Source organism: Pyxicephalus adspersus, chromosome 4 (genome assembly GCF_032062135.1).
Source record: "Pyxicephalus adspersus chromosome 4, UCB_Pads_2.0, whole genome shotgun sequence".
NCBI classification, from domain to species: Eukaryota; Metazoa; Chordata; class Amphibia; order Anura; family Pyxicephalidae; genus Pyxicephalus; species Pyxicephalus adspersus.
Window position 1 is genome coordinate 82,614,252 of NC_092861.1, and position 72,089 is coordinate 82,686,340.

Sequence of the window (72,089 nt, forward strand, 5' to 3'; positions counted from 1 at the left end):
AAATTCAGAATCAACTTGCTGTATAATCTAGCAATCCCGATAAATCCTTACAAATAACCACCAAGATTCTACAATGGTTGATTTTCATAAATACCAAACTGTCTAGCACATATATTTTGGAGCAGGACTTCATTAAACCATCAGAATCAAATTAACACAATGACAGACATTGCATTGTAGAATTTAATTTGCACGTTCACAGTTATTTGTAATCTAGTTAACACATTTTAAAGAGCCATATCTGAGAATCTACAAATATTGCACCTGTACCAGTTTTCATGTATAAAGACAAATCATGCATTCTTTTTACACCAAAAATATTAAGTTTATTGAGATTTAATGTACTTTATTTTAATTATATTTTATATATAATGATACAATCCTTAAAAATCATCAGTAGTCACCCACTCTTCAGTTGTTCTAGAATTGTTCTGGCTCTGTTTTGATTTAGAATTAGAACATTTTTTAATTCTGCATTTTAAATTAGCCAAAGACTAGGGAGAGTGGGTTGGAGGTGCAACACATATAATATAGACAGGTTCACTGCTCCCCAATATGGTGTGCAAACAGGGATCAGACAGGGTTTTCCAAATGTACAGTTGCTTACTTTCTTAATATCTGTCTGCAAACAGATACAAGATCTATGTCCCAGAGGATCAAGGGCTGTGTCCCAGAGGACCACTTGTTCTATTATTATTATTATTATTATTATTAATATTATTAATAATAATGGACAAGATTTATATAGCAACAACATACTACCTACCCCACCCCTTCAGGGCACAATTGTTTCCAACTTTCCTACATTGACACAATTATTGCACCCATCCCACTATGGAACTGTTGTTTTCCCTGCACACCCATCTATTCCCTTTGCAATATCAAGGCATCCTTATTCCCACAGACAGTAACACTAGGCAATTTAAATTCCCACTGGCCACTGACATATTTTTTTCTTCTTCCACTAATTATGAAAATGAAACATTTTTCCTGCTACTAAACCTGATATTTCTTCCTGGCATCAGACATCTCATTGACATCAGAATCTCTCGCCCCACTCAGAACAGATCATTTTTTCCCCACACTGACCATCTTTTCTCCCATTACACCTGACAATTTTCTCCTGACCACCAACACCATCGCATTTTCCTTCCACTGATCCCAGAGCATTTTCTCATCCCAGGGACCACTGACTTTGGGCCATCCCTCTCCAATAACCAGAGGTTTATTTTCTGACTCTTAGGAATTTTTCCTCTCACTGATCAGCAATGTAAGGGGTCCTATGATACATACTGCTTACTACTGCACCCAGAACACTATGTTGTACATTGCATTGCTCTGACTGCTACATACTATGGACTGTATGGCATGTTGCATGGACCTGACCTTTGCACTATTGTGTATTATGTCCTGTCCAAAGTGTTTATTTTTTCAGCAGTTGCTAATTGTTGTATAGTTTACAACTAACATTTTTAGCTAGATGTCCTTGTATATTTGTTTTGTTTTCTTGCTTATCGGTTAAGGCAACTGAAACTCTCACTCCTAGCATAGTAATAATGGAGTATTTTGTGTACAATGTAAAGGATATGTAGTATCTAAATAATTATATTTCAAGGCACTCCAAATATTCAGTACAATAAAAGCCATGCCCATTTTGTTGGTGCCCTTTGTGTTCTAAGATGTCCCTTATTTTTAACATCCAAATGGAGTTATGGTGTGTCCAATGAAAAGAAGGGGAGAGGGCCCAAAAGAGACACCAGAGGCTCTAACCTTTCTCCTCTTATCCAAACAAATAGTTTCAGCTAAGGCTGGGTTTCAGCACTGAACTCAAAGCAAAAAGCTAATGAGAATATTTCCACACAACACAGCCCCGTGCAGGAGGCGAGGAAACCTGATTTATTTTCTAATGTGTTCTCGCTTTGTGTCATCTCCTCATCCCCACCCTATGACTGGACAGTGATGAGAAAACCAGCACCATGTGAGCTAATCTTTTTGTCACTTTGTTATACCCTGACAGTATGGCTCCTTTCACTACTGCAGAGCAAATGGGCTCCTTTTTCTTTACCTTACAGGCGCTATAGTAAACTGAAGGAATATGAAAAAAGTAAATTGATACCATACACCATACTTATACCACTAATTATATTTATGCATAACTACAATGCTGTATGTAATCCTGATTTGGGACAGAGCTTTTTCACCCAATGTTGTAATGAACGACTTGCATAGGACTTTAGGACACCCTACAATCAATAAACATGGCCAGAGCTTTGTCCATGAGACTACATGCCATTAAGTTGAATTTGCATGTAAATTCCTACAATACAAGGTGTCTGCTTACAGATTTGTAGAAGGCAGATGACTTCTGTGAATGGATGAAAGTTTCTCATTGATTCACTCTCAGTATGGAGTCTTCTTCAGTCATTTGGGAGGAGACAGAAGTGTGGTGTGCCATTGTAATTCAGAAATACAACAAATTGAATACTAAACAGATTAAATGACAAAGAGATTGAAACTGAGTTTCTAGTGAAACCAACACTACACCCACCTATACAACAGCAGCAACATACAAGATAAGGATAAACACAACTCAAACACAACTCTGTACATTGACCAATAAACTATAGCGTACTTTCCAGAGACACACACACAGATACCATAGGGTGACTGATTCACTACAGGTGAATCAATCATGGTGATTTGAACAGATGAAATACACATACAGTGTCAAATATATTCTTTTTTTCAATTGCCCCTTTAATGTATGATTTTTGTCATTTTTTTTTATATTCAGTACTGTATTTTTGTATATTCCACAAAGATTTGTAGATTTTCCTTCCAGGACTATGATCGTTTACAACGTTGTAATTGTTTCAGTAAAACAAACACAACTATGTACAGAGAAGCAAATGACAAATGGCACTCCCTATATGATCTTTGATATGTACATTGAAGTCAGAGTAGGTAAGAAAGGCTGCAAAGGCATAGCAATTGATTAAACATGTATGGCTTTATTTTTACTGCAAGCCATGTGATATTGTGTCCTGCAGTATTGTTATATTTGTTGCTTGGCCATTCAAAATGAATGACACAACGGCTTTCTATGTTGTGTGACTGCAATGCTTCATAGGCCCCTACTTTTCAGGAATTGTGTTGGATCAATATTAATGTTCTTTGTCACTATTTCAGTATTAAGGATTTACGTGTAATACACAAATATGTTGTATTCCTGAGAACTATACACCACAAAATGTACAAAAATTGGACAAGCTTGTCATGCTTTATAAGAGATCAAACTCTGCTTCTTAAGCGGTAAACGTTGAACATGGACAGGAATGTGATGGCTGCCTAGGGACAAATGCGTGCATATTTCACTAGAGAAGTGTCTTGCTGGATGACACCTTTTCTTGGCTGTCATTTGCTCTTGTGGAATGTGCTATGGCTCTTAGATCTGGGCATAGCTGAAATGTTTTGGGGTGGGTGGTATAGTGAGTGTTTGTGTACATACAACACTTCTGTGAGCCACCATGACATAAAATGTTAAGATGGTATTAGGTTTATGTAGTGTGACATTTACATATAAAGTCACTGAGTGTGAAAAGAAAGCAGAGATAGGGCAAGCAGCATTGTCCCATTCAGTAGTGGGCTACCAGTGCAGAATTAAAATGTTTAGTTATCAGATTATCAGTGATAAAAATGTGACAGCATCCTATCACAAATACATTTTTAAATCCCAAACCTAATTTACTGAATTTGTATATGACAATGCAAATAGTTCCTACCAGAAATATTAGGTTTGCTAATGTTAAATTCCTCCTGAAAATGCCATTCCCTGGATGTTGTGCTGGCTCTCAGCTGTAATACTTACATACCAGGAAAGTCCTTATAATTATGTATTTGATGCACATTATGGAGCAGCCTTTCTCAACCCCACAGGGAACATTGGAAATAGTTTTAAGGTCTGGGGGAACCCCTGAAAATTATTGGGGGTCAGTATGGATAAACATTGCCTAATCCAGCACTTCCAGCCCTATATACCTATTACTGTGCTAGGGAATCATGCAGAAAATGTACAACTTGCATCAATTATAAAAAATAGGATGCGTGGTAACATATCATTATGACCATATCATTATGTGTTGGGTGCATAATACAGCATAAAAATGAAATCTTCCTGTTTACACTTTTACCTGAACACAGGTACTCTATGACTATTTTTACCTCCACCCAGCCAGTGTGGCCAGGCACACCTGAATTGCCATGTACAGTGATCCGGACTGCTATTACACAGAGTCGCCAGCAGGGGTCGGCGGTGTGCACGGGACAGCGTGTTGCTGCTTCCCTCCCACTCAGGCGGAGCGCTGCCCTTAGACGGGGCTCAGCCGGGGCAGAGAGGAGCGGGGACATTTCTGGTCTCATACCGGGCAGGCAGTGTGTACTCCCCCTGTATGGAGAGTCGGGGGCTCCGGGTCTGTAGAGGATATCCTGCTTGTACTGACAACTTTGCTGGAGAGAGGTCATGGCTGGGCACGTCAGAGGAAAGTGCTGGACACAGCCCGGGGCTGCACTGCTCACCGTACTGCTCACTTCACTCCACACCGGGCTCAGGGCAGAAACTCTGGGTAAGTAGTGCCAGGAGGGCACCCATCATATCACATGTATATACCTGGCACCTGACAAGCACACTGGGCACACTACATTCATTGTACACTTCTGGGTGAATCTGGGGTGAAAATAACAGACCCCTAAATGCCTCATTCACTTTACACTTACCTGCAGCATTTGTGTATTATGGCCAATATACAAGATCTGCTTTGTTATTAACACATCATTGTTATTTTATATATATATAGCAGGCAGTAATATGATTTACATATATTTTTATTATATAAGAGATGTCAATAGATAAGCCCCATTTATAGATACACAACCCATACAAACCCCATGAGTTTCACTAATAATAATCATTGCAGATTGATAAAATGAGTGATCACCTATTCTAGGGCCCCTCACCTTATGGGAAATCCTCCATTCCTGTGTGATGAGTGTTTCTGGTGGGTGAGATTTTGTAATTGTGGTAATGCACAGATCATATAAAGAGTATAATAATATTGTAGGGGTGCAGACCCATAGCTAGATGTGTGCCCAGGATCAGATAATACCACCCAGCCATGTGAGTGACATCTCATTACACCAGGCTGCATAATGATGGGGGGTTATAGCCCTGAGATGATCAGATAAACCTGCAGCTCAATCTTTTTTCTATCAGTCTGATTTATAAATCATTGGACTTTTTCATGTTTGTGTTTTTTTGTGGGCAGATTGGTTCTTTTAGCTGGCACTGCCATGCATCTGAGCACACCATTCACAAAGTTGTAACATAAGGATAAAGCTATCATTTAGACGTGGCATTTTTACATTTCATTGGTCAGGGGAAAAAAATAACTTTTTTTTGTTTCCTATTCTAGCATGTTATTATTGTGAATTGGACCTGATGGATGTGTTAGGTTGGAGTAAAATCACGCCACCCACTTTTATTAGTCCACAAGTGCTGGCTTATGTTTAGTGACTGTTTGTACCTCTCACACTGTCAGATTGCTGAGTAAAGGCATGTGTGTAAATATCTTGGGTCTATCTCTAGCTGTCATAGTGTTGGCTACACAGGCCACACTTGTGACAGATTGCTGCAATCCGTCACACACCTCCTTGCCATTGACTTGTCCTGCAATAACCATTGATTGTGGGTGGTTGTAATTGTGCGCAATGAGAGAGAGTTTGTGCGATTTGATCTCTTCTACACTCTATACCAGATTTCCCTTTACCTAGGCTAGAGTTACACAAGTGATTTAATTAAGTTTAGGTATACTTCAAAAATTGTTAGGAGTAGCAGCACTTACTAATAATGTTTTATGCAATAGCAATTGTTTGCACACAGTTGGAGCACTGTGCAGGATTAATTACTGCCTAATTGTTCTTGTGTAGATTACACTGTACAAAGTTAATTGTTTATTATCTCTACTCTTAGCTATGATTGAGCTGCTGTGGTCTAGCCATTGACTAAATCTTGTTCCAGGACTAAAGCTGCGTACACACTTCCAATTTTTGTCGTTGGAAAGGATCTTTCACGATCCTTTCCAACGACAAGGGAGTGCACGATGCATGAACGGTGCTGTACATACAGCACCGTTCATGCTCTATGGAGAGGGGAGGGGGGAGAGCGACGGAGCGGCACCCTGCTGCGCGCTCTCCCCTTCACTTTCATTACGATCGGCTGTCGTCCATCGTCCGTGGATCCGGCAGGTCGGTCGTCCGGACGATGGACGACACCGACTGTACACACGGCAGATTTTCGCCCGATAATTGGCCGATGCCGATTATCGGGCGATAAAAATCTGACGTGTGTACGTAGCTTTAGGCTAGTTACACATGTGCAATATTTATCGTTTGAAAGTGAACAATCAATGATTATTCACGATTATTTTGAACGATTGTATTTTGCACAATTCTATACATGCTGTAACGATATGATCGTTCAAATATAATCCACCAATAGTGTACACACTAGATACCGTCGTTCAAATGATGCAGGATGTGACATGTTCAGGAGAAAGTGTAACAAAGAACAATTCACAATCACTGAACGACTGTACACACAATAGATTAGGAACCGTCGTCGCCCAGTCAGATCTGCCAGGACGGTCGTTTGAGATTCCTCGTTCGCCAGCGTCGACCAGTCATTGTGCACTTTTTTGCTAACAATTATCAAACGTTCCGCCGTCAATCGTTCGTTATCAACGACAATAATGGCGCGTGTGTACGCAGCCTAATGTAAGACACGAGTACAATGGGTGTTGTATCTGTGTATTATTTACATCAGACTTTATACAAATGCTTTTATATTGACTTGCCATGTTTTATGCAAAATATTATATTGAACCTAGAAATGTAGGTAACAGGTCAGCAATTAATGTGATAAAACTTCATCAGAAGACAAATCTATAGGCTGCATTGATGATTTATCCTTTTGAGACTGCTAACTCTCTGGATGTTCGGTCAGTGCTTCCATTTCAATGCTCTGCTAATGTGGACTAGAACATAGGTAGAGGCTTCTGTCATTTGTTGGCCAAGAGTTTGTTACTGCAATGTATTAAAATTAGCCAGAAACTGGCATTTTCAGAAAATCCTCAACCTGTCCCAGTATTTCTCTGATGACACCTCAATTTAATTGATACCTGAGTTTCGGAGAGATGACGTAAATCTTGGCATGTTCATCAGGTGATGGTACCGCTCCTGTGACATCCAGATACAGCTCCATAGGTTTCATTGATGAATTAGTAAGCGCTTTGTCACTGTCGTACATTACAAGCTTGTTAGCTGTTGTCTGACTAGCTTTCCAGACGGGTTATGTGTCTGACTTTATAGGACCTCAGTTCCTCCAGTTCATGTGAAGTCTATTATGAAATACATAATTAGCATGGGAAAATCTTTCTAAACAGCATCAGGTAAATTTAGAGGAAAAGACTGAAACAATGACTAGCCAGTAGTACTGAGTCATGTGTGTTTGATTTTTAGGAACTGTGGGAACCAAATATGTTTTTTTTTTCATATTTGGAACAACACAACCCAAAGAGGAAACATTTGTGATCACAATAATTTAGTGAGTGGGAAGAATATACATTCATATTTAGGTTGGCATTGCTCATAAAACTATAGGAAGGACGGCGGTGAAGTAGTGATAATAGGATGGGTAGAATATCTGAAATAGACAAATACTAAAAGTCTTGTAGGACATCGGATTAACAGTTTTTTAAACCACTCCAAAAAAGAGAGATCATACAGGAAAATAGACATAATGGCCTTGTATATTTACAGATGTGGCCATTTTCACAATACCAATGTTACATTTCTTCTGCAAACTTTATTTTTTATATTAGGAATTTATGAAAATTTGCCGAAGCCTTAAGAAAAAGATATTCTCTAATCCTGTACATCGTTGGAGACTGTGACCCAGCAAAAGTAGTTCATTTAATAGGCAGTTGGCCACTTGTTCTCTTATACAGTAATGTGAATTAGGTACACAGTAGCTGCAAATTGCAATTATTTTTAATTTGCCAGAATACAATGTTGACTATATTTACCTGACCTACATAGATCTACTCTTGATCAGATATCTGAGCTCCCATCATGCTGAATGAGACCAACTGTGGTCATTGTTGCTCAAGATTGTAGATTGATTCAGAGCATTGTGTGGAAAAGGAAGTAAAACCTGATGACTTTTTAAAATAAAATAGGACCCAGCATGCTATTTTAGGGCTGGACAAAATTCAACATTCTTAACCGTCCATTTATGGTGAAGTAAAAAAAACTCAGAACATCGAAATGGACTATGCAATAATTCACTGTGGGCTCCTTCACCATTTTGCCTTTTTAATAGGCTTCTTTATAATGTTTTTTTTTTCATTTAGTCTTAGTTATATGTGGTGTATGTGTTCAATCTTCCTCTGATCACCATCTCAGTTGGTTGACCAGAGTTGGAAGTTTGCATACCCAAATCAGATGATTGTCGCCCCAAGACAAATGGCCATGCTCATCTTGGGCAAAAATCTAGCATGCATACAGAGGTCCTTTGATATTGTTTATAAATCAGCCATGGCTGATTGATAAATAGTCAAGACTACTAGCTCATTTTCCCCTCTCCATAAAACAGAATAATGGTATGTGTTTAGTGCTCGTTCATACATCTGTCACTACAGTCACAAAAAATCATCTAAAGCAACAGTGATATGATGTCTGTATGGGCTTAAGTCAGGGATTCCTTGATAAATGAGAGGCAATCTGATTCTGAATATAATTTATAATCCACACACTACCTAAAACTCAACTCATTGTCTAAATGAATGACAACTACAGGTGCGCTTGGTGCATTTAACAATAGTTATAGCAGAAAGAATATGAGTCTGTTTTAGTTACAAAGAGTTCTTTGAAGAGTTTAATAAGGACAGGACATGCAAATGTGTGAAGGAGCAGATGAAAGATGTTTAGAACCTGTAGGTGGTGGAAATGGTGATTGCAGTAGGGAGGAGATGAAATTTTGTAACATTCAATAAACAATATGGCATAGTGCTAATTTCTCCTAACCTCCTCATTTCCCATTTATTTATATCCCATGCGCCTAGCACTTCATTGTTATCAATGTGGGAAACTTAGCAGAACATCCTCCACCTCATCCTATTAGCATACATTATGCTGTGCTTAGTGTATTGCCGCCTATACACATACCTGTCTAGGCACAATGTTACTTTTATAACAATAGGAGATGACCTATACAAACCACTTATTATGATTGTTTGCACATATATATTTGATCCAGTATCTCACTTTGTGATAAAGATAAAGTGTGAAGACAGGAAATGTGGTCACATTAGTACTCCAAATTAAAGCAACAGAGAAGGGGACACCAAGACCAGACATTGAAACATCAGGAAAAATAGGGCTCAGTTTTTTAAACCATTGTTGCCTCTGAGTTTTTGTAACTTGTCTCACAAAGGGCTATCACCAGATCCGAGATTCGTATTGTCGTCTAATGACCAACCTTCTAACAGAGCTTGTATAGCCATTCCTTGATACAGTCTTCAAGAAAACGAATGTAAAGATATACATTGGAATATAGTGACCATGTGCACAGTTTAATTGTAATTTATTTATGGTAGATCTTATCAGTCTTTTCTCATTTGAATAAATTATCAATTGTTTGTGCTTAATGGCCAATAAAACGATCTAATAAAGAAATTGAGCATCTGCTGATTAGAAATCTCTTCTTTTGTTATGACTGTTGACAGTGCATATGAAGTAGAGAAATCAGCAGACAGACTTTATTTTATCTGTTTGCACTGTTTCAGCACAAATTGTCAGGGGAATGCTTTGTTTTCACTGATTACTGTCTGTGAGATAACATCCCACTCAGCGTGGTTACAGCGCACTGTCTGCCAACGGTGTCCATAGGATTTCCTGCTTTGCTCTTTTGTTCTACCACTCTACTACAAAGCTTATTAAATCGCTTCAAAGGCTTCACAAAGCTCCTTTTTATGGCAAACTTCTCTTTTATAGTGATTTTCAACTAGGATTTGTGACAGGTAGATTCTCCCTCAATATGTTAATATTATTATTTAGTAATTGTTGTGTTTTGCAGACCACAATAAATCATGAAACAGATCTATAAACCCCATTTACCAGAAATCCTATGAACTTTAACACTTTGATATCATTTAATGTGCACATGTGCTCAGACTATGTTCTTTAAACTTTTGCATATCCTTAACAAGCAGTAAAAAAGACGTAACAAGCCACCGCCCCTGGACCTCTGGTTTTTTAATGCAAAGTTTTAGGTTCAAAAGACAACCAAGATTCAATTTGTTAATTGGTCAATAGCTTAATGATTGTACACACTCTAGATTTTCTTTGCCTGATATGATTGTTCATTCTAGTGTCCGTAAAGGTGTCCCCAACACTGCTGTGGAGGTTGTTAGTGATTGTTTGACTTATGATGATTGGTATTGTTGTACTGTTGTATAACAACACAGTGGGGCTCCTCACACTTGTCATCCCATCTTTATACAACAGAGCAAGCCACTCAACAAAGAGCCGACCAGCCTTTCTCTACAGCCTTACACACGTGCAATAATTGTCGTTAGAACACGAGCGACTAACGACAGATCAACGATTTTTTTAAACAATCGTATTGGGCACAATTCTGTACATGCTGTAAGGGTACGATCGTTCAAATATAATCCACCAATACACCAATATGTACACATGCTTGATACGATCGTTTGAACGATGCAGAAAGTGACATGTAAAGGAGAAAGTGTATCACAGAACAATCCACATTCTGAAACACCGTAAAACACCGTACACATGAAACACCGTACACACAATAGACTGAGAACAATTGCCGCCCGATCAGATCCGCCGGGATGGTCGTTTGCTTCCAGCGACAATCCTTGTTCATCGGCATCGTTGTGAACTTTTTTTGTTAACAATTATCGGATGAACGGTTGTTAGTAGTTTGTTTCCAACTATCCAATTACTACTTCCAATTATTGCACCTGTGTACGCAGCTTTAGTTTATGAATGATTGTTTTGGGTGCTGTAATTGTAAATGTGTACTAAGCATTATTTGCAGTCCTGGGTTTGCCCCTGTTCAAATGCCCTGTTGGAGACTACAAGTGGCCATGCTGACAAAGACTGTGCAGACATGACCCATTGTTCTCTAATAGTAGCTGGCCCTGAACAATTTTGTGCAGCCAAAGCTATAATGTGTTTATATAAAAGGCTGAAATAGAAGCATTGTGATGAAAAAGAATAAAAATATACCTTAAAACTAAATCTTCATTAAACTGATCACAAACTAGGAGCTTTCATGTACTTATTAGCAGTGTTCCCCTTATCCCCCTTTTAGCTGGGTGCACCACCCAGCACTTTTTAGTAACTACCCAGCTATTTTTGGGTGGCTACTGAAGAGTTGGTTCAAAATACAGGGGCTGCACCCGTCTACAATTTCTTCCCACCTGGTTTAAAAAAAAACAAAAAATAAAAACTGGTTGAACACTGTATTAAGACTCTTGATCACTGCGCTTTACAGCATCCTTTATTTCCAAAAGACACAATAAAGAAGTTGACACAGATGCAACAACAATTATGAATGTTGTAAAATGCCTATATATGTTATTCCTGTCATACAAAAACAGTTGCATGTGCAGGAATATTACTGTCCTAACATGACCTATTGGCAAAGCACAAGATTTGAGGACTGGTGACCTATACATTCTAGTATATATTGTATGTCTAGTGAAAATCTTATAATGCCATCATTACAAACTACCTATTATTACAGACCCTAAATGATAGTTTAATCATGAGATATACTTTTATCATATTGAACTTAATAAGGATCTACAGGGCTTATAGCTCTTGCAGATTGTAGCAAGCTGTCAGCACAGCAAACAAGCCTAGTTGTCCTACTGCAAACTTTCTTCGGGTCAGACTTCACAGACTAAGAATCATTCTTCCTAAAGCCTGCTTAAGGCCTGGGCACAGAGAGTTGTACACTGTCACTATGTCCTAAATGCAGTGGCCCTACTGGATGCACAAAAACATTTTCTCCTAAAGTTTAACCACTAAGAGAACAAAATACCATGGTCCTTTACTCGTTGGACAAGCCTGTGGGCATTATCCTATAAAGAATCACAAGTCTAGATTCGGGCAACTATTCTAACCACTTTCCCAAAGATTATAATGGCAGCTAATGGAAAACAACACACAGCTGACTTTGGCTATATCCAGTGGCATAGTTTAGTGGTTTGGGTATTACTTTTAAAGTGCCGTGTATAGAACTGGATAAAACCATAAACATCTTGCTATTCCTAAATTATGTACAAGGTAAACGTGTTATTGTTACACCCACATTTCGACAGAAAACTTTGCTGATTTCCATGAAAACTTGGAGACGCACCAGCTGGCTGAGTCAAAGCTGACTTAAGCATTTTGTGTACTTTGAATGGCACTTTAGTGTGCTGATCTGTGTAGAACACAATACAACATGTCCTGCTGGTTTTAGATCCTAACATATCTAATGTAAGTTCCCAGCGATTAGTCAATGGATCTTTATTGGTGGTTTTGTGGTCTTGAATCAGACCTTTTCTAGTAGACAAAAAAAGCATATGGAATAATGACAGATTGAGTGAGTTCTTTGCACTTGTGAGGGAGCACTGATAACTAAAGTATTATTTTAAGTAGCTTAGCATTCCTGTAAAGAACCAGGCTGTCACCCAATGCTGAATCGTAAAGGCTAACATACATTATAAAAGGGTTGATGTAAGGCAGCAATGTTTTTGTTTTTCTTTTTCTATCAGTGTTGGATGCTCCATTCCTAAATAGTGCTCTCTGTGGGCAATGAAATTTAATTATAAAGATAAACTGTGTTGTAGATTCCTTGACCTGAAACCATTATACAGGTTTAGAGGGCTTTAAGTTCAAGTTGCATATTGATGAACATAACCGATGTACCGGCAGATCGCAAAGACAACAAGAGTAGATCGCAGAGCCCTGCCTTTCAAAATAAACTCTACTGCGCACAGGAGTTTTTAAGACCTAAGTTTTTATTGTTGGTAGATCATTTTGACTTGGTCATTTTAAAAGTAGCTCGCAAGCCAAAAAAAGTGTGGGCACCCCTGCTCTAGTCCAATGAGTCCATTTCATGCAGTCAATTCCTGTTGACCTTTTCGCATCTGTATCCAGAATTGGTATACGGGTGCAAGTTAACTACCTTCCAGCATGCTGATGTATATAACTAACAGGTGACACATACACTTGGGCTTGATGATCACAAAGGGTGGAAGTCCCAATGTCCCTTTGGTACAGTAAAAGTTTCCTGGTTCAGTAAAAAATGGGGATTTCCAAAATTGCCTAATATTCTGAATGGAGTAACATCTGCACAGTCCTGGTTTGACCTCTGTGACATTATCCATTGTAATGTGTAGCACTAGAAGGCCATTTTCAGGTTGCATTACTATATTCCCTGGTAAGGTCATTTAGAAGTTAATAAATACCTATAGTTTTATTGGTGCCTTATTATTTTTCCAAGCTCTGTTTACACCTATAGTACGGGATTGTTTACAGCATAGTTAGTACACATAGTTTAAATACTGATCTTGTCACTTTGCTAAGCTTTCAGTTAAATTAGGGGATTGGCACATTTATGTGCATTTTGTTTTTTGTAATTGGGTCCACATTTGTAGAAAAATAAATTCTCTAAATAATCAAATGCAGAAACCTTGTCCAAAACCATTAACTTGCAACAGTTGTATTTGTCCATAATTTTATGGCATATGAAGTCTAACAATGGGGTGGAGAACTTTCCATGTTGAGTTGCATTTTTATAGGCGCTGATTTGACTTTAATGTCATAATGTAAGTTGGGCCCTATGTTGCAAAGTGCAAGAGTTTTTTTTTCTTATATATTACAGGCCAGACACATTATTGAAATATGCAGATAGTGCCTGCTCTCAAGTAATCTGGTTTCCATGGTCTTAAAGTTAGTAAAGGAATCCATCAGCTTTTCTAAATACTTTCCACTAAAACTAATGCAAAAGTTATGAGGTTATGTTTGCCTACCCAGCTCATAAAAGTAAAATTAGGAAATGCTTGTGTGGACGGCTGTGAAGTAGTTGGGTAACCAGTTTACCACCCCATGCAGACATGACTGCCTTAAATCATTAGTACAAGCAGTGGTGTTGAATAGGCAAGTAACCTACAGATGATGCAAGTAACATTTGAGAATGCGGGATCACTGTGTACCCGTCATCCTGTGCCACTACTCGCCATCAAAGCTTTGTCATTATTTCAGTGATAAGCAGCATGGGGTAGTAGTAAATCCGCAGCTGGAAGGTGATGCAATTGCATTGTAACTGCTTGCAAGCCGTCAAGTGAACAAGCTCTAAGGGATAGCATTGATGGAATGTTTTAATTTTCTCTGTGAAGTGCAGGATCTTGGTAGGTTATGTATAAATAACTGCAGGTATTTATTATATTATATATATTTACTATAACTGAGTGGGTTTATATTTTATTCTATGAACTAATTTGACAAAGATTGTAAATGCTGCAATTGTTTCTTGTGTACCTTTTTTATTATTAGTAAAGGAAAATATACAATGATAAGAAAACAAATGCCTATAAGTTTTTCTGTATCTTCTAGCCCTATGCGAATCACATCAGCACAATTGTGCTAGCGTGGGACTCAATCACACAGAAAGGCCAGGCAGTTTGTCCTGCAGCAATAGCTCCTGTCAAACCATAGTAGAGATAATTAAATTGGGAGTAAATGGTGTGTCCCCGAGAAGCAGTAACATCTGTGGGGGAGTGGTATTCATGTGCTGCTCTGCTTGTTTCCCTTTTTATATTCTAATCCAGAAAGGATTTCCTGAGGTTTTCGTATGCACAGGATCCAGCCACAAGAATGTAGTATATGGCAGCCGTTATTAAAATACCCATCTTGTTGACTTGTTATCGGCACCATCAACATTATTCACTCTTTTATTTCATGTGATAAAGTCATACATGTACCAGTTTGCACCATTTTCTATTGGCTATCAGTTTAAAACTTGGTTTAATGCTATGCTCAGACTGATTGTTATTTTTCATTGTGGTTTTCTAGCATTTGGGTTATCTTGAACAGGAAGTGGAGGGGTATAGAAGTGGAAACACATTTGTTCTTCTTTCTAACAAATGCTTCCAAAATGACTTTCAAATGCTTGTCAGGCACTGTCTTATCCAAGTCTATAGGAGCTGTTAAGCAGAACCATTTTTTTACCAGTTTATCAGTTGTCTACATAGATTTATCTACATCCCTTGACTGTCGGACTTTCATTATTTAATTCTACCTATGGCCAGCTTTATGGCTATTACCTCCTGGCTGGGCAAGAGGAGGCATATTTTTCCCCAGCCGGTTAAATGTTATGTTCACTGTTATTTCACACTTTATGAGTCAAATATCAAAAAATATATTAATTGCAAGCAAGTCGTGAGTTCTGTTTTTTTCTAAATATTGATTCAGCTCCTATATAATGTAAGTGATATAATATGTAAGACAAAAAGCATCTCTTCAAATAAAAGGATGTTATGATTCATTTCAAAGATTGCAGATTATACAGATGATTAAAACACATTCAGATTTTCTTTATTGGGGTCAGTGAATGTTGGAGTGACTACTAGTAATTCCCAAAAGTTTGTATGTTGTTGTTTATGTCCTGGACCTGCACACACATATGCCTAGCTGAATTCTTCAGTTTACCAATCAGTTTAAAGGCATGTTGTATTAGAACTTCAGCAATGACATTGTGTTTTCTTTTTCAATAATACATTTATATACATCGTCTGGTCTCCCCCAAGGTAGCTGACAGATGTCTGAATTGTCTTAATTGTGACCGTTTTCCCTAGTTTTCTACATGGCCTTTCAGTGTTTGTCAGTACATTGTCCATTCAGCCTTGTTGGATAGCAACATCTTTCATCACTTTACCCTCCCACACATAAAGATCTTCTTCAGCTCCAACGTAATTATGTTAGCAGCGCTATGCAACATTTAACAAGACTAGTGTAACTAACGAGTGGGCATAGTTGTTTTATAGACAATTCTTGGTATCCATGTGTACGTTATACAGGAACTAGGGTACACCGCTTATCAAGAAGAATTGCATGAAGGATGTATGCTTATTACCACCTATTAGTATTGTTATTATACCACCTATAAGTATTGTGCGGGGTGGTATAATAAGTTACAATATGTATGGCATAGAAACTGATTTGATTCTAAATATGATTTTCCATGCCTTGTTCTAAAGACTATCCATATAAAACAATACACTGCCCCTCATCCAAACTACCCCAGAACCCCTGTATTCATATACCTGTTTTTATGTACATTATATACTCCTTTACCTGTGCTAAACGTTTACTACAAACTGCTACTTTTTATTGTTCAAGCACAGGCTGGGGCAAACTGTATTGCCGAACTCCAGGACCAAAAAAAGGTTTTCCCTCCCCTGATTGTGCTGTCTGGCAGGGATTTGTGAGTTTTATGACTTTCATACAGGTACATACAACATTACAATTCCTATGACAGGTAAAACAGCAATCATATACGTTTTAATCTGTGTGGTTAGGCATTTGCCTGGAGTTCAGCTATTAGTTTATTCCAACTAAGTAACCTAATACCTAAGCAGACCTTACATTTCATCATGTGTGGACCCACTCATAATATTCACAGTACTGCACCGAAATATAACTACTGAGATGGTGGTCCTAGCAAACCGATTGTGCTCCTTTCATACCATATGCTACTGTTGTTTTGGAATGCTGCATTTCAGAATGTATACTGCACTCTCCTTTGTAGTGCTTGTACATATTTGTAATTATTTAAAACCCTAGAAACAAGCAAGCATTTTATTATTTTGTTAGTGTATATAGTCCTAACAGGAAGTAGAATAATTTGGGACCTTTCTTTGGGAAAATTCTTCAGCATCGTGAGCGTTCTTGGAAAGATTCAGAGAGATGTGTGTCAAGTAATAAATGCTCACTAAGAGAGGTGAAATTCTCATTGTCTGGCATGTATCAGTGTCTTTGTTGTCTGTAACATCCAAACTCCCTCTGCCTTTTTTCTTGTACAGTTTTACATGGAACTAACGTAGAACTTTACAGTCAGGAATGGCTGGTCTGATTATACATGTTGCTCTCTGCCTGTTTCTGACCCCTGCAAGCATGTGTCAGCTCCAGATTACACAAATCCGTGCGAACCTTGGAAAATCCCATTGGATTAACCCCAGAGAAAAATCTGTGTTGTTGAATCAACCCCTAGAGGAAAGGTTTGCCTAGTTTCACAAAACGTGAAAATAGAAAAACGTACTGAAGTTCACGCTCTGGGAGCGGCTTTGCTATGCATTATATGAGGAAACTTTGCTGTCGCATTCATAACATAGTTTCTCAGAGGCTTGCAGATAAAGTACAAAGTTTTCATTCATTAACTTTGACACAGTTAAATCAACAGGTAAAATATCTTTTCTGCCTAGGCATTCAACGACATTACCTACTTACCTTTCTTATAGATTGACGTAGTGATTTCATTTTGGATGTTAGATTTGCAGCATTGCCTTGGATGTAGGTTTATATATTGTGTACAGGAATATACCACAAAACCCAAACAAAACCCAAGAAAGTTTCTAACCCTCACTTATCTAGAATGTAAAGCTAAATTGGAAGTAAATTCAGGCCTTTGGAAAGCAAAAAGTCCTTTTTCAAGTTTACACAGAGCTTTGGTCCTCTCTCTTTTGTCACATGGAATGAGGTTACATGTTCGTAGTTTTTTTTTTCTTGGCTGTATTCATATTGATTTTAAATAGCATCATGGCGCACTGTTACATTAGCTGACAATGTTGCCGAACCATAGCACACCCCAGTGCACATTTCTTGTACCGATTCTGCGTCTTGTCTTGTCCTATTCTTGTAACTAACATTAAGGCCAACCTGGGTCTTTGCCCTGAATGGGAAAAGCACTTGTTTGCTTTAAATCACAATTTTAGTATAGATCATAGTTTTTTTTTCCCAAAAACACACACACTTTTAAACAAGTTGATATAAGAGCCATATTTATTTGTATCCAATATTGCTCCTGAAGCAGCTGGATCATTTTAATACTTTTGTATTTTGCATTAAGCATTTGCTGTCCAAAGTCCAAACAATAGCTTACGGTTTGTTCCTGTTTATCTGCTTTGCCTGATCCCTGATGGGTGAGGTTTGTAATGGGAGTTGTTTTCCTGGAAGAATGCATAGAATACATGATACTTTACAAGCCCCTTTCTTGTTTCTCTGCATTTTTTACAAGTCACATACCAGCCATAATACTGATAAGTATTTATGTGTATTTATATAAGGAACTTGTGTTTTATTTTGGTTTACGCTGTTATTTCTATAAAGTGCACAATTTACATACTATTCTGACTACAATATTACTAGGTAATGTAACATAGATAATTGAGACTTCAGATTACCAGCGAACAATGCACTAAAGTTGTGAGGATTGTTTATAGGTGGCTCACTTCAGTCACGATTAAAAACCATGATTGAGGCATACAAGGATAGCAACTCATATTTCAGTTTTCATGCCGGCATATCACTATTGCACAGACCTAAGGGTGCTCATCACAACCCATACGAGAGGCTCAGCTTATTCGTCACTGTTTATATCATTTACACTTAAAGGAAAGTTTTTTTTTTCACAATTGGTGGAATTATATGGAACATTGTTGTAAGACATATGACTGCTGTAGTATTGGTAGGCCTTGCTTTAGATTTTGACATTGCCCTCTTTCATGGCACTTTTAGATAAAATTAGGCACCATGAGCACAATACATTTCAGGTTACAGCACATAGTGTATTGAGTAATGTACAAAGTGGGAGCATTGTAACTTGAAACTTTGCAACTCTTGCACTCTTCTGTTTGTTGTGCCAGTGATTAGCTACGGCTCATTAAATCTCATGTTCTGAGCAGTTGTACCTTTTAACATTTTATTGTTTAGAAATTCTTTGCAAGGTAGTACTATTTCTTTCAGAGCTGTTATTATCTATGAAGTACCCACTCAAAAGACTTTGTTTAAAAGTCTAGTTCTCTAGAATGCTACAGTTGTCAGCTTCCTTAAAAAGAATGGGATCAAAGAGTATAAAGTCCAATCTTATCACTGATAACATATAATTGTCATTACTTCATATTCTATTCCTAGCTGTTCAGCATGACAAAAACTAAAGTAACCCATTTCATGATGTTTCTTTTGTTTTGCAGTGGATGGATGTGGACACATGGTTATTAATGAAGACAGTGGAACATTGACATCTAAGAACTATCCTGGTACTTACCCCAACTACACCCAGTGCCTAATTAATATTAAAGTGCCCACTGGTAAAAGCTTATACCTGAAGCTGGCAGACCTGGACATTGAATCTCAAGATTGTGAATCTGCCCATCTCAAAATTTACAAGGGATCATCCAGTGAGGAAATCGGTGAGTTTTGTGTCCTTTCTGCAATAATGACATACAACAGGTACTTAAAATATATTATTATTATTTCACAAGGCGCAAGTAAGGTTTGAGGAATGTTTGCAATCATCAGGTACTATACCAATGGCAAAATACACAATACCATCTGACGTGATGCTTGGTTCTTCCAGTGGAATTTCTCTTGTTTGCGTGCAGAATTGTATAGAAAGATGGCATTTACTTTTCACCTTATATGCACAACACTTCAATGTAGGAGAACCATGGCCACCAGTGTATTGCTATTTACAGAAAATCATTACTAGCAAATAGATAAATAGAAATAGAAAATCCTTTTTCATTGAAGATCTCTGTTCATTTATTATACACAGCATTTGAAAATAATAAATAAAATATAGTCATTTTGGATTCTGACATTTTTTTTTACTTTGTTTATCTAGAAACTCCTCCTTAAAAGAGGGAATATAATTTTTGTGAGCTAAGCGTGAGTCCCTAATTCACAATTCGTTTCCTCTCTATTGTTTGTTCTCTTTACATATGCCTGTCCTTCTAATCAAAAATGACTGCCCATACATAAACTGATTATTTTAGGCATGTGAAGGATGCACCTCTTGTTTTTAATATTGATTTAGTCAGGCTGGGTAGAAGTCAGCTAGAGTACTTGGATGCCATTGGTATCAAACAGATTCTCCAATAATCTCTGTGCAGCTACAAAACAATCATTGTATTTGCTATAGAGAAAAAAGAAGGTTTCCAATGACTGCCTCCACACCCTGACCCAAGGAAGGAGGTCAGTGGGGAACAAGAGACTCTGGCATAGAAAGAAAAGGTGGAAGGGGGTCACACCATTGTCTCTCCTGGTGAGACATCTGCTCTTTATGGCCAGCATAACATAAGTTAGCAGATATAGGCTGTCTGCAGAACAGAACAAAAATCTGTCCATGGACACGTTCAAAAATTATATGTAAAAAGAAAAATGGAAACAAAGGCACTCACCACATCTGATGGCAGCTAAGCTGCAATATATTGCATTTGTTATTGGGTTTATATATACTCTATGACGTAAAGAGAAAATAATGAGACCTTTTTTTCCAGGCATTACAATTATAAATCCTCTGTGTCGTATAAAAGTTTTGAGTTGAGACCTCTGGGGTTTGACAAGCAGCCTAACATGGCGTTGTGTGTGACAAACCTCTTTACCTAAATCCAGCAAATGTGATTAGAGATGAACTGTGCATTATATCCCTAACAATTAATTAGTACTTAGCAGGTTATACACTGAGCTTAAGGAATCCCGACATATGTCATCATGGCCTTACTTGACCTTAATTTTCATTTTTGCATACTCTGGTCTGCAGGTCTTTGTGTGTCTGAGCCTTCCGTAACAGCTGTTGCTGCTACAATATATTGGTTTAGGGACAAGAGTCTGGACAGACAAGCATTTATATTTATGTTCTATGCTCAACAATGAAATGTTTAATGAAGCTGTTAGTATATTCCTTGAAACGTTCTGCTTTTTTGTGTGAATTTTTTTTCCGTTCTGTAAAATGAAGCCATTGAAAAAAATATAGCAACAGTCAGTTTCAACGAGGGGGGGTACCTATCCATGCTTTTTTCCCAACTTCCTGATTAGCTTCTCAGTCTCACATTATTGGGTCTGTCCCAGGTTAAGGGAAATGTTAGCATGTCAGGAGATGTAAATAATCATGTAGATGTGGGCAGCCATATTTGTCCATTGCATACATAAACTTTTAATCCTGTTTTGTACCTTTCATTCTGATTTCTATACAGTCTAAAGGCAAAGTTAAAATTTACAAATTTAAATTTGTGTACATAAAAAAGCTGACTTTCTGCTTGTCCCATGACAGTACATTCCAATATACATACTTATGGCAATGCTTTTCACCTCTATCACCAATATTGTAAAGAGGTCCTGACTGCTTGTGTTCTACCAATGGGGAATATGAGGGAAAAAGCATCCTTGAGAGACAGTGAATGATATACCTGTGGGAATCATATTATTTTAAGACTGTTGTCTTTTTCTAGCAAATCCCCAACCCTTTTAGACTTGTGGAAGTTTGTAATTAACACTTTTGTGCTATGTTGACTGTGTTGTCTCTTTGCTTTGGAAGGAAGCTGCATTTATCAGCATGGAAATAAGTCTTTCAGCTGCTTGACTGTGTTGTGTCCAAGAAATGTGGAAATAACACAACTAGCTGAACAGAATTACTAAATATTTGGCAGGTAATGCTGTATACATGGGTTTGTTGAGTTGTTGGGCTGTCGGGAGTTTTGCTCTGGGCTCCTCTACTTAAGAAATGTTTGGGTAAAGTTATTTCTAGACAAACGATGGTTTCCTGTTTTTCATCCATATGTGACGTAAGGAATCAGAACAAAGGTATGGTCCTATTAGAAGTTTACTGTGCATTGTGTGTGTGTCCGTGGCAGATATTTATAGCGGATGTTACTGTCTCGGTTCTTCTTTTGTCCCAGGAAGATTCATTTGTCATACACATATGTTATTAAAATCAGTTGGCTGGAAACGTGTGCAGGTTGTACAACACAGATCTGGTTGTTCCTGGTTCTTGTGTGGAATATATGTATATAACTAGATTACCTGCAGCATCACATAATGCAGTTTGGTTCGTCCAAGGCAGGTTTTCTTGGCTGGGTTTGCTGATACATCTTTGCAATGACTAGCGGTCTGATCAGATGGCATTATTTTGAATTTGTCTGACATTAATCTGGTAGGACCCCTAGTAACCTATAGTATTTTACTGTTTAGATTGAAAGTGATAAAGGCCCTGATTCATCAAAATACATTATCACCTAAGAAGTGCTAAGTAGTGCTTAAAGCATGCCTAAATGACAAGCCATTGGCCAGTACTGTTTAGCATTTAAAGCATATGTAAACCTTAACAATGAATTCCTTTCGTTTCATCTCTTTTTGTCTGACAAAAATAGCATAGGAAGTGTCCTGTTGTATCTGTATGTTCAATGGAAAAATACCTGTTGATTTTGGCAGAGATATTCTGGATTGATAATATTTATTATTATCTGTCTGTGCACAGGTGATGTGGAGATCGAGAGGAAAAGAGGAGAGTTCTTAGTTCTTTGTAAACCCTGACACATGAAGTAGGCTGGGCTGACACCACATGCTTGGGAAATCAGAGCTGTGTTATTGTGTAGAGAGCTGCAGGAGTATAACATATTTCCATCACATCAATAGTTAATTTTTAGTACTTGCAGCATGTTTAAAAGTGTAAAACTTGGATAAATGGGAATTAATCCCATTGTGCTAAATATTTTTCTTTTGCCTTGAGATGCACTCTAAAGGGTGTATTTATAAACCATGCACTATATAAATGTTGCAAAAAGCACCCCCATTATTTTATCTTTCTGTGCAAAAGAGTATTTTTTGTTTTTTATTTTTCAAAGGTAAATGTAACATTTTTGGGTGAAGCGGGTGAGTGTAAAATTTATTCAGTCAAGATAGTTATTACTAAAGCTTGGCAACTGTACTGAAATATAAAGACTAAAGATAGGAATGTACTTTAATGACATAAATAAATGACATGTACCACCTCCTACTTAGTGTTAAAATGCCAAGAAGTAGCCTCTGGTTCTAGTAATTAGGTGACCTTGTGAAGCTTTGTTAGGAATACCTATTATACCTGGCTGACAGAACAAAGCAGTGATGGGTGCCTGCATTTAGGAATCTGCAGTAATGCAGCCCTCTGCTCCAGCTCATGATCTCTAATGAAGGATACTAACTACATTTTCCTTCCTTTGACTGAAAGGTCCATAAGTCATGTCATGTAATCAGCAGCCAGTGAATTATTAAGATTTGTCTGGCAAGTGAGAGAAAAGATAAAGGCGGCAATACCCTTCATGGATGAGAAATCTTGCCTCTGCCAGCATATGATCCATCCACCTCCTATCATTATCCCAGGACTCTTATCTGTCTCAGACTGCTGTGCTATAATCCACCGAGCCTGTGTGGCTTGCTGTGAAGACTGCTGGTGACACATCTATTACTTGACTCTGATAGAATGATGATATAGAGCTCCTCTGGGGAGATTTCCACCATTGGCACGGCATGTCTATATATCATTTGTCTTCTATATTACAGACGGCTTGTTAGTAATCTTGTAAGACTTGTGGCCTCTCACCTGGCCCCTTTATTTTAACCCTTGTCAATAGTAATATTATAAAAAATCTACAGGGAAATATATTACCCTTTGTTTAAACTTGACATTCTTAGGGAGCATATTTAGAGGCAGGACAAGTGACTATATTTCTCCTGTAGATATATATTTCCTAAAACTTTGTTGTTCATCATTCTGCTAAAATGAAGGGTCCATTTACTTTTTGGGCCTCTCGTCCAAATCACTTTATTTTAATAAGTATAAAATATACCTAAAAAATAAAAAAGGTTAGAATTCTGCTTGGCTTATCTAAGTTCTCCTGTGGAACACAAAACAGCAGAAATCTCCCAAGAAATATTCTTGCACTGGACTGGAATGTCTTGACTGCTCTGTGCTCTACAAGAGTCTTTCCAGAAGTACAGTACACCCAGGAATACAGAAGACAGGTAAAGTAAGCACCTGTTTTTTTATTTCAAATTTCAGACAATTTCTTTCTATAATTCTAGGTGGAAACAGGCATGTTAAATTGCACGCTTTTCTTTTTCTCTTGATGACTTCAGACAGTGAGAACCCATTGTGAGGTTCTGATATACAGGGGTAACTTAATAGGCTTTAGTGAATTTATTAGGCTTATATCATTATTAAATTGCTTGATAAATGTTTAAAGACAGCCAATGGGCCAACTGGCCCAGTGAGTAAAATTAAAGTAATAAAAATGGCTTAATAAATCACCTTAAAGTATGGTTTTAGCAGTTTTTTTTATGTGTTATGTACAGTGTTGCAGATTTTTGTGTACATACAAATGATCTCACAGTTTTCCCAGCCCTTTGTATTTTTTTTCGGTTGAGGTTTAGGCCACTTTACTGTAAATATGAAGACTTGTTTCCTGTCTTTGTCATTCTACAGTGTACTTCCATGTTCTGCAAATACCTCAATGGAAAGCTATTTTACATTGTTTGCTGTCAGTGGAGCCACATAGGACTGCAACTCCGTAGATTTTCCTATAGACAAATGAGCCTTAGGTATAAATAGGGGAATGCTGGATGGCATTATTTTCATCAGCCTAAGCCCTCTTTCAGTAATTTGCATTGCGAGTTCTTTATAATATACATGTATATGTGTACACTCATATTATCACTCATCTCTGGTGTCTATGAGAAGTAAATATTTATTACATGCTTTCTTTTACATCTTGTTTCCTGTTTTATTGTATTCTTTTTTATTTATTTTTTTCTTCATTTGTAACTTTGTATTATCTGCATTTGCAAAGTGCTGCTCGGTCTTTATATTGGACCTTTTAGTAGTTGTTTTGCCATATACAAAAGTTTGACTTTCATGTAGTAATTCTTGTAAAAGTCCATTATATGGCAATGCAAAGCATTTAAGAAGAAATTGGTAAAGACGGGAATAAAGTGCTGTCACCTACTTTCCTTTGTTAAAAAACCATTCTATTGTTATGCAGAGCAGATTTCTTTAGTAACTGTTAAATCATCTTAAGTTTAAACAAGTCAAATGGGCAAATGTTATGTTCGATATGATTTCTGATCCAATAAAATGATCAACTGACTGATTGTAAGCAACAAAGTTTTGGGTTTCCAATCAGGTGTGGAAAGAACAGATATGTTGGTATATATTGAATAAAAATGGCATGATAAATACATGGTCAATTGGTTGGAAGACAGGTACTTCTTGTATGGTATGCTAGACTGTAATTCCACTAAAGAAGGGTGGCTATTCTCTGTTTATGTCTCCCGTATATGCTCCTACATTGTTCCACAGTCTTCCTGTGGAGACTACAAGTTGCCATTTCAGCACAAATTAGGCAGGCATGATCCACCATTGTCACCATTAGGAAAAACGCCTTAAGAAATTCTATGCAGTCTTTGCTGGAGTACAACCATGTAAACAGGAAGTGGCCTTCAGTATTCGTCTTCTAGATACAAATCCTACCCATTGAATGGTTCATACAGAAGAACAAGGAGCTGCCGCCATAAAGAATACATACAGTTCCTTTGTACCTTAACTAATGTTCTTGTAAGCTTTGTTTTAATGGCATCCCTTCCCCAATCTGTCCCCACCTGTAGGCATTACAATATATTACATAGTTTTATTTTCTGCTATTTTTTTTACTGTCTTGCCACACAACAGCTGTATGCCACGATGTTAGACAGCTAACTATAGCATCAGCTATCCAAATTACTGGGAACCTAATGCTGTGCCTAATCTTCTCTCCAAAAAAATATTTTATTCTATTTATATATTTATTGGATGAATCCACAGGCAGCTATTTCCTATATAGCACCAGAATAAGGTGCTTGGATACCAATACCCAACATTTCCAATAAAACCTTGTGTTTCTATGACAAAGCATCCTTTGCCCCCTTTGTTTTTTTTGTGCCCAAAACAGCAATCCTCTTCTACCAAAAAAAGGTCTCTAAAAGTCCCCCGAGGAAGCCAACCAGCGAAACGCGTCAGGATCAGAGACAAACATATTACCTTATACTAAACCTAATACTATATGTACCTCATATTTTGTATACTGGATGCTTTACACTTTGAGAAAAAATTATAACTGCCTGGCTGTTGGTTTTGTAAGCACCTGACCGGAAGCAAATTTGCAGCCTATTAACTCCTAAGCCAGGCAGCTGGTAGTTTCTGAGGGGAGGCCAGCAATGGCAGCATTATACTTCACCCATTAGAGATACATTTTAAGCATTTTGCTTCCATCCTCCAGATACTTTTAGTCCTTTGTTGGGTAATCCTTATGATTCATTCAAAGTAACACAAGGACAAACATAAACCTGTGTTGTTTCATGACATAAAAGGCCTATGGTATACTTTACTCCTCCTATAATTTGGGTACAGGAAGCTTTTATGGCTGCTGTTTTGTAGATTAATATCTACCTGTGGGAAAGTTCATCATTAAAGCCAGTAATCTCCAGTAAAGGTGTCATCAGTGAATGTTTTGTGCTATGGAATATCTGATGCCCTTAGATTATTAAATGCTTCTACCTCACTATCTGTCAGCACTTGGTGAGAGACCGATTCATAGGAACAGTTTTCAGAAAATCTGACCTTGGAGGGGGGGTTGATAAATTTGCCTACTGCACATGAAAAAGATGTTTATTACACCATGAATAAACACATTTATTGTATATGCTGGACTTGGATGCCTAGGTATTGTTGCTTAGGATGTTCAGATATTTATCACTTCAGATAAAAAAATCATTTTATTCTGTAGATCATCACATCACTTTTCTATAACGCATTTTACATAATTTATATATATATACTAACCAAATATTCATTCTCTTTTTTTATTGTAGCCAGCTATTGTGGTAATCAAAATACTGTCGCCAAAGAACTCTATCTAGACAGCAATGAAGCCACCATACGTTTTGAGAGCAGGATCCACATATCTGGAAGAGGATTCTTAATAAATTATGCCAGCAGTGATCATCCAGGTAACTGACTATCTTTTTCACAGCTTTACACCTAAAATGGCCATATCTGTTTGTAGGCTAGACTTGAAGGTTACCTGATCTTGGTATCTAAAGTTGGTTTATGAACCCATAGAAATAAAGTGATCTATAGAGATAAGTAGCAAGAGGTGGCGTCATCTCCTCCACTCTCTGTTAACAAGAGGAACATTTTGCAAAGCAGAACATAACCATCCTGTTTTCTGATGCAGACACAACATTACTTCTGTTGGAGCCCTATGAGTGCTCCTTACATACCCAGACATGTTCTGCCAAACTACTATGGAGGAAGGACTCGTATAAAGATTGAATTGGATTCCCATGGCTTATGTTTTTTTCTCACAATGTAAACTGGTTCCCTCCCTATGGCTAATGTGTTTATATCTAGGAAGGTTCAAAAGTGTATATTTATTGGCAAGATCGTTTGTAAGAAACCTACACTGTTGTATGTAAAACCCAAATGACAGGAAACAGGATAAATATGTAGATAGATAGATGTATCAATATGCAGTCTGTTGTTAGAAATGTTTCAGTTAAAATGTTGTTTGCTTAACTTTTTTTTTGTAACTTTAAATATTCTAATTATATTAATGTACTTTTTAACCTTGTAATACCAGATTTGATCACCTGCCTGGCACGTTCCAACCATTATAAAGACACAGAGTTCAGGTAAGGATTATTTTCAATGTACTGTTTTACAGTTTTGTAAGTTTTGCATGACACATGTTCTCATGGCACAAGCATGCTGTATATATATATATATATGTATGTATGTGTGTGTGTGTGTGTGTGTGTGTGTGTTTTATAAACACCTACCATGTATAAATGGCTGTTCTCACTTGTATGCACAAGAAACAAGAATATTTATTGCTATTTTATATGAACATAATTATGTCATCCCCTATTCCATAGATATGCTTATGTTTGTTTTTCTTTGATGACTGTATTATTAAGCAGTTTAAGCAACCTATACTATTTTCTTTATGTGGTATTGTCTTCATTTAAAGATGCATGTGACTATTTGTGTTTATTTTTTCTTGTAGCCGGTACTGTCCAGCTGGATGCAAAGATCTTGCAGGAGATATTTCTGGGGATATAGAAGGATATAGAGATGTAAGTACTAAAACTTTTTTTTTTATTCATCTAATGAATCACATTGAAGACTAAATGGCTTAGGAGATGTCAAAGACAAGGAGTATGTATGCTCCTACTGCTGACCTTTTATTTTCTGTGGCTCTGTGGCTTTTACCTTAAAAAATCAACTCAGCTGAGCCGCGCTGTTATTTCTACTCTTACAGGTCCCCTTTTAAGAGCCTTTCATAGCTGGACTGAACCTGTCAGGTGGATAAATATGGGTAGATGTTACCATTCATCATCTGAGCAAATCAGTAATTGAATGTACTATGCATAGTTAATGTTTAAACCACCATATCTTTCACAATGAGATACTGGATTCTGTGAATCTCTATCTATAAATCAGGAAGCAATTCCGAAACCTTAACTTTCATAGATTAAAAAAAAAATCTGCTGCAAACACATTGGGCTCTATTTATGTAAAATTGCAGTACAGCTGTTCTTATGTAATATTATATGTCCCTATGTTTAAAATAACATAGGCATTGCAATTTAGTTGCGTACATATTTTTGTGTTAGACAAACTAGTGTTTTGATGGGCAAGCGTTGCTTTAAATTATACAGTTCTGTCAAGGTCAGGCACAGATCATGACTGGGGTGAGACACAAGCCTCTAGACACTCATTCCTCAAAATGCTGTAAGGTCCACACCTAATGTTGATGCAGCCAAGTCCAACCACATAAAGGCAGCTGAGATTAGTGACCTCTAAGATCTTGGCTCCCTTTCGTACACAGATTGCTTGGTGTGTCCCATACTCTTTTGAAGATCCTTAGCTGACTCAGGAAACAAAGAGAGAAGCCACACCTGACAATTATAAATTATAGCTATAGGAATGACATTTGGGTGTTAGGTGCCCTCCCCTCTTTGTACATTAATTGATCTGCCTGCACAGCTTGGTTTCAGTCTTTTTATAGGCACTTCAGAAGTTGTAGCTACAATAATAACAAAACTGACGTGAGACAGGAGAATTTTTTTTTTTTTTAATACGAAGTGGGGTTACGCATGTGCAGAGTTCATGCAACATGTAATCTTTCCTATGCAGCACTGGAGAAATGATGTTATATTATGAATTAGAGCAAGGTATTCATATGTGGATGGGTCTTATTCACAACAACCTCATAGTGTATTCAGTAAAAACACCTAGATCTCGGCTTGTGACAAGAACAGTGAAAGGTATGAATGTACCCTGCCAAATTCTCTCACCACCATTACGTTTTGGTAGCCATACATTATGCAGTACGTTCAATTAGGTAGACAAAAATGTTGAATCAATTAAATATAATTTTATAACAGATTATTTATCAACCAGATGATACATAAATACTTGTAATTGACTACAAAGGATCAATTTTCATGTCAACCATCGGTTGAAGTGTAAGAAGTGAGTCCAGTGACTGAGAGTTACACAGTCATTAATGAATAAATCATTCACTTCTGACCACAATGTTAACCTCTGTTCAGACTCCTGTATCACTTCAATGCCTGTTGTGTACAGACACTGCAGTTGTCCCAGTTTAACTTTGATGTTATAAAATCACACTTAAAGTGATCCCCCAAAAGTCCTTATGGCTGTCTCCTGCTGTAAATAAAGGAGTAGATACCTTTGTCTTCCACCTGCACTCTGTTGCAGCTTCTGTCAGGCTGCCCAGCATTCCATAGTGGTTCCATACTTGTCTGCTATATGGCAATTTATATTTGCAATCACCGACATTAGAGAATTATATCTTAAAGAATCATACTTGCCAGTAGCTTTTACACCTTTTTAACCTAAATGGGTTAGGCGCAAATCACAATTCAATTCTGTTGTAACATGAATCATTTTATACCATAAGTGTCCCTTAAGCTCTTCATTGCCCTTAGTAGTTTAAGGATTTATAGTAAAAATGGCCCCAGCTGTTCTCTACTTAATATAGTCAAGACATTTCTCAGTTCAATACTTCAGGAAATGTTTAAGGACATTTTTTGTGGCATAGATTTTTTGCAAATGTTGCTATAATAGGTGTTGAAGTTTGCGGGGGCATCTTGGTTCCTCACCATAACCTGTCTCTTTACACTTTATAACTCAAATTAAACCCATAATTTCTATTCATATATTACCAGTTTGGTAAGTGAAGTTATTTTCACACACATATATTATGCTTTGTAAATCTAGCTGTTATTTTAAACATTTGGCTTTTGCATAGTTTCTGTCATGTCTTGTCTATGATTAGTACTCTGACCTCAGGCATAAATTCCACCTCCAACAGGTTTGCCTTCCTTTTAACCTATGTAGAATGACATGACTGCATTATACATTTCTTTGGTTTGTTTTCTATATCTTTTACTCTCAAGGTTAACATACCATGAGGCACTTTAGCTCTTTCTCTGTTCTGTTTTACTTTTGTATGTGTTTTTAGAAAATTATGTGGGCGAGCAAGGAGCATATCTGTGTTCAGCATGCGGCCAGTTCTAAAAAGACAGAGGTTACTCCAAACTTTTTTTTTTTTTAGAACTCCTATGGTGAATTTTTTATGCCTGTCCTTGATCAATTTCCTGGTCACAACAATCTTTTGAAAATCTACATATTGAGAAGGCCTGGCTAAAGGGTCTTCATTTTTTACACGGCCAGCTTATAATATCACCATATGTGCAAATGTACAGCAATCAGAGTATAACTGTGGCAATATACCAGTCAAACATTGATTAAGAACGCCTGTTACTTGTTGATGGAGCTTCTGCATTTCATTTCTGCATTAGCCAAGAGGAGCACTGACTGTTCTGTTAGATTTCTTCAGTTTCCACAACTTCATAGTAAACAACAATGATCTTTTTTTATTGGCTGGGCATTGTTAATACTGAATTTATAAGATACCAGATAGATGAATGGTCACAGGGATATTGCAATCATTTACCTGGTCATGCACGTATCAACTAATTTATGACTCACTTTAAAAAGAATAGGTTTTGTTTTTACAGGCGGTGGCTTACACTTGGCAGATTTAGGCTATGTACACACATGCAATAGTTGTCTATGATTATTATTATTATTATTATTATTATTATTGTTATTTTGCATTTTAAAAACCCAAAGTACCTGTACTTTGATAAAGGTCTGCCAATTGGTGAATATATACTTTTTCATAACACAAACTAAAGATCAGAGGTCAAATTTCTTTCACTGGAAATGCTTTCATGATTGTTTCCAGTGACAGTAGAACAATTGAGCATTGTACACACATTGCTGTTCAGTTTTCTTCACAGGAAAGTGCGGAGGATGAGTTGGATGCACCCCACTCTGTCCTCCCTCATAAGAAATTACAGTGGCCAGCCCTGATTTGTCAATTAGTGATTCACCATGGCAGATGGCTAATCAACCTTGGGGAACTGTTGTACACACAATTACACTTTTGCCCGAGATGATCACAGTCTGTTGTCTTAGGTGACAATTATCTACTCTGTGTACACAGTTTAGGAGTTGCCAATCTGCACTTAGACATTGTAAAGCAGTATTGGATCTAGGCTGCGGATATTGTCTGGCTGGCATACCCTAATTTGTAGTAACTCCTATCTAATGACTTGAGTAAACCATTAAAATCAAGCTTGGACTTTGCCTGGAGAATGGGTTCATAGGAGTACATTGCCTGCATTGTTGCTTCATTGATCCAAATTAATGAGTTCAGGTCATCCAGCTGTGAGTGGTTTCATTGTTTTTCCAGTTCACAGAGCTGTCCATCTGCAGCTAGTATTGTGTGCTCTAGTTTACACACCAGTGCACAGCTGACAGGCAGGGTGCCTGCAAGTAAATCTACTGCATTCTACTCACATAAAGAAATGTGGCGGGATGATTGCACCTGACACACGTCACCCCATCTCTACATTAGGTAGATCATTTCCCAAAATGGAAAGCCTGGCTTTTTGGAGGATAAGTCACAAGGTGTGAACTGCTGCATATTCAGTATAAACATTGTCTGAGATTTCTATCTGTATATCTGGGAGAAACCATAAACGTGTTTGTTAATTCTAACAGTGACTATCTATTATTAGCTCCCTTTGTGGCAAAACATGTTACCATTTAACAATCTAAATTATTGTCATTTTCTTACAGACTTCTTTGCTCTGCAAAGCTGCGATTCATGCAGGAGTTATTGCCGACGAACTTGGGGGTCAGATTCATGTAACGCATCAGAAAGGTGCCAGTCGATACCGAGGAGTTCTGGCAAATGGAATTTTTTCAAAACCGTAAGTAATAATCACTGTACTTGATTTGTGATTGCTTCTTATTTTCAAGCAGATAAAGAGCACAATTTAACCACCTGGGCATTTTACTGATGTCTAGATTTCTGTACCAAAAGCGGTACACTGTTTTTTATGAAATTTTTTTTTTAAATTGTAGACCTGTAACTTACAGAAATATGTCCGAACAAGGGTCTAGTGGATATCATGAATATAGGAAGAGAGAAGATGTCTCCGGAGGAGCTGCGGGGACAAGGTAAGTATTTTTTTTCAGTTGTAATCCGATTGTCATACAATGTTGTATGACAATCAGATTGCAATATAACGCTTTTTTATATTTTTAGCTACCCCGACCTTGGTTCGGAGTAAACGATTGTAGCAAGTTTGCTTACACCGAACCAAGGTCGGGCTAACCCGCCCGGGTGGTTAAAATACACCTGTTTATAGATCCCTGAATTTTATGGCTTATATTTTATGTTGTTGTCTATTTATTTTTTGTTTTATTCCTTTTATACCAATGAACTTAGTATTACGTGCAGAAAATTATTTAGGTTTAAAAGCTTAACAGATTTTTACATTTAGGCACACTAGTACTACTTAACAAAAATATTTCTCCTTTGTTATATTGGACTCAATTACTGCTTACTTTCTCCCCCAGTGTCCACAACAAAGACACCCACCAAAATATAATCTGTCGACCTATAATCGGTGTAACTCCTCCTGAGCCCTTCTAAAAGCTTTGTTGGCAATTCTGCTTTTAGATACATTTAATGTTAGCCTCACATATAATGTCAAAACCATACAAGTGTTAAAATTGTAGGCAATGATTATGTAGTCATATTTGACAAATGCAATCACTTGCATTGAAGGAATTTATGAAATTGGTGTCACTTTACATGAAAATACACAGCTATGATAACCATGCACAATGCATGTGTACTAAAATGTATTGGCAATGCTTGAAGTGTCACATTAACGTGGATGAGCAGTCTGACATGGGCTTTGCAAATGCCAATGGCAGTAGTTATTTTCTCTGTATTAGCTGTGTTCAGTTCAGCTTATATTTATTGTTCAGTCTTTTCCTGGCTTAAACTTTCACATTTAGCCACTAGTGCTTTAATGATTTCCCTGACATGTTAATGTGTAGCCAGCCTGGAAGTACAACATGTAATGGTGTGGTGACATTATGAATGGCTTTCTATACAGTAGTATAGACCTGACCTTGCCATTCCAGTCCAGTCATTCCACAGCCTTGGAAGTAATTTGCAGTCTCTTTTACACAATAGTGTCCCCTTTCTTTGACACATAATGGGTATTGTTAGGGGTTAAATGCTAAGGGCTTTTCTAAATCTAGTTCAGATGGCCATGGGTCTTTTTTGCTTTACAAAGTGTGGTTCTTTGTTCTATTACCTTCACTTTGCTGGCCATTTTTGGTAAAGGGATGCAATTGTACTTTCACTTATTGAATCCTTTCTATTGTTGCTGAGTTTGTTAGTTATTTTTATGATTTTCACATGTTTACAGTCTTTTCTTTCAACACCTTGGGGAGGAAAGGAAGCATAGCATATAGGTGAGGGTGGCATTGGCAATATTTTGAGGATTGTCATAGTAAATCATAGTAAGTAAGTAAATAGTAAGTAAATCATAGTAAGCATAGTAAATCTTAATAGAAAACACTACTTCACTGTACTACAATACACTGCTTCACAGCATTTGGGGTACTGTACACTCCCTGCATCTCAAAAGTTGGTTCTTCTTATGTATTAGATTTACCTTCTACTTTATCAAACCTAAATATGAAAAAAAAACATATCTAACACGTGTACATGGGTTCTGACTTTTGTTTATCTTGACTCGGCACATATTAGTCTGAGATCCAGTAGATTATAAAACACATTAGAGTTCCTAATTATTCCCGATGGATGATTCAGAAACTCTTATACATGAATTTATTACTGCGATAGAATTATTCTGGACCATATTTTACCAATTCGGGTTCTGCCCGCCATATGACATATCATGCTGGCATGTTCCCATCTGAAAAGATGCTGTCATTAGAGCAGCTGGTAAATCACCAGGAGATGGCACTTTAAATGCAGCCACTGAAAACTCTGCAAACATGACAATGATCCGTGACAATGAGAGGACACTATGCAAACAGACATGGGGCAAAGGCCTTTCAGTAGTAAAGAGGAGTCATGTTCAATGATCATCTGTCATCTCTAGTGGAGACACTGATAGGAGCAATGCTTTGTAACTCTCCCAGATAATGAGATTAACTGCCTTGTGAAAGAATGCTTTGTCCAGTTTGTACTAATCCATGCTCCCCTTTTGTTTTATGTTGCAGTGGCTCACTTTCAGACCGCCTGTTTGTGTTTAACAGCCTTGGTAAGAATAATACACTGTAAATGCCTGCATGTGTTTTTTTTATGTGTTTAAACAAGGCCAGATCTCAGCACAAGTGGGAAAGTAAAAAACAAATACTGTTGAATAGAGTGCTATTGATCCAACATAAAGTGTGTGAAAAATACAATAATAATACATTCTGCAGATGAGCTGCTTCAAAATTACTTGCTAACATATTATATACAGACTGTCTGTCTGCCTGTCTGTCTGACTGACTGACTTTTTAGTAGACTTTAAAAGTTTAGTAACTTTATGTCAGTCTTTGTAATACATGCAGATCATGACTGGTGGGTGGTGTGAACAGGGTGCTGTACATAGGTTCCTGAAAACTAGAAGATGTAGTAATGTGCACAATAAATGTATAGCCTGCAATCCATTGAATACAGGTTGTGTGGGGGGGGCAGTTCCTAGATGAGCTGGTTGTCCATCAGCTAGGAAATAAGACAGGCTCCCTCTGGCTTGCTGCAATGTACATTGTGAGAGTCTTGGAGTGTGCAGTGCAATCAATCCAGCACAATTTCACTACAGAAGAGTCGCTACATTTGTGCAAGATTGAAGGCAAGGTTTGTAAAATCAAAATGTCATGTAAGACAAGCAAATGATTGATTTTGTTTGGGTGGTATATGTTCTCCTTAAAAGTTAGGCAGGTAGCACATCAGAGCCTGAGAGCAATAGAAGTAACAAGTCTATCTGTATCTAGTAGCTGTGGCCAGCATAATGTCTGTTATCAACATTGGATGCAGAGCGGGGTCAGCACTGTCCCAGCTACAAGGTGCCATTTAGTCACAGGTTGGCTGAGCAGATATCTGTTTACAGCTGTAAGAACACACAGACAGTACTGCCTTCCTCGAAAATACCTTAAAATTTGTATGCAATAATTAAGTTTGCTCATGAAATTTGACACTATCCGTGTGGACTGACACCTATGGTCACAATAGACATTAATGATGTGATATCCAACTAGCAGATGGTATGCTGGTTGGAGACAAATGCTGTCACTCTTTGCAATGTATACATGACCTAAGACTTAAGGCAGTTGTTTATAGTAGACCTGCCAAACTCTGATATAGACCATTGGCTTGTTTGTCTACTAATAAATACATACAGATGCCTACTGCTGTCTGTCAATATCAAAAGAGCAAAAGAGTGTGAAAGTTTCCTTCTCCCCTATGTTTACATGAGTGTATGAGGTGTATTGAGTGCATGTTTTAATACCCCAGACACATTATAAAAATGATACAGTACCTTACACTGGGAGCCTACCAGGACATGCCATTGCATGCAGTGAAGCAAATTATTTTTAGGCGTGCTGCCCTGGAACTACCTGAGAATATGTAAGCTAAATACATGTACAAATGGAGGTGACACTTCTGGATAGCATGCAGGCTGTAAAGCTAGATTTTGTGTCTTTTAAATTTTTAGATCTGTGTAAAAAAAAGAACCCTAATATTTTGTGTCCTATGAAGGCGTGAAGTAAAATAGTTTTGGATGTAATTGTAACCAATCCTGTGTTCCTAAGGATGGTGCTGGGCTATGGACATCATATCTGATATGTCAGTGTCCAGCAGCGGTCCCAGGGATTTGGGGCATCTACTCAACAAGAGCTTTAATAAATAAATAGCGTTTTTCCAATACAATAAAGGCATAGTTCATTCATTGGTCGGGTGACAAGGTCAGTTTTGTGAAAGATTCTAAATGTACTACTGTCTTATTTGACCACATCAGGATGCAAGCTAAATGACTACTATTGAAGACTGTTTAGTGAATAAATCTTAAAAGTGAGCTTTATTAGCAGGTTATATCAGCAAAGCATTTAGCACAGTGTAGAATAAATTGGTTCTGTGTATCCCTGAAACTTTTCCAGCTAGCAGTCACCTGGGGTTAGAATGAATCTGCAGCTGTTCGGTAAATATCTAGCTTGTTGAGGCAATGAGAGAAGGTTGTACAAATTCCACATATTGAGTCTGCCTGCAGGGTAGCCCCTGCCAATAGCATATAAATACATACTGTTACTGGGAGACAGAAAAAGAAATAATTGCTTCTATAGCTGGTTTGCTTACTTTTAGTGAGCATGATGGAAGATTGTTCTGGGACCAAATAAATGGGATTTTCGGAAAACCTGAAAACTCTGCATTGCCTCTTGATGATATATAATGATTCAAAGGTGTCTTCAATTCTCAACTGAACAAGTCTGGTGTAGCTAAAAACACCATGCCATGTCTAATGCATGCCTTGGTAAAGTTACCTGCTGTAATTTCTGACTCTTACCAAGAAAGCATCTAAAAAGTTATACCTGGATATGTACATAGAACAACCATAGTAATGGAACATAGTAGGATAATAGTCCAATGCATTGCCTTGTCTCAAGCTATGTATGAATGGGTTGTGTTGGTGTTTTAAACTAAGACTCGGGCAACCTGCTTCTACTTTTATTGAACAGGTGGCACAGGCTTAATGACAATGTTCTTTCTGAACACATTTAGGAATTGTAAACAAATGTGTACATATGATTTTTTTTATAATCAGGTAAATATGAACTATTGCATATGAATAATTTATACTTGCCATTTAGAAGGCGGTGTGCTGTGTGCAAACTTTTTACAGTTCTTTCACTGCTGTAAATAGAATTTAGAATGCCAGGCTAATATTTTAGAACATCCTTTATCAGTTAATAGTGAAGTCAGGATCATAAAGATATAAGTGACATTAAAAATCAGTTTGCTGCCTGTGCTCCTGAATTCTGCTCCAATGCTGGCAAGATTGTGAAGCCCACAAGAAAACTGATTGTTCTAGGAATGCCGATCTTGTGGGTCCTCCGCAGCTCTCATTGGTTTTTCCTGCTGATCTCTATAAACAGCAGAGGTCTGGAGGGTATGGAAGTCAACAGGAGGAGGCAGTGAGAGCTGTGGGACACCCAGAAGTATTGGCTTTTCTGTGGATTTCAAGTGAAGATTTCTCAGAAACACAGTGATGTTCTACAGCACAAGTAGCAGGAAAAGTTCTTTGTTACAGGTATACCTTGACTGAAAAAAATAATGTATAGTAAAAGGGTTGCTTTTCCTGTAGCTGTAACAAACATTGCTAGGGTACTGTAAAGCCCTGGCACTTTCAGTAACATACAGGATACAGTGTTCTTAGGCTTTACTTGTAGCTTTGGATACTGTCATGTATAACATTGCCAGAGCCACAGGGAAAGCCGGCCGTCTATGAAGGTCTGTATGAGGGCAGTGAGTGAAATAAAACCTAGTACTATGCAGGACCTGTGACTATACCAAATTCGTAGAGCAGCATAGTGACAAATGATGTTTTTTTTACATAGAACCTATAATTTTTGGGAGCAAACTAGGTAAAGGATTCATTACCTATGTTGACATTTTGCCAATTTTTATTTGGTCAGCCTACCAACAACTGAAATATCGTTTTGGCTTGATTCCAAAAACAACCTTGTATATCTCTTATGAATGCAGTTCAAAAAATCACTGTTGAAATTTATTGTGGGCATTCACAGATTTTTATGGACTCATAAATGCTCATGTAAATCTCAGTTCTCTCCATAACTAAATACCAGTTTTGGGGTACTGACACTTTTTACACAATTGATATTAAACAACGGGTTTTCACACAATACCCTGAAATATCTCAAGTTGGCTTGAGAAATGTTAAGTATCTCAGGGTTATATAAATCTTTTAACTGAACTTGTGCCCACATCATGCACATTAAAGTAGATTCATGTTTTTGACAACCAGTGGAAGCAATTTAAACCAATATCCCATTCACCTCTGTATCTGTTAGCATTGTGGAGAAATAATTTAACATTTTAGGTGAAATAGTCTACCCTGGTGACTCCCCCCCAGGTTTCAGCTATAATGTAAATATCACTGTAGGGTGAAATTGCATTAAAATTAAAGCATCTACAATCAGCTTGAATAGATGCTTACATTTAAACTTGTACCTATTGTTCTGTATGTTGCATGAGTGTTTACATGTGTTTTACGTTTTAATTACCTCTCTTCCTTAATGGGTTTTTTCTAGATTGCAGCACTTCATTGACTGCAGGGCACAAAGAAGAGAAATTTTCAGCTACCTCATCTTGGGAATGGAGAAGTGAGAATGGGGAGACCGTGGTCTGGTCTCCTGGGAAGGCCCAGCTTAATACTCAGGGGGTGTCCTGGGCTTCCAATCATCAGTCTGAACGTGAATGGCTAGAAATTGATCTGGGTGACAGAAGGAAAATAACAGGTAAGTCTATTTCATTGTCTAGTGTATCAAAGAATTTTGTTGGAACTATTAAAAATTAGTTTAACATACAACTATATAAATATTACAATTTCTTGGTTGAATGTCAAGTTCTTCTGGATGGATTCACATCTAGTGTGTAGTAAACTTCAAACTATATTTCTCTGATTTGTTTCATACATTTCACAGTCACAAAACTTTGTATATAATTTGGCCATTTAAAAAAGGGCTTCATACTGGAATACAGTATCGGCATTTTATTTTCTTTGCTGTTTACACCCCAGAAACTCATGCCTTGTTTTTGGTTTGTTTTAGGCATTGTCACCACAGGATCCACATTTCCAAACTTTAACTTTTATGTGAAATCTTATATAATTAGCTTTACAAGAGATGGATCGAAGTGGAGGACTTACAAAGGAGCAATGAACAATGAAGAAAAGGTGATTTTACTTTTGTATCAGCTTGTTTTGCTTTATTTTTACTGTATTACATTACATTTGCTGCCTAAATAGATTTATGCTTTTATAACTGTAAAATATCTTACATATGAACGTGTAGAGCCAGCACATTGTGCTGTCAGTAGCAATTTCTCAGAAACTGCTTTTTTTGCCCCTGTAAATTCAAGACAAAGTCTGACAGATTGCTTAAAGACAGTACATGTCTATTTGGTAAAAATGTTTAGCGTGACTCTTGAAGCTCTTATTGTGTTCTTTGTTATATTTTGTTATTGTAATGATTTCTGCCACCCCGTTTATACTTTAGTAGTAACATATGTATGTGTTGTTGTGATCTTTACTAATATTAAGGTTCTGGAGGGGAACTCAGATTATCAAGATCAGACTCGTAACAACCTAATTCCTCCTGTTGTGGCACGGGCTCTTCGTATAATACCACGCACTTGGAACCAAAGAATAGCTATGAAAGTGGAGCTTATAGGATGCACCCTTGCACAGTGTATGTACAAAAACATTACTTATATTATACTACATTGTTCTGGAATTCTATGCAGAAAGCAGATACATCCAATTAAAAGAAAATATTATAAGCCAGGAAAAGGTGGACAGGTGTTCTAAATTATACAACATCTGCTTTTTGTGTGGAGATTTGCCAGTAATACAATACAGAAGAAATAAAGATTGTAATAGTTTCCTGGTATCTTCCCTGTAGGTTTATCACCAAATATTTTAATCTACATTTTCTAGTTATTCCTAAAGCCATATTTTAAATCGGCTAAATACATTCCAGATGCAGCAAAACAAAAGATGTTTTCTCTAGAGTGCAAATGTTTGACTTCTTTTCTGGAAGAAGTGGTGTCCCTGAAGAACTCCAACAAACCCTTAACTCTAGCTGTGTCTCAGCAAGGCATGTATTAGACCTCTACAGAGAGACCACTGCTCTCCCAAGAAGAGCAAGAGACCTTTTCTACAGCATGCTGGCAGGTGCCAGGCTTTTATTTTACAATCCATAAGACACTTGTTTTGAAACACCTGGAATACAATAAGCTGACATAACCTAAAAGTTCAATTTGCCTTCAACCATGACAGGTAGGCGCAGTATTGTAGTAAATCTCTCACAGCTCATTTCTATTGTTCCTTTACAGCTCACAACTCCTCCACCCACCCCATGTGGAAAAAGCCAAATGAAAAAAGGGGGAAAACTCCAGTGAAAAAAGAAGAGAACATCACAGAGCCAGTTCCTTCAGAAGAAAATGATTTTGGTAAGAATCTACTGAAAAGGGACAGTTTTGATATAAAACAAGACATGTTTATAAAAGTATTTTGGTTAACTCTTTATTTAACCAGCAAGAATTTCTTCTCTGAGAAATAAATGTTTTCTTTGCCCTTTTTAGGATGGAAACTTATCATTGTCCTCATCTCAGTGGTGCTGGTGCTGTGTTTAATTGTGACTGGGATCTGTATATGCATAATACGGAGGTAGGTTCTCCTACTCTGATAACATTGTGGGTTGGGATGGGTGATGTCTGTACTGCATATGTGAAACACTCAGACCCTGTTTATGATATGAGGTCTTTAGTCTGTACTAGGAGACATAGTACCTTGTAAAGATAGGCTTTTATTACAGATGGAAATGTGTGATGTCGTATCAATTCACAGCTGTTTGTCTCTGTATTGTTGACAAAATTTGTGCCACCTAAAGAGATTATTACAAAAAATATTCTTTAACAGCCATAAGTTAAATACTAAATAGATAAAAATGCATGTAACATGTGACACTTAATGTGACCCAGCATTGAACCCTGACTTTTATCACAATTCCTAAAGTGAGCCCTTTACATTTAACCATCAATATAAACCCTAACATGAAACCTACCCTTTGTTCTTTATACTTACCTCACCCTTCTACAAGAATGGCAGTGCTAAATTCTCACCTCCCTCTGGCAATAGATATTGCCACTATGCTGTCTCCACTATTAACTACTGGTTCAATGAAATTTCTAAGAACAGCATTTTAAATACTGATTTCATTTGTCTTACAGAAATAGATTGAAAACAGACACTTACAAAACTGAGGACCAAAAAAGCGGTAAGTTGCCAGCTTTCATTTTCCCATGCTATTCAATGTACAGTACAATATAGTATAGTATAATGAATTTTCTATGTTGCAGGGTGCTGGAAACAACTTGAACAGCCTTTCATGAGACAGCAGTCAACCGAGTTTACCATCAGCTACGCCAGTGATAAAGAGGAGATGCAGAAGTTTGATTTTGTCAAGTGTGACACTGAAGGTAAGAAGCAAACATCTAACCCTTCCAACATTGGACTGATTTATATGGCTCCCCATTTCTGTCACTACAGACACTTACCATACACAGTATGCCTGGACACATACTTATAGAGACATACACCTACCTCCCATTGTCTCCCTAAACTACACACTGTAGCTGAACAAGCACTTTGTAAGTTCAAAAGGGTCCATACATATAAGTTTTAGTGTATATGATTGATTGTTTATATGACTTATGTGTTTAAATCATAGAATGCATATTTCTAACTCCTATACAAGTAGCAAATGTTATCCTTGTACATGACAGCCCCTAGAGGGGTTATTCTATGGTGTTTTTAAATCTTACTGCATTACCACAAGCATATAAGAGGTCTATTTATAAAGCCCACTGACACTCTGTGGTGGAAAATCTTCCAGTTTCATGTGTTTCAATGGTAGTAATTGATTCCCCACCAGGGAATATTTCAGTTAATGTCAGATACCCAGGTTATAAAATCGCCCCTATAACTTTTAAACTAATCAGTAAGTTCTATATTTCTTCTTGGCCTTCCTAAAAAGACTGGATTATACAATTATGAATTCAGTCACTAAAAGGTATCAGAAAGAAAAGTGCTGTAAACCTTTTAAAAAAATAGGTATGCTAATCAGGTATTTCAGTTAGAGGTATGGGTGTAAATAGAACCTTGAAAAGTTCTTATTTAAAGTGAACTTGTGAGAACAGAAATTGTCATTGTTGAGTTTCCTTCAAAATGTAAAAGTTCTGGGTTTGTCTTTTCCCCTGTAGTATTTCCTTTGACATAGTGCCACCTAGTGGCTGTGTGCCTGAAAAACAGGAAATGTACAAAACTACAGCACATGCAGAGGACAACACACATATGCTTGCCTGTGTGCTTGCTAATGCTTGCCTGTGTGATATAGATTTTATTTATATAAATATATATATATATATATATATATATATATATATATTATTTATTTGGAAAACAAGTGTTCTGTTTGTGGTTTGACTAAAGCTTTTATTAAAGGCTGTTTTGTATTGTAATTTGGGGCTCCATTGGTGCCTTGTCAAAACTGCTTATCGGCTATTGTCGGCTCCATGTATATCCAATACAAAAGCAATATCAGTAAAGTAGAAGATAAAGCAAGCAGAGTACACTGCATTCTGCAGATAAATCACTTTATATGTTAATTTTTATTTAAATTTTCACAAAGGTAGCGACTTAAAAAGCATATTTCCCGGCAGTACAACTCCCATCAGATGTCAGATCACAATAGGAAATGCAGAGCTCTCTCTTTTTAGAAGTGATGGGATACAATGAATAAAAAATACAAGTGAGCATTGAACAAAGTAGGTGAATTTGCCTGAACATGTCCAGGCCGAACTTGCAGCCTGGGGAATAGTGATTTATTTGCAGAGTGAGCTCTGTTAGCTTCACTTTTGTCTTTTCTAATTACCTTTATAGTGCAGTTTGTCAGTGTTGTCATGCAGGATTAAACACGAAATAAATAGTATGCAATCCTGTTGCAGTTTTTACACAATTGACCAATGTCTATTTGGTCAGCAAGGCTTGCAGAATATGAGACAAGTGTTGGACACTTCTGGAATAAATAAATTCCAAATAAATAAATAAAATGAACGTTTTCCCTAATGGTCACCCGGATTCTACTCATCATTCAATTCTTTACTTTATCTCCTATTACTAAAACTTTGTAAAGTACTTTATCCCCATACAATATATTCAGGTTTGATTTTCTCATCTCTCTTCATTACCTAGGTTTTGAGCAGTCCCTTATGATTGGCACTAGCACAATTACGAGGAAAGGATCCACATTTAAACCCATGGACACAGAAGCAAATAATGGCAGCCCAGAAAGGGAGAACCACTATGACTTCCCTCTGAGGACCAATGAATACGCGTTGCCACTGACGTACCCAGAGCCGGAGTATGCAACCCCAATTATAGAACGTCATGTAATGCGGGACCGTACTTTTTCACCAGAGGGTGGTTACAATGTCCCTGTGGTGTCACTGGACCGCAAGCACTCTTTCTCCGGCATCAGTTTTTCTATTTCATCCAGTGCAGAAGACAGTGGCGGAGACTACCAAACACCCCACAGCAAACACATAGAGGAGTGTGCATATGACAGGCCGAAAGCCCATAGCACTTTGGCGGTGGCAGCAGACTGTGGCGATTACCAGAAGCCGCAATACGGCGCATTGGCGGCAGATGGTTACTCCTCCCCCAGAGACTGCTTAAAGCCCATTAATCATACTGCTATAACCGCTCTCTTATGACTCCCTCAGGGGGGCACCAGACTTGAATTACCCCAACTATGAATGTTACTGCCCAGCTGCTGGACATCTGCGTTGTTTACATGACTTTTCTATTGTTTATTTAGTGATGTTGCTCAAGGCTGATAGGAAATGACAGAAGTGAATTGTGTACAGTATCAGAGGCCTAGGTTACTTTTCTAAATATGTGCAATGTGTACAGAAGATATTTAAGAGGACTTCAATCACTTTACATCTCTTCTATTCAGCCTTGACGTTATATTGACTTATATATAGTCACTTTGGGGCAGACAACGCCTTCAAATGTGACTTTGGTGCATTTGTATTTTTCCAGATGATTTTTTTATTAACACTGTGAATGTTTAACATGTAAACTTGCATTAATTTATATACCTGTAAAACAGGAATGGTTTATTGATACCCAAATTCAAGGAAAATAATTACATTTTAGGTGGAAAAAAAATCAGATGTTCTAATTATTTAGGCAGCTGCTTCTGAGAGCAGTGCTTGGTGACTACAAACACACACAAGGACAGGTGGCAGGAATATTGGATTTCAGTTCTATCCACCACTCTAGGACCAGAGCTGATCAGATAAGTAAGGACATTTTCCAGGCAACAACTACAAAGAGAATGAAATTATTTGGTAAGATTGTCTTAGCATATATATATATCTATATCTATCTATCTCTATATATATATATATATATAATAAGCACCTGTTGGGATCAGGGTAAGTGGTATGCACATTTTTTAATGGCGAGTTGATTCAGCACGGGTGAACGTTGTCTGCATTTGTAATCCCTACTACAGCCACCAAAGTATTCCCAACCTTAAATGGATGTCGTCTTATTCACGCCATTTGCATTCATTAGCTACGTTGAGCCTCATCTGGAAAGGATATAATTTTTTATATATATATATTGTATGGGTTTTATCTTTAATATATATCTTGTTAACAAAAATGTTTTTTAATGATATTTTGATAATTTTGGCTATTTTTATTTGCACAGAAAGTTTAATTTCAGATTTTAAGGTAATGGCCTCTCTTATCAAAGCGCCTGCAATAAGAACTGCCTGCGCTGCATCTAGCAGTGAAAAGATTCCTGTTTGTTTCAGCCTGCACTGAAAACGAAAAAGCTATTTGGAATCTGTGAAATGAAGCAACACAAACAGTTCTTATTTCAGACACATTGACATTTATGTTGTATTGTTTAAACTGGTGATGAAACGTTGAATATTGTGTTAAACAGCAACTCTTGCCTACATATTGTGGAGTATTTTATTATATTGTATTTGATACACTGGATCAATTGTTCGAAGGGCAGCCTATATATTGACCAGGCTCCATGTCTCTTAATTGTCAGTTATAGAGTGTCACTGGATTTGATCTTAAACTAACTGGTGACTTTGATTTTCAATCAGCCTGCAAAATGGCTTTCATGGTGGTTTTTTAAGTATTAGGTGATAATAAAGTGTATCTGTATGCACTGTAGGCAGCAGCAAGTTTGTGCAGGCACTCATAGGCTCCTTAATATACCATCCATTATCTTGTAAGCAAACTGGGAAGACAGGGGGTCTTCTAACTAATGTGTTAACATAGACATTCTCTAGGCTCTTCTATTACTGTAAAAAGCCCCCCACTTCCATACATTGCTAGCAAATGGGAGCTCAGGAGGGTAATGGAGCCCAAAATACCAACTTCACAGACAAAGTGTTTTTTTAACTATTCAAGTACCCCAGGGACTCTCCTGTAAGATAATGAGGGGTTGATAGGGACGCCTCTTGGTGCCTAGGCCAACATGTTGGTATCAGCCTACATTGGATGACATCCCTACAGTTTATTTTTACTCTGTTTAGAGTGCATTCCTATTGACAAGTCCTAAATGCTCATTGAGCAGCTTGAGAATTCCTGCTTATTGCGGTGAGCCCCCTGTAGAAGTAGGGAGTCTGTCAACCCAAAATATATGATAACGTATATAATCCAGAATAAAAACATCCAGAATATTTTAAAATAAAAAAATGCTTTGGCTAGAGTTCCAATGTCATTCTCTTGGAAGTAAAATGTGCAAAAACATTTGTGAAATCTAATGCAGCGGGGGGCTCTACCACTATTAACCCATTTCATGCCTCTTACTCTCTGTCCTAATAGAAATGTACAAATGTTACTATATACAGGGGACTAAAACATTGTCACTCTCCTTCCCTTGTTTATGAATTTATATAAATGCATATCATGGATGTTTGTAGCTTGGTTAAATGGCAAGTGATTTAAAAAAATGTTTGCCTCCTGTCATGAAGAAAACAAATTGTGTAGTCTCCAAAAAAGAATAAAACTGCAATATGTCTAAGTTCTTCTAAAAAGTTAATATACTCAAATTATAGAAGTTTCAGAGACTTTTCTCCCCAGCTTTTACAGCATATTGTTGGCCATCCAATGTGTTTATGCTCAAGTGCTGCTAATTCCCCAGAAACAGGGTAACAAACAAATGAGATGGGTAAAGTTATAGCTAGTCCTAAGCATATTCAGCAGTGCTTTGCTTGACAATTCAACAACAAACTAGTGAGCTGGCACAGACTTGACTCCTCAAAATAGTCAAGCATTGCAATATTAACAAGATGTGTCATTTAAAGATCCTGGTATATAGAAGGATATTGTGTGCTGGTGAGATTGTATTTGTCCTGTCCTCTTTGGTAAAATGCACGCTGTAGCCTGCAGGTGGCACTGTTTAGATTTTAACTAAAGATGGTCCACATTATTATTTTAGAGTATTTATATAGTGCCAACATATTACGCAGCGCTGTACACTATGTTTTGACTTCATACCCTGATGAAGATGGCAATGCCCACTAGCTTACAATACATCCTACAAACCCCCTGTATTGTCCTGGTTCCTCCCTGTAGCTGTGAAGTGGTGGCCATGTTGCCTAAATGACAGCTAGGTGCCATCACCTATGATGACTGGTGACCTGATTTCTAAAGCAGAAGAGGTGCGACCACTATAAACTGGATGCAAATCACTATTCTTTATTTCTATCAAGGAAGAAGCGTGAGCAGTTCAGCAGTGACAACCAAATCCCATGAGCAGCCACAGGCCCAGTGCTTTTTTACATTGCCGATTTACAGCTATTGGGCTGCTTTGACAGTTACCACTTACTGTTGCTGGAGTACGGTATATTATACAATGTAGTAATAAATTGGTTTCTGTTAAAACTCGCAGGTCTCCCAAGAAACACAGACTGGTAGTGCATTAGGAACTGATGCCACATTATGCATTTCATAAGTTCACATGATAACATTAAAAGCCAATTGCAGCCAGAATGTTTTAGTAGTTTGGATATAGTGGGTCATCGTGGTCTTACTGTGGGTATGCTTTAACAGTAGATGCACACATCCTGTGACTACCGCTGCAGCTAATGAAATGGGATAATATAAAGAATCCCTGTGATTATACAAAGGTAATCCATCAAACAAATGGAATCTGATATACAGGGAATTGCATCAAAGCTGCTAAGCTTCCTGAACAACTGGCTAGGAGTTTGAGAGTAAAATGTTTGTTTTAAAGAAAAGTCAGGAGGGAAATAGAGAAGCTACAATTGCTTGGGTGCTGTTGATCCTTTTCCTTCAATGCTAATTGAGTCACTGACCCTGGTACAAGTATACATGCCACATACGTAAGTATTGACTGCTGTTGACAGACAACTGACATCTTAAAAAGGCAAGGAGTTGCAAAATACACATTTCTTCAATAGCAAGTAAAATATATGTGCATTAAGAAACGTGGTCAGAGCATTGTTAAACAGCTGTATGATTGTTACATTTCCTCCCTTTCTGTTTGAGGGCTAGCATACAGGTAGCATACCAGGTCCTTCAGGAAAGTCTGGTTTGTTTATGCAATTTAGGTACTGGCTCTATTTGTCTTTTTCATTCTCCCAGCATTTATTCTGAGATGGACCACTTAGATAGGCAGAGAATCCTAAGCCTGGGCTTTATCAGTACAGAAACCTGCACGTGCCCCCAACATAGAGCAGATTGTGCATTGCACTGTATCAATACAAACACAGATAACAGAAAGGACAATATTTACAAAACACACCTCACATATCTACATATTTACACAGACATAACAAACAGCAATCCTATAACTTTGGGGTGAGGGTTTACTTGCTATCTACAAGACAATAACACAAACATGGATATTTATATTCTAAAATAGGAAATCTAAATTTGCAGTTTTGTGTTGTTCTAAGGATCACCACAACCAGGTAATTGTCCCTATTGAAAGTTAATCACACATAATTGCTATATACGTGGCAGGTTGAGGACTAGAGGTATGGATGTTCAGTAATTAGCTCAAGTTCTTTGAGTAATGAGGTAATGGGTAAAACTACTGTGTACTTGAATAAGGGAGGCTGAGAACCATTTTGTGCACACATTTGCAAGCAGCTGTGCATCATGGGCCAGTTCCTGGTAGGGACAAGTTGCTTTTGGCCATGTGGTTGCTTTTCCTGTTCTGGAGAAAATTGCACTGCAACGTGCAGTTTGGCGCTTCTAGATACATAGTTTGGCAAAGTTGTTTTCTAAAAGGCGGTTTCACATCCAGGTTTTACCCTCTGCTACCAGATGGTTAACATCCTCCAAGTAATTATGTAGTAGGTGAAACCAGGCACCTCCCATTTTGGGTTGCTTTAGAATGAACATTCTGAAGTCACACCATCTTTCCCCAACCACTATGAGCAAATAGCTTGACATACCAGAAATCTCCCATTTGTTATGCCCATTCCCACCTTCCACAATGGATGAGCAGGTTATGCAAATCAGTTAGATAGAATCTCACTGCAAACATCCATCCTCACAGCCACAAGCAGCATCCGCCTTCCTACAGCAGCATGGAAATAATGCTAACACTTATGTGTACCTGGTATTCAGCCTTGAACAATACAGTAAGACCTGCTCCTAGAACAGGCACCCTTGTTTCCTAATGTATTCAGTTGAAAAATTATGCAAGGCAGTGTAGATTTTATTACCAGAACATGGCTGAGACCCAAATACTTTACACCAAATCCATAAGTGTAGGTAAAGACACAAACACAATTGATGGGTTTAGTGTATTTATTTAATTTAGTGGCACCTGTAATACATGACCTTCAGGATCAGTGCATACCAAAGGAAAAAGACATAAAAAAACATTAATAAAGGGACACTTCTGAGGAAACCTGCCTAGATGGCTATGGTGCAGAAAAAGACTTGCACACGACAATCTGACATATGCTTGTGAGACTCCCACATAGAAAATGCTTCATCTTTTGAACGGATTTTCAACATCATCTGCTTAAGCAAATGTTTAAGAACAGAATTTCATGATAATGACTAAAGGATTTACACATACATCCATACTGGCACTGTACTGGTTGTAAACGGATAGTATTGACATCTTCAGATCTCTCACCAACAATGCAAAGCAGCAAGAGATCGGCCATGTTGATTCCAGGTCGCTGAATGTTTCCGATCTGGACACACGCCCAGTAACAAACAGGAGGTCTCCCTTTGGAAACAAGGGAATGACTGGTGAGTGATTGCAGAGATTTTTCCCACCATGTTAGGACATCTTTGGGCTGATAAGTACTTCTGATGATAGAGAATGTTTGAAATAACTTCAAAGCTCACCCCTACACTGGCAACTTATTGCAACTGGTTGCATCGCTTGCAAATATCGGGCTGTGTATGGCTGGCCTAAATGATGCTGATATAGTATAAACAAAAAAAATTCAACCTAAAAATATACAGTATAAAAAGGTTTAAACATATACAGAAGTGACACCACAAAGATCATGTCACAAACAAGAAAAACTATAGATTTATAAATAGCAATTTGGCTACTATGTACATTTTCCAAAGCTTTTTTGAGCAATATATATAGTGCAGTTGCAAAAGGGAAAAAAACAGCTATACCACAAAACTCCTCATACATAAAACAGTGAAGACTGTCAGTATCATTCTGTCCTTATTAGTGGAGTGCTGTCCTTTCACATTTTGGCCTTTAAGAAAATTATCCCAAAGCCAACAACACGTTGTGTGGATTCCCTCCTATGTCAATCACTAGAAGACTTCTACAAGTTTTCTATAAGGAAATCCATAGAACATGTGATTGTTGGCATGACTTGAGAACCCCCAATCTAGATAACAGGCATTGCGTTACAAAATCAGATCAGTGGGGGACACTGAAGGCTTTATTTCATAACAGTGCAAAGAGTACCGGTAATTAAAGTAATGAGAAATTAAATTGTAATAGTCTTGTGACATTTAAAAGCCAATTTCCAGTTGGCTGCTAGTGAAAAACCGTATGTAGGTCCTCTTTGTGCCACCTCCTCTATTCACTGCTGATGATGTTATATCCCAGTGACTTTTCTGACACCAAGGCAAATAGAGGAGACTGCCAGAGGCAGATAACAATGCTGCTAAAATAAGGAGGTACACTTTTACATAGGGCTCTTCACGTTACCTTCTACCCCAACCAGGTTTTTAAATAAAGCCCTCTATCTGCAACAGGTAAGGAATCTTGCTAGTGAACCTGTTAAAGTGTGCACATAATTCAGTATAGTTATATCACGTGTACAGGATAGAAAAAATGATGACTGAACAAAACTTTTTAAATAAAAAATGTCTGTAAAAAGCAGGAAGATCCTTTACTGCATGACAGCACATACAAAACACTTCAGAGTGATTGTACTGAGCCAAGGTAGCACTTATGCGTCAAAGAAAAAAAAAACATATAATTATAAAGATCTAAACATTATTTTGCATAAAATGCTTCCATGCTACCACTTACACATTAAATGTACCTTGTTTAGCATTTCAACACTTTGTCAGTCTCATTTTTATCAATACCTGACACGCAGGCCAGAACAACCTTTAACGTTGAAAGACATGCTTTGGTGCTTATGATATAAGAAAAAAAATAAAAAGAAAACATGCTATGTCAACAGTTATGGCTCTTAGTGGATAAAACGAGACAAATTTTTGCACATGTAAAACTGCTCAGACAAACCCTGAGGAAACCGCATTGGGAGGTGTTCATATCCTGACCCCCTGCGAGACTGCAGCTTGTCTCGTCCACTAGAGTGAATATCGGTCTCTTTCACCTTAGACGACAGATCTTAGCACTATGACAGGGATTCTGAAGAATATGCTAGCTTGGAAGCGGTGTCCCCTGAAAGGGATTCATTTGTTGGCTCCAGATCTCCATTTTCATGTCCTTCAACCTGATGCTTTTGGTCAAATACTAAAAGAAAAAGAAAAAGGTTTATCAAGAACACAGAATACAAAAGCCAAGAGTCTCTCTGATTTATGCACTGTGGATACAGTTTTCTACTACCTTCCAGATAACCTGAGAAGGTGAAATTCTACACTTATAAAGTGCAAAACCTAAGCATTGCCCAGTCATTCATTTCCAATGATACCCCAACATACAAATAAAATGTACACTGCATTAGAAAAAATGATGAAGGTCTGAAGAATGTGTTAGCAGCCTATTTAAATGAAAACACTGGACGTTCCATTATCTTGATGTGGTCTATCAAGGGGGTTCAAGACTTTGGACACAGAAGAAGAGCAGGAAATGATGTCAGGGAGGGAGTTCAACAGCATTACATCACTAGAGGCCATGGGAGTATAGCTCAACTTTAACTACATCCAGAAAGATATATCCCCAATCTTATTGTAACTTTAATACCTAACAAGCATAATTTAGGCATGTTCCCACATCCCTATCTCTTTCTTTTTTCCTATATTGTTTAGAAAATTTTTAACAGTGCCTAATTGTTTTTTTTAATTTTTTTAATAAGCTGCCACCCTCCAAATGATTCTCAGGTCATGAGAAACCTGTAAGAATGTTGTAATCCTCAATATTTGTTGTGTTTATTTGACCCTTTACCAATCTATGGTAAAAATACTATATTTGCGTATTACTTACTCCACATTGCTTGCAGAAGCACTGGTCAGTAAGGGTTTGCCCTACAACTCTTTACTAATGAATATCTAAATACTTAAATATACATAGTCTAGGCAGAGGTGTATTTTAAGCAATACTTGGTTCAATATTCCTCTGTCCCCTAATCTAGCAAGGCTGGATGCCTGTGAGGCTCTGAGTGCAGCCACACAGCCGTTCTTCCAGAAGAACTCTTGCTAGATCATCTTTATCATGTATATTTCTGGTAGATTTCCCTATAAAAAAAAGGGAGGCCAGAGACAGCATGCACAGAATGAAGAGAACCCATGTGGGATTGCTTTGGAAGAATGGTTGTGTGACCCTGGATAAGACTGAGATAAAGACCACTGGATCAGGGGACAGAAAATAAGTAATGAACTAGAAATCTGTACTCAGGAAGGTTGAGGCATGCCTTAAATTACAACTTATACCAGCGATACAGTTGTCCTTTATTACACAAACGATCAGAACCTGTGCATATCCATCTATACATAAAATAGGGACAGGTTTATCTGTTTTTGCAAACAATTGTACATGTCTTAGTTACCTCTTAGCGGTTTAACATCACTTGTCTCTTTGTTAGGTGCTGCAGGGTTGGCTCCACCTTCCTCTAGCTCATCAAGGTACAAGCGATAGCGATGTCCACTTTCATCTTCATACTCTACGTTTTCATCATCTGAGTCTATTTCTGGGGCAACATACACTACTTCAAACTCGATCTCCCCCCTCTGAGAGAAATATAGTTATTTTATTAGTTAACAAACACAGGCAACAAGGTACATCTCATGAGATAAAATAAAAGAAGCTAAACTTCAGGCAATGAGAGGAGAGATTTACACAACCTTCCTACAGCTCAGTCTGGTGAATTACACCGCTTACTGTTTCAATGGAAATAAAAGGGTAAAAACTGCAACTAGACAGGACTTTATTGCAGAATGGACCACAAGAAGCTGTTAGCAAGACATACCCGGGTGCATACATCAGCTGCAGGTAAATATATGACTTATAAATACATTACACTATAAATACAAGTATACAATAAAGTGTGCCTTCTATATCTTCCTAGAGTTTAGTTTTATTCACCACCTTGAAAGTCAAGTAGTTACAGTAGTGTGTCACTAAGGCCATCTATAAACAAATGACAAGGGAGGAAACATCCATAATAATTTATGTAAATCTGAGTAATATAATACAAAGTCTAGTCTGCTCCCAGAAGTTACATTTCTTGACCCTCTGCACAGTAAGACAGATGGGGAAGGAAGAAAAGCTGCAGTAACAATCATAAGTTTACCTTTATTGCCTCCTTTTACTATACCTTCCTTATATGCAGATAAATGGAATGTGCTCCAACTGGTCAGATCACTGCCAGCACACACCTCTTACTTTATATTTTCTTTAGTGTAACGTGATGCTACTGCAAGGTCATATTACACGTCATTCCAAGTGCTTGCTTCATACATTTATAAGAAATGAACAGGTGGCAGCTACACACCTCTTCATATTTACACTTGTCCCTAGTCCTTATATGCAGTGACCACAAATGTTTTCTTGTATTAAGTTGGTATTTATGCCACCAACACACTTCCTATCACAGGCTGACAACACCTTCAGGACATGACTCTTATGAAGGAGCAGCATTACCATGCTAGTACAGGAAAGGTGTTCAGAGTACACAAAACTTCCTCCTACTGTCACCTCCAAAACATAGAAGAGGTGTACAGTGCAGGACTGATAACCCTGCTTAGAGAGGTCAATGTAGAAGATGCACTCACAGTTACAAATTCACTAGATGTCTGGGATGAGCAGTATTTTTTTGCACCTTCTGAACAGACCAAAATAGAAAAAATAATGCTAATTCATCGTTCCATGTTGTTGTTTATAGAATCTCAAAACATCTTAAAAAAAGGGTTAGATCATAATAAAACTAACAGGAGTTTGGTTAATGATCAATGGATGGTTTACATTATTTAGGACTAGGGGGGTCTCATTTGTATGAACAAGACAATATTTGTGTGTAAAGGTTCTCCCATGCACCTGCTAAAAGTTTTTTAGGTTGTCAGGTGGTACATTCTTAACCACAGACAAAGGGCCAACTCGGAGGTACTGTTAAATAATAGTTGTGGTACCTACTTTATGAAAAATTATATTTTTGGCTTTCATTTTAATATTGGGCAGTGTGTAAAACTAGAGGATTTTAATGGTGTTAACCTTTCACGACCCTGGGAAACTTAAGCGAAGGGTTTAAAACAATCATGCATGTTACATTGTTGTAAATGTAAACTGAGCTTGGCCCTGCTCCAGTCTCCCGCAGACCACTGACACTTTAAAGTGGTAAGCCACAGATTACAATTACTTTACACATTCAGTATCTCAGAAACCAAAATTGTACATACAGGTAAAGGGTACTAAGAAACATATCTTTGGGGTAACTACTAATAGAAAAAATGCAATACACAACAACAGCATTCTAATGGTACACCAAGTTATTGATTGAAACGATTACCTGCTGGGACAGTATAGTTACAGCTTCTTTGTGTTTAGCATCCCTTAAATTTATGCCATTTACTGCCAAAATGGCATCACCGACATGAAGGCCACCACAACGATCAGCTGGCTGTGCAGGGTGAATCTCCGATATAAGAATTGGTACGCCATGTTCCTTTCCCCCCTACAAAAATGAATAATAATTGATAGGACAGAACAATAAATATTTTTCTACATACAGGAAAATACTTGGAAATATTAACAAATTTATCAAACTGAGTCTCCGATCATCCACCTGCCAGCAGATTGATAAGCTCATCAGTTTGCTGCTGCTCCCTCACTGTCCAATCACAGACACAACGGATTTCCTTGATAAGGCTGTAAGCTCAGCTACTTTACACAAGGCAGAGGTCTCATGGCTGTGATGTCTGGCAGAGATACCAGATCACATTCTTTGTAAATCTGACCTGTTATACCACCAATCTCAGAGCTCAACCTCAACACAAAATATAGATCATTCTGTTCAGCAACTTGTCTAATATATACCTAAGTAACTGAATAAATCAATTCCATTAAAAGATGACATTTAAATGGCTGATTTGTTTTCTTTTTAAATTCTTTAATCAATGTACAGCTTTTTTAGTGAGGATTCTACCAGATTCTCTATACTATACAAATTTGTAAATGTATAAAATCTGCATACATGTAGATTCATATTACTCACAGTAATAGATATACCAAGTCCTTCATGATCTTCTTTAACAAGAATGACTTTTCTAATTGGCCCAACTCCTTGGCTTTTCTTTAAGCATTCTGGGTCCTGCTGGTACAAAAAGAAACATTCACAACCGTGTACAACAAGGTGACTCAGACAAATGAAGGTGATCAGCTTTAAAAGACATAACATAGACATAACTCCAGATATGTGCAATAATAAACAAACACCTTTAGCTCCTCTGTACAGGAGTGTCCTGTAATACAGACATGTCACCGCTGCCCTTTTTCCTAGAACGACTGGTTTTGCGTCTTCCTCCCTCCAGTATTTTTGTGCTGGGTCCCTTCCACAGCTCTAAACCGTGCACGGGCTATGTGCAGCACAGTAAAGATGTCACCACTACTTTACGTAAGGCATTTATCACCACAAGGTGGATTTACATTATTATTCACTGCTATAATCTATTTAAATAACCCTGTTACTTCTAAAGGTTTAGTAAAAAAATTAGCAAACTTACATGTCCAGGAGGAACTGGCAGAGGTCTTTTCAAATCATTTCTTCCTCTGCAGGCTCTGATAACGGTTTTATGTCTGTGTAAGTGGATTTCAGCCTCAAGCTGATTCCATAGCTTGTCATGTGCAGGACCCTTCATATCCCGACCAAGCAACTGAATTTGCTGGACCCTTAATGTAGATACAGAAATAGAATGCAATTATAACATGTAAATGAAGCATTTCAGATGGATTTTTAAAGTGGTTTTTAATGTTTGACCCTATTGGCCTTCAACAGAACATGCTTCTCCTCCAAAGCTGTGATAATTGCTATGCTGTGTAATACAATGCCACCAAATTCTGGTATAAAATCCAAATAAGTTTGATCAACAATTTATGAACCGTGTATGGGGAGGGTATATACATCTGTTAATTTTTCTGTTTATAGCCATCCTAAAATCTAGGTTCTGTGAAAATCTCCCCTTGCATTATTAGGAAGAGCAATGATTAAATGCTCATTTATAGTTAGAGGTAGAAAAAATAATTTATTTGCCTTTTTCTTGCAGACTGCACTTTTATGTGACTGTTTACAGACAGCATCTCAGCAAGCCATACCAGCCCAGGGTCATAGGCACAGATCTCATCACCCACAATGAACAGCCAGTAGCTAGGCATTGTAAGAGGTGGAACTGCTAGTCCACAGACTATCAGTAAGATGGAAAAAAAACCATGGCATCCACTAGAGGAATGAGTGATAAAGTCAGCTCATTCCAGTCTGCATCCTCCATACAAAAACACCCTTTAACCTTTGTAAGGGGGGGGGGGGGGCTGGTCGCCTCACCGCAAGATACATTTCTTCCGAACCTCAAGCTCAGCTTTAGGAGGGGAAAAAAAACACCAATTAAATGAAGAAAAGATGAGTGAGGGATGCACCAACTAATCTTCCTACCTTCCAGCCAGTTCTTTATCCAAGTACTTAGCAGCCAGCCTTGCCCCATACACCTCTGCCTGGAGTACAGCGATATGTCTGCGAAGAGCTTCATTTTCTTTTCTAAGCAGTTTTACTTCAGCCTCCAGCTGTGCTTCCTTTACCTTCTCCTTCTTGTTGGCCTCCAGTTCTTTTTCCTGTATCATTAGATTAGTAAATGTTAGAAAAAGTAACAATACAATGCAGTCTGTACTAAATGAATGGTGGCCGCCATGGCTGAGCTTATTGACCTGAAGATGCTAGACGTACAAATATCATATTCCTCCAACCGTTTAGTACTCAAATCAAAGTATGCAGATAAAGAGTCTTAATATCCTCATCTACATGCTTGTTCAGGGTTAAGGATTTGGAAACAAGCACTGCAAGGACACCACAATTTTTCTTTCATGTTTTGTTTTTGTTTTTTTTTTGGAATCGAAAAAAGAATAAAATTAGAAACAGTCTTTGTATTGGTGCCTGTATTTTACTACACTAAGATACCTGGCTGTCCCAATACTTTAAGGCTAGGTAGTAAAATTTTCTGGTCTAAAACTGAGTATTTTGATGGTGCCCTCAAGACAAATGTTACAGTTATACGATAATTTTTATTTTATTTCCCATATTAAAGGACATTCTATTTGTCTTTACAGTTTTTAGTTATGCAGCAAAAAGTAATATTTCCAAGATGTTATTTACCACCAAACAAATTTTATTCTAGGGCAGTAATCTGTGAATAATACAAACGTTGGGAAGTTGTAGCTGTGACTTGACATGGTGACAATTCATATAAAAACTGAACACACTAAATCTTAGAGTGCCACTGAATACACTAGAACATCTAATGTAATCTAAACTATGAAAATAATCATATAGCAACATCTGTAAATCTGTAAGAAAAAAGCAAACATGACTACTACTACACATTCATATCAGAGAAAATGAACTGACTTGGCCTTTTGTTATACAAACTTATATAAAACATGTAGAAACTGAAAGGCAATATACACTAACTAGAAATGCAAAAAGATATGAGGGCTCATTTATCAAAATGTGCAGAATTTGTTCTCCAGGCAAAAGTAGCAAAAAGGTGTTTGAAACAAAATACCACAGACCTCAATTGTTCAAAAATTGTATAAGGTAAAGAACTGACAAAATGTAAAATGTTTTACATTCTTGAGCAAGTTGACAGAGTTGATAAATGTGTTTGTTTAAAAAAAAAAACAATTATTACCGAATTCTTGTTCATTTTAATATGCAACGTTTGATAGATGTGCCTCCATATTATTAAACTGCAAACAGACTCTATAAAACATTTTAGTGCAGGAATAGCAAACCAATGCAGGCATTTGTAAGTTTTAAAGTGAAAAAGGGGCATCCTTGCAACTAATATATTTACCACATAGATGTCCCATTGTCTGTCTGTTGGCTGTGTGGGTTTCTAGTGTTATGGATACCTGTCTCCCAAATACCTACTGCCCATATAGGTAATCTACCTGCCTTTACCCCAAAGTAATGTTGTCCGTGTACACAAAACACACCATTTCCCCTATGTGACAGTACGTGCATTGATAGCAGCCATTATAAATGATCAGGTCACACCCCGTTCCGAGGGAGAGGGTTTTCTTCCCTTACTGTCAATTCATCCATTGGTGCTGCCATTCGTATCATTTTAGGCTTGAAAAGTTTGATATCTATTTACTTGACATGATCTCCTCTAACGTTTTACATAAATGACAATTTTGTTTATTAAAAAAGTTGTCCAAGTTGCATACAGAATTGCAGCTAGCACTATTTATTACAGGGGGCATCGGCCTTCACAAAATATTTAAGGATGGGGGGGGGGGCAACTAATCTTCAGTGAAAATGACAATGTAGATGCATTAGTGTTGCTACATATTTGTCATTTTTGGTTAACAGATTTCCTGTTCTCTTGATTCTTTGCAGGGAATTTTCGTAAATGGCAACAGTCACAAAATAAAAACATTTTCTGATAAATATACTACATTCACAAGGAATGGGAAACATAGCGATGGTTATAATATTGGTTAGTAAAGGTGAAGCAATAAGATTCACAGAAATTAAATAAAAAAGATCCATTCATTTTTAGTGGCGAGCATGACAAGTAATAGAAAACAATCACACGTGAGGGCAGATCACACAGCTCAGTGTTGGAGTGAAGTATTTCTTCTTATTCTACCTTTTGAAGCTTGCACTTTACAAAGCTAGAAGGAGTGTCCAAGACATGTTTTCTGTTTCATTCATTACTTCTTTAGCACAGTGCAATGAGCAGCAGGTAATGCCTGAAATTAGCTATCGCATCACCATGAAAAAGGTGAGCTCCATAAGGAGTTCTTTGTGAACCGAATTTGTTATCAAAAAGCATCAAAAACTGTGTTATGGTAGAAACTTTGAAATGTACTTATTTTTAGCATACAGTAAAAATGTTTTCAAGCAAACCCTCACAGTTTCTCCCCCCAGCAGTACCCTGTCAGCCCTCTAACCTGTAATGTACAACAAATAATTTGCACAGAACAAAAGGAATGATAGGAGTGCCCATTCCAGACAATGCTATCATAACTGGAATCTGAAGATGAATTGTTGCACAGTGTCTGCAGCTACAGAGTTCAGTGAGGGCTTAATGTAAAGCTTACTTATTGCTGGTATTAACTATATAAATAGTTTATTGTTTACATCCTGGCCACACGTACACCTGAACATAACAATATCCCTTTAGTTATATTTGTGTAGGGATTACCACAACCTAACCGATGAGTAAACAGAACTACAAAAATGTTAGAAGTGTAATGACAAGTTAGTGAGACAGAACGGTGTCCTACTCACCATGACTTCCAGAGTAGGGACAGACTTAAAAAGCAAGAGGAGAAAGATATTTCTGGTTAGGCTAGACATTGTTAGAGAAACAGGACAGTATTAGGAAAAAAGAACTCAGAAACAGTCCAACAAAACAAATGTACTGTTGAAAAAAAAGAGCCTAGTAACACAAAACAAATAAACAGTATGCTGCCATAGGAAAGCACAGTAAAAAAAAAAAAAAAAAAAATAAGTAAGATAAAACTAAGAAAGATACGTATATAGCCTAACCACATAATAATAATGCTATGTGGTTCACCCCCAGGGTACTACATGGCAAATCAAAGAGTTTCAGGATACAGGGTTCAGTAGTTCAAACTTATTACTGTTCTTAGTTATAATCACATCAATTAAACACTTCATGCATATTACCTTGGCATATAACCCTGCAGCCAGCTCCACCTAAATTGATATTCTAAGCAAGCACCAGTGGAATAAAACTAGCTTCCAGGGACTGTTGGAATTATAGCAAGTTTGGGCTTCCATCATCTCCAACAACATCACGACAAAGATGTCACTCTATGTTATATTTGGGTATGTTATTAAAATACATGAGTAAAAGTTGGGAAGTATGGAATGGTTAAGACGTCAGAAACATTTTTGAACATTTGTACACAAAAGGGGAGAATTAACTACACATATAGTCCTGGAGACGCTACAGGAACATCGCCACATGTCCCCTCTTTAGTCCTGTGCAAATATCAGTTCAAAATGTAAAATTTTCTACGTTTTCATTCCTGATAACAAAAAATTGATAGGTGCATGGTTTGGCTATAATCTATGTTACATTTCATCAATCTATGAAGAAGACTATTTCCTCCCCCACCCTTTTTCCCTATTTCCTTCCACCCCACTTCCTTTTTTTTTTCATTTTCTGTCTTTTTTTTCCTGATTCTTCTCTGCCTTGCATGTATACATACACATGTATGTGCTTCAGTTCAAGATAACGGAGTTGTTTTTAGCTTTGCTCCTGTGAACCCGCCATAGAGTGCAAATTAACACAGCTAATGAACTACAGTTTTCTGTCTCATTTTTGAGATTTCCTCTTACAGACAGGAATTGAAGGACGTCAGATGGCAAAATAACTGACGTGACTGGCTTTAGTTTCATTATAAAAGCTTCAGCTGGGTCAAGATGACACCATTATACAACTCAACATAAAAAGCATTACTGCCACAGCAAAAATACAGCTAAAGGCCAAATGTTTTCTTTCATATTCAGATAAGAGTGGTGGGGGGCTAAAACCATTTACAGGAGTTAAAGTGCTGTCTGTGTCCTTGTTAGGTAGATTTACCAATGTCACTGGAAACTAACGTGAAGGTAAATTCCAAATCTGAAGTTGCCTTTAGGTCAGGAATAGATGGGAAACCTTTAATTGGGGCACTGGTTCCTATGACAAGTTTAAACTTTCCTTATGCGCTTTTTTTGTTTTTTAAAGTTTAGTCGCTTACCAGCTTGGCTTTAATGGCCCCCGAGTCCACATTCTGTCCGGTCTTGGAATGCAGCTGTAATTGAACAGCATGGAGCTGAAGTAACTGATCATGCACTTCTTTCTCCAACACTGACTTTTCGCCTTGAGTCTCGGTCAGCTCCGACTTTAGATCCACAAGCTGAGCCTGCAAAGTATAAAAATGATCACATTAAAATGTAATTTAGGTAATGTGTGCATTATTGCAATATTTGGGTTTGATGGTTGCCATTCTTGGTAACACAACATGGCAATGCACAGCAGCAACAACTACATTTGGGTCAGCAGATGGTAGATACCAATTTTTGCTAACGTGTCCAATATTACTGAGACAGAATGTTGTCACAGCCACTTCCAAAATGTAGGCTGCACTTAAAGCATTACATTATCTCATTAGTACTATATAACTATTAACGTTTGTTCTACTTCGCCGCCTTCAAACTAAATTAGGCACAACTATTGAATACATTTGTCCAAATATCCCAGAAATATAAAGAATTATCAGCTATGGGTCTATGTTGTTCTTTACCTGTTGAAGTACCTCAAGCAGTGCCCAGTTACCAACATTTGTTTGTATTGAATAAAGAAGGAATTACTCTTAGGACATGTAAAACAACTTTCACTTTCCCATAGAGGAGATCAGGAGATAAATTAATTTAATCTACTAGGTGTGTTCAAACAATTGTAAAACGTTAACCCACAGAAAACCTGTTCAGCTAGGTCAAGACAAACTCCTCAGGAATTAGAACAGGAATATCCAAAGAATAAATGGAGTTCTACTCATCTTTAAATGATCCAATAGGGCATCAACCTAACATATAAAAACACATATCAGTAGAACGCAGCTTTTCAAGTTATTACGCACCGATATGCCTGCTTACAGATTCCAAAACAGAGACAAAATAAAATTGTATCCTATAGAACCCATTTCCACCAGGGCAGTGTGTTGCAATGGGTTAGAAAGGAAAAGAGCATTTTCTTAACATTATTTTACAGATGACATAGCAAAAGCAGAGTTTCTCCTTTAAAGTAAACCTCTGTATCTCTATATAGCTTCACCTGCTAGTTTGGCTATTTCAGCATTGACATATAATGACCAAACTCACATTAAAAGAAAAGGTTGCAGTTCAGCTGGTGTCCTGAACTAAAAGGATCACAGAACAGGAGTAGGCGTTTATTAAACTCTATTGCTAATATTTGAACTTAGGATGTTCCAGATAAAGGCCTTGCACAGCAGTTATACTGACAACTATCAGAGTAAATCTAGCCAGACGCTCACAGTGCCATCGTTATGAGACGAGAGAAAAACACTAATTATCTTACCAACTCCTTCATCCCACTTACAGGATAACCACTATAATTCAAACACCGGCTGATAACTACATGGTGATACAGATCACAGAAATATGTTAAGCTACGTACACACGGCAGATTTTTATCGCCCGATAATCGGCATCGGCCAATTATCGGGCGAAAATCTTCCGTGTGTACAGTCGGTGTCGTCCATCGTCCGGACGACCGACCTGCCGGATCCACGGACGATGGACGACAGCCGATCGTAATGAAAGGGAAGGGGGAGAGCGCGCAGCAGGGTGCCGCTCCGTCGCTCTCCCCCTCCCCTCTCCATAGAGCATGAACGGTGCTGTATGTACAGCACCGTTCATGCATCTTGCAGCCCCTTGTCGTTGGAAAGGATCGTGAAAGATCCTTTCCAACGACAAAAATTGCAAGTGTGTACGCCGCTTTACATGTCAGATACACAACTTTCCTTAGACCTGTGGGGAATGACGTTGTTGGACCCCTAGAATTCCATAGTGATGTCACGACTACCCAGAGCAAAGTGTGTGGGCAGCCAGAGCATAGAATCTAAAGTACCAGAAGTCAGGGATGTTGAGAAAGTAATGTTTCAGGACAAAGCATACTAATCCCCCACACATCTATACTTCCTGGTTCCATGGGAAACAAATGTCCATCCAGTACATGTAGGCACACTACCGCTTGCACGTAGAGGCAACTGGACAACCTCACAACTCACAAGTTTTATTTTAGCAGCAGATGTCTTCATAATGGACCCAGAGTTTCATATATTTTCTTTCCAGCAACCCAAGTAATCTGTATTAACACTAACATGTATTAAATCTCACAGTTATAGCAGCACTGCTCCATGTCTTTATCACATCTTCGCTTTGCTTGGCATCATAACCTGCACTTGTACTGTTCTATAAACACAAATCTGAACCTCATTTGTGACAATATGGGGAAGGACTATGGAAATTCTTCCTTCTACCTGCAGCAGATTGATGACATCCAGACTGCATCTCACCACCTAGGCAAAGTGACTTGCTTGGGTTCAGTGATTTTTTTTCTTTGGAACTAATTGAATCAATCCACTCATCTGTGTAAACCAAAGTGCAGCTGATAATTAATAGAAAGTTTAATAAAACCAGGCAATTATAAGGTGATAACTTTTTACCAATGTATGTATTATAAAGAAAAAAAAAAAAATAACAGAACTACCAGCTTTGGGAAATCAGAAAAAAAACACCTTAAACAGTGAAAAACAGTGTGAAAAGCGCCTGCGAGATACAACCAAGATTTCACACTGAATGTAACACTAGGTCTACACTCCAGAAAAATTATATTTATATCCAGATACTTTACAATATGCCAGCAAAAGGGGAAAAACATTTATGTTGCCTCAAGATTGAAATTGTAATTAAAGGATCAGGCTTGTGGTTATAGCAGAAATAGGACAGGCGATGCTTTCTGAGGAAAAGACCTGGGACCTATAGGTAAGTCGTACAGGCTAGGCTGCTTTGAAAAAAAAAATTACACTGCGGTTTATGTCATATTTTAATAATGAATGAAGAAACCCCAAACTGGTCTTATTCTCACCTCACTCTTCCATCTAATCTGCACAAATGCCCTCACTGGGTCCTCTGTTGCCTGCTTGAGTACGCCACATTCCCATACCTACCAGGAGGGGGCAGTACTTATGGCAGTCCTGTACAGCTCCCCCCATAGGAATAAAAGGGGCTGGGGCATTCTGCCTGTAAAGTACATATGGGCAGTCTGACACCATCACACATTTATTGTGGCAATGTCAAAAATTCTACACAAATGCTGACTTCCTAAAAGTCTAAATTGGTCATTCAAGCAATAAGCGCTCATGGGATACAGGGGAACTAAGTACATGACTGCAAGAGTTCATCAACCCCACATACAAAGGGTGAAATAGGACATCAGTATATTCTGTAACATACACCACAGTAATAAAGAGGAATCACAAGCATTTCTAGATTACATCTACTTTAAAGAGTACATAAAGCATTTGTTCTGTTTTGAGAGAGAAGTTTAAACTTTGTTGTTACTTAGCCTTGTGATTTCCTGTCCTAGAGACAACAGGAAAGAAAAATCTCTTGTGATAAGTTATTTCCATGACAAGTGTCCCCATCAGAGAATTCCCCTGCTGTGATGAGAAGCTCCCCTGACTTTCTGCCCTAGCTAGTAACAGTGATCACCAGGACAAATAGATCGGGGAATCTCCTACGTGACCTGCCTTTTGCTGCCCAAGACTTCCCTTACAAACACATTGGGAGATAAAGCATTTAGCTGCTGATGGTGTCAGGTGAATGACAATGTACAGGTCACGTGACCCTGACCAGGCAGCCAGGAGCCACTTATACACTGTAACCATGGCAATAAGAATGTTGTGTCAAAGCCCCCCCCCCCCCACACACACTAACCTCTAACTTGTGGTTTATCTGGCTCACTGTCTGCGCTTTATGACACAGCTGAGCGAAGCACGAACTCAGACTGGTCATCTTCTGGCGGCCCTCATAGGTAATGTCGGCCTGGTCAGGGTCTATCTCCCCCAGCAATAAATCCACATCTACGAAGGCTTTATCAAACTCCTTTTCCAGGACCTCCAGCCAGCGGAACATGGACATCCCGGGCACTGGCGTGGAGGACGAAGCCCCCGAACACGGTACTGCCGACATGACGGCGCAGCAGAGACAGGAAGATGGAGAGCGTCACTCACTCCAAGCGTCACTGAGTCCTGCTCGCTGATTGGTTATTCGCGTTATACAGAGCTTTCTGATTGGCACATTATTGGTGGGTGACGAGAGTAAGACAAGAGCTGGAAGTCTTCGAAATTCTCTGACTGGTTCGGCTACAACCAGGTGTTCCAACCCTAATTTATGATTGGATAAAGCGGCCACGGGGCGAGGACGATTTGTTTTGCTCCGGCTAGACCGAGTACTCTCTTGCAATGCTTTGATTTATCAATATATTAATGTTAGCATAACCACTGAAGTCATTGAAGTACCATGATCTTACCTTCCATCAGCCGCTGCTGGGTATCCCCTAATATCACTTCTACAAAGGGTTTTCCTGGTAAAGTTTATAGATAGGTAATCTTTATTTACGTCTGCCACAACTAACACACTGCAGACTAAAGCAAGTGATCGCCGATTCATCGATCTGTGTCGTGAGGCTGGACACGCCCGTGTTAGCTGATATTTCCATAGCTGACTAATTTATTTCTTCGTCCTGATATTTTTATGTCAATGCACATAAACACAGATTATTCTTATGTTTTAAATAGAAACGAGACTGGTCATAAATGCCTGGTATGCGTTCTGTGCCCCATTGTATAGATTTTGCTTCCTATAGAAGAGGCATAAAATGGAGTGAAAAATTAGGAGAAATCCTCTTATAAACTTCTCTTTTCTTATTCTAGAAAGGTTTAGCTTTATCACCTATATCACCTGAAATCATAGTAGCGTTGTCACCTTGTACATGTGAATAAAAATCATCCTTAACCACCTGGGCGTTTCACTGATGTCTAGATTTCTGTACCACAAGCCATACACTGTTTTTCGTGAAATTTTTTTTTTAAATTGTAGACCTGTAACTTACAGAAATATGTTCGAACAGGGGTCTAGTAGATATAATGAATATAAAAAATGTTTGAAACACACAATCATGTAAAAAAAAATTACTTTTAATAAAATTAAATAAAAGACAAAAATCAGCTTAAACAAGAATACATAAATACATGAAAAATACTGAAAATGCAATAATTCGGTATAATGTATATTAATATATTTTTCTAAAACACCTCCCTAGTGTGGTAAATTTTAAAACAGAGTCCAACATCACATACCTATAGACAAAACCACGTAAATATATTTTGTATTATTTTGTATTGGATTGGATACAGGACTTTGTATTGAATCCAATACAAAATATTTGAATTTCCCGCTACGACCCCCATCGACGGGCGCACGCACCGACGTCATCAGGAATCACGTACGCGAACGCCAGGTGTTCTAATTCTTTCCAAACTTCTGTACTTCCATGCAAAAAGTGTTACATTTTTTGCATGGAAATTTATTTTAGATTGTAGGCTATAATTCACCAAATTACTCAATAATTACTTATAATTCACTGAATTACCGCATAACTCACCGAAATATGTCCAAAATTTTATAAATTTATTAATAAATTTTTTTTTATAAAACAAAATAAATCTTTAAAAAAAATAGTGTATAATGTAATGTAATTGTACAGTAGCTTATATAATATATATATAATACAAATATATATATATTATATAAATATTTCTTTGTATTGGACTCAATACAGCTTTTTTGTATTGAGTTCAATACAAAAAGTGATTTGAATTTCCCGCCCCGCCTCCCGCACCGACGCATGCAGCGACGTCACCGGGAAACCCCGGACATCGTCACTGCACTCGCCGGGAGAAGAAGGAAGAGAGAAGACGTGTCCGGAGGAGCTGCGGGGACCAGGTAAGTATATTCTTTCAGTTGTAATCCGATTGTCATACAATGTATGACAATCGGATTGCAATATAACGTTTGTTTAACCACCTTACAAAGGTTCGGGTTTAACACTTTTTGCAAGTGTTATTACCCCGAACCAAGGTCGGGTTTAACGGCCGGGTGGTTAATGGCTGTGGTTACAATTCATGCTCCACTCAGAAAGTCTGTCTTTGTATCCACCCCATTGTGTGACGCAGAGCTGAAACTACAGAAATACCCCACAACCATCACACACAATGCAAGGAATCATGGGAGATGGAGTTTTCTTATTGGCAGGAGGCTGACATTGAGCTTCTGCTGCCCTCTAGTGTTCAACAAGAAATAAAAACCAGCAGCATTATTATTATTACACAGTATTTATATAGCGCCATCATTATGCAGCGCTGTACAAAGTCCATAGTCGTGTCACTAACTCCCTCAAAGGAGCTCACAATCTAATGTCCCTGCCATAGTCATATGTCAGCAGCATCTTGTATACAAATCACTATGGTAAATGCATTTAGTTATCACATTCTTTTAATAAGTATTAGTCCTATTATCCTGGATGCCTTCTATGATTTCTTAGAATGAGGAGTTAAATTTACTTTAATGTTCCAGTAAAAAGTGTATTGCCAGTCTTTACTATATACTTTACTATATGACCGGCCTTTCTCCACATTTAAAGGTTCAGTGACATATGTCAGAGTTGTTACAACGGTTGTGTTCACTCTGCTCTCTTCTCCTGCGCATGTTCCTTGTCATGCTCTTGCATTGAAGCACATTTGTATGGTTCTAGCCCCTCCCTGTCCTAGGCTCAATGCTTCTGTACAAGTAGTAAATATTAAGGCTTATTTAAGTACTTACACCAGCTGGGTTGTAAAATACATGAAAATACAAAAAATTATCACATTGCTGCTTTGGGTTAAAAAAAAAGCTTTTTGCATTTTTAAAGTCCCCTACCTCCTAGATTAGGGGTCGGCACACTCCGGCCTTTAGGCCAGAGTCAGACTCTTGATTCTAAATCAGCCCCTGTGATTTGGTTTTATCAGTTAGGAGCTTCCTTAACTGTTTTTTACTCTGTTCCTAGAATTCAGTTTTTAATGCAATCATTAGCACAGAACTGAAAATCTTGTACAATGCAGAAAAAAACAGATAGCTTTATGCTGGTGATAACTAGGTACAGCCTCAGTAATAAAGGATAAAAGCCTGAATGGCATCTTGTATCTGATCCCAATTCTGGACTTCAGACAACCACTTAACCTCAGACATAAACTAATAAGTGAGGAATCTCATGACACTGAGAAGGGAGCCTGGCTGAACTATTCTGCTGCAATCCAACAAAATGATCACATATCATGTCTGCACTTCCAGTAAAGTCAGATGCTTTACATATATATATATATATATATATATATATATATATATATACAAATGCTTTTTTCAGTCTTTTAAAGCCTACCCTTCTCTTCAAAAATCCATTTTTCCTATTTTTCCAACACATGCAGCAATACCCACCTAATACCCAGCATTGTTCCTACTGACCTATTGTGGAATGGTCACAACATTGAAATTGTTCTGTATTATTATTAATAATACTATTATTCATAAACAGTATTTATATAGCACCAACATAATTCACAGCACTGTTCATTAAATAGGGGTTGCAAATAGCAGACAGAGAGTGATGGGAGAAGTATAACACACTAGGAGGGAGAATACACAGCTTTAATCACCATCCAGTACTGACAAAGTGGAATAATAAACGCCAATGGAAATGCTTGTTGAACTAGAGTATGTTGTGTATACATTTAGTGGGGATCTTGAGGCACTTTAAACAAGGTAACCATCATTTCCACCACTTTCCACTGTCCTTAGTGGGGCTCCTGCTTTTCTCTACATCCTGTTGGAGTAAACTGGAGAAACAATTAGGTGATGCAGAAGACCAGGAGATTGACACTGGCAGAAGTGTCCGTTCCTTCAGAGGACAACTCCCCTTCAATGAAGGTAAATGGGCAATGGGAAAGGTAAGTATCCATTATATTATACAGTGGGTGTCCTATTTACACATTTCTGTTAGTGTATCACTTTAACAAAAGGGCTCAGGCATGTGATATCTTTAGAATAAAAGCATGCAGACATGGTTGTTATCTGTCTGCATGTCTTCAGTGGATGAGTTGAACTAAAGCTGCGTACACACTTCCAATTTTTATCGTTCAAAATGAACGACGAACGAACGATCGTTTGGGCAAAAATCGTTCGTAAAAAAAGTAACCAACGACGCCGACGAACGAGGAAAGTCGTTGGAAATGAACGACCGGACCGGCGGATCGGATTGGGCGACGATCGTTGACCATCGTTCGTGTGTACGATCGTTCATTGATCGTCCATGGTCTGAGCATGCGTGATGAACGAACGTTCCTGTGGTGCACGTAACTTCCTGTATCGTTCAAACGATCGCATCTATTGTGTGTACAATATCTACGAACGATCGTGTCGTTATCTGTATGTACAGGATCGGTGCTATACGATCGTTCGCAGATATCGTGCAGGATCGTTCGTCGTTCGTTTACCAACGATAATAATTGGAAGTGTGTACGTAGCTTAAGAAAGATCTCCCTGTTTACTAAATCTCTGTGACTGTAGGTAAGAAGCAGATACAAATGAGCATGTATGAACAGGAAATGTGTTTTTCACTAGCCAGAAAATCTTTCATTTAAGTCTGACAACTTATTTTGTTTTTGTTGTTCCTGTTTTTTTTTGTATTTACATCAATCATCTTGTCTTGTTTAAAGGAAATTCCTATGTTCTAAAATACGGTTGAACATTGTTTTACTTGGTAATTAAACAACAAAAACTTCTCTATCTTTAAGTCATCTGAAATCTGCTGAGTTATAGGGAAAGCCCACCCTGGAGGATGGAGAGTGATCAATTCATCAGTGTCTACAAGACAAGTCCTGGAAATGATAAGATAACAGAGGGGCCACCAAGGCAATGTTATCACACTGTCATAAATTATTGACACTGACATGAGGAGTGCATAGGGTTCACATGGATATGGTTTGTGTTGGATACTAAAGATATTCCTGTATTTCCCAGGTGATCACATAGCGGCATGAATATCACACACAGATGGTGAAAAATTAACCAGTAGATAAGGACATGCTCATCCATTTACCTTTTCTTATTGAAAGAATAGATAAGCTTCCCTTTTCACCAAACTCAATCCAAACTGTCAACCTGCATCCTATTGGCTGCAAAATTTATTATTACCCAGTCGGGAAAAAACAATTTGTACAACAAGACTAGATGATGTTTTTATTCACAAATATCTAAGCAACCTTATCACAAATTTGCCTTACAATTTAGGTAACCTAACCAGACCATCTTTATACCCTACTTGATCTCAAACATTGCTCATAACAAGTAAAACACATCATGCTTCTCATAACCTCCTGCACATTTTGCCTTTGGTGCATTGAAATAATAAAATTAATTAAAATTTTAATTTTTTTAAGCCCTATACAGGGCCACCCCCATGTTACTGAGATGTGGAGAGGAGCAGGGACTTTGTAGTCACAATTAGGAGGGGACAGCCCTAGGTTGACAACACTGTTCCTTCACAGATATGGTACAGCTTAATCTCCAAAATGTATCTTGCCAAGTCACTGGGAGCTCTATATATCTGATTCATTACTTCAATAAAGAGATAGCTGGTAACATTTCTGCACTTTGCCTATGCGGTGGAGTAACCGGTCAGTCACCATGGCAAACAACTCAATCTATGCAGCTAGTCAGTGAGCTCTAAACTCTGCAGATAAAAACTAAATGGTTCACCATACACTGCTGTTGTCATCTACTTGTTTTATACAATTTATACCAGGAATATATACTTCAAAGTGCATCTTTAAAATGTACAATAATAGATATTAAGCTGTTTACAGATTCTCAAGAAGCATAAAAACTGTAAAAACCCTTATTGACTTTTCTAGCTGCTTTCATTGCAAAGTTACTCATTGTCAAAAATCATAACATTAACACTAAAGTCAACTTCAGTCACTTTCTAACAGCTTACCCATGCTGCAACAAAGGAACGCCATCCGGTCAAAAGTCTGCTTTCCAATTAAAATGCCAATGTCAGTGTTATGAAATATTAAAATAAATATCTCCTCATTGCTTATACATTCAGAGATGAGTAAGGGCTTACTGTAAACTTCTTTTAGCATTTGTTCAAAATATGTGAATGCTTTAGTGTTCATGATCTGGACACTAAAGCATTCACATATTTTGAACAAATGCTAAAAGAAGTCCTGCAGAATCTGGATTGCAGATAATGAAGAACCCCACATGTTCTCTGTAAACAGGCAAGTCTGGGGATCTTCATTATTAAGCATTCCAGATTCTACAGGACTGTCCCAGGTTTAGAATACAGTCCTGGCATCCAGTGACCTGTAGCTCAGCAGAAGAACCATTGTTACCTATGCTTGGTTTCTGTTCTGTGCAGAATCTGTGGGTGCAGCGATCCCTTGTCTAATGAACTCTGCTTGGTTCAGAAAAAGAGCAACAGTGTGGGCCAAGCCAGGACAAACACATTATAAGCAAGTATTATTTATGATAAACCTTGTTACATTAATACTTTTCAAAAGTAAACCCAATATTACAAAAGCTTTTCCTGTATTGTAATTTCAAAAGTTGCCCTCAGTCTTTAAATTTGCTACTTTCATTCCAATAATGCCATGTAAATCCTTGTTCAGATACTTCCTGTTTTCAGGTGACAACTATTTCCCATCTGCACTCCTGTGTTGTCACCCAGTGTTACGTTCCCCTATTTGAGATTAAAAGAGATGCCACAGCAAGGATGGACCACTTTTTCATCAGAAAGTTGCCTTAAAGCAATAATGAGCAGTTTTCGTTGGAGGAAGTGCATACATTATAAATAAAGATGAAAGCAAGTAAAGGGGAGCTTCTTAGGATACACAGTGCATCAACAATAGATCAGCTTCAGTGAATGGTGATGTAATATTTT

General features: G+C 37.8%; 3 protein-coding genes across 6 annotated transcripts in view; 2 read left to right on the plus strand and 1 right to left on the minus strand.

Moving 5' to 3' along the window:
• The first annotated feature begins 4,375 nt into the window (after window positions 1-4,375).
• DCBLD1 (discoidin, CUB and LCCL domain containing 1) lies at window positions 4,376-46,605 on the plus strand. Its single transcript, XM_072408804.1, has 15 exons — window positions 4,376-4,622; window positions 19,389-19,607; window positions 27,076-27,213; window positions 27,846-27,897; window positions 28,272-28,341; window positions 32,447-32,580; window positions 34,922-34,962; window positions 39,014-39,220; window positions 39,533-39,657; window positions 40,024-40,171; window positions 40,818-40,934; window positions 41,067-41,151; window positions 41,715-41,761; window positions 41,844-41,963; window positions 43,738-46,605. Exons 1-15 carry the CDS (start codon window positions 4,520-4,522, stop codon window positions 44,256-44,258), a joined length of 2,127 nt encoding a protein of 708 aa, XP_072264905.1. The 5' UTR covers window positions 4,376-4,519; the 3' UTR covers window positions 44,259-46,605.
• A 2,748-nt stretch (window positions 46,606-49,353) lies between these two features.
• GOPC (golgi associated PDZ and coiled-coil motif containing) lies at window positions 49,354-65,287 on the minus strand. 4 transcript variants are annotated; one of them, XM_072408806.1, is made up of 9 exons: window positions 64,985-65,287; window positions 61,222-61,386; window positions 59,741-59,764; window positions 56,882-57,057; window positions 55,959-56,124; window positions 55,451-55,546; window positions 54,746-54,910; window positions 52,790-52,970; window positions 49,354-51,537 (listed from the first exon to the last, which is right to left on the minus strand). In XM_072408806.1, exons 1-9 carry the CDS (start codon window positions 65,237-65,239, stop codon window positions 51,419-51,421), a joined length of 1,347 nt encoding a protein of 448 aa, XP_072264907.1. In that variant the 5' UTR covers window positions 65,240-65,287; the 3' UTR covers window positions 49,354-51,418. The 4 variants fall into 4 exon arrangements, with proteins under 4 accessions (XP_072264907.1, XP_072264906.1, XP_072264909.1 ...); XM_072408805.1 differs by having other exon boundaries at window positions 55,451-55,549; XM_072408808.1 differs by lacking the exon at window positions 59,741-59,764 and having other exon boundaries at window positions 64,985-65,285.
• A 3,711-nt stretch (window positions 65,288-68,998) lies between these two features.
• The window catches only part of LOC140329813 (nephrocan-like), an 8,219-nt gene continuing 5,128 nt past the window's right edge, over window positions 68,999-72,089 (plus strand). The window contains exon 1 of the mRNA XM_072410207.1: window positions 68,999-69,090. Coding sequence (XP_072266308.1) covers window positions 68,999-69,090 — 92 coding nt within the window. The remainder of the gene's footprint in view (window positions 69,091-72,089) is intronic.

What these genes read in the sequence shown, in the direction of transcription:
- DCBLD1 (XM_072408804.1), top strand. Translation starts at nt 4,520, where the DNA reads ATGGCTGGGCACGTCAGAGGAAAGTGCTGGACACAGCCCGGGGCTGCA. An exon ending in GTTTGTGTTTAACAGCCTTG is followed by an intron (nt 34,963 to 39,013) that starts GTAAGAATAATA and finishes GGTTTTTTCTAG; the next exon opens with ATTGCAGCACTTCATTGACT. An exon ending in CAATGAACAATGAAGAAAAG is followed by an intron (nt 39,658 to 40,023) that starts GTGATTTTACTT and finishes ACTAATATTAAG; the next exon opens with GTTCTGGAGGGGAACTCAGA.
- GOPC (XM_072408805.1), bottom strand. Translation starts at nt 65,239, where the DNA reads ATGTCGGCAGTACCGTGTTCGGGGGCTTCGTCCTCCACGCCAGTGCCC. An exon ending in GATAAAGAACTGGCTGGAAG is followed by an intron (nt 56,125 to 56,881) that starts GTAGGAAGATTA and finishes ATCTACATTAAG; the next exon opens with GGTCCAGCAAATTCAGTTGC. An exon ending in TGATGTTAAACCGCTAAGAG is followed by an intron (nt 51,538 to 52,789) that starts GTAACTAAGACA and finishes TTTTTCTTTTAG; the next exon opens with TATTTGACCAAAAGCATCAG.